Genomic DNA, 71,713 nt, shown 5'->3' with positions numbered 1-71,713 from the left:
GCTACTTTTCATGTGTGCATGGGTAATTGTGCACTTATGCAACGTAGCCAGGGGCACAGGTCAGAATCCAGCAAGGAGCCTAAATCTATATGATAAAATATGATAGATATATTTTAATATGTGCTATAAAGATCTATTAAAGAAACCATAAAGGTCAAATATGCATGTCCCCTTGACTAGGGAATGCTTTTGAAATGGTCTAAACGGTATGTGTGTTTTAAAGGAGAAGGAACGGTGAAATCAATGGATGGTGACAAAAGTTAGGCACCCCCCAGTTATTGTAGGCACTTACCTGATAACCTGGGCTAGTTCACATATTGGAGCTCACTTTACACAGTGAGGCTGTCTTGTGGAAAGGTATTTAATTGTAATGAGAGCATTAGGAAGGTTTCTCTGATCAGGGCAACAAACAGGAAGGTACCTTTCTGTGTTAGGAACTGCCAGAGGGGCTGGGGTGCTGCCAGACACTGCAAAGAGCAGAGGGAGTCTTGACCAGGTGACTGAGTCAAAAGTGATTGAGGAAAGCCAGAAGACGAGACAATAGCTGCAGCAGACTTACACACTAATGCCATTTTTAATAGCAGAAGCAATGCAGTCTACAGGATCTACTACAAGACTACAAGATACATAAAAGGAAAACTATACCCCCTGAACAATGTAGATCTCTATAAACATATAATGCATAAATCAGCTCATGTGTAAAACCCTGCTTCAAGCAAAAAAAAACATTTTCATAATAATATACTTGTTTAGCAGTATGTGCCATTGGGTAATCATAAATAGAAAATTGACATTTTAAAAAATAGGGGCTCCTAAGATTCATGGTGCACGAAAAACAAATTAAACAAATCATAGGTTAGGTCACATGAGCCAGTTAACAGATTGCTTCTTCCTGATACAGATACACAAATAAAGGCAAACTTCCATCAAGTTGTAGAAATCAAGTAGAAAAAATCTTTTCTACTTGATTTCTACAACTTGATGGAAGATTGCCTTTATTTGAGTGCCTGCTACAGATTTGTTTACAGTTGTCCGCTCCCCATGCTGAGGGCTCAGGGCGGTGCACATTGGCCACTTCCTATATGAGTAAACACTCCACTCTATGAAAACCCCTTTTTTATCTAACCACAATCTGTTTACAATGTTGGGAAAAGGAGCCGCAGAGTGAGGACCAAATGAACTAGCCAAGGCGGTCCTCTATCCGACACGAAAACCAAACCTGTCCAATTGGCAGCTGCCGAATTTTCGACCAGGTATCAGTCAGGTGGGTCCATTGGAGGCCTAAAGGACCCAAATTGGCAACTTAAATCTGTCTGTGTATAGCCACCTGACTTCTTTTTGACAGTCTAGCTGCAGCTACATCCTGGCTTGAGCAGTAAGGCTCAGAGTGACCTCTAGTGGGGATCTGGAGGCTGCAATCATATTCATGGTTATGATTCTTACGTGCTTCTTTCTGAGAGATACTGGTTTTAAAAGTGTTAGAAGGCTATGAAACGTGTAATGAACATGCAAATTTTGGATTAACTTTCAGTATATTATAAAATAGACTGTTATTAACAACTTTTCAGATGCTTTTAATTTTTTGAAGTTTGTTAAATTATTGCTATTTCCCCTTGCACTTCTGCTACTCTCCAGAGCAACCAAAAAAGTTTAGCATTTCGAGGCTACAATTCTGATCTTACACTTCTTACACACCAATTAGACCGCTCCCAGCAAACACCCCCCATACGCTGCTCGGTGTGCTCCTTGTTGGGCTTGAGATCCCTGTGGGATCTGTAATAAACCTGCCTTCTCCTTGAATGGAGTGCTGTCTCCTTCTTTGGTTCTGGTGTACAATTCTGATGTTGTTACTTTTTTTTTTCTATTAATATCATATGCTATTCATCCTCTGGCCTGTCATTCAGATCACTGCGTGATTGCTCAAATAAAATGGACTGTAGCAACCAGATCAAATTCCAAAAGGGAGACCTACTGTACAAAATTTCAAAATAATTTTAAAAAACATAAAAATGTTGATTGTCACAGAATACCTTTGTCTACATAATACTAAAAGCTAAGTTCAAGTTGAATGCTTCCTATCTTGCATCCGGAAACAAATAGTCCGCCGTAATGTGATTTATTTTGTCCGATACCTTAGGGAGCATAAGGAAAGAAACTGCAGCCTGAAGAGCCATATTTATAATCTCACATTCAATGGATTATAAAAGGATAAAATGGAAGATGGGTTCAAGAAAAGTTGTAATCTGGGAGGGATCAGAAGAGGGGCTGCACCAAATTTTGCAAATTTTTGCATCTAGTTGAAGCCCCATTTGTGGTTCAATAATTGACCAGCGCCACATTAAAAACACCTGAAAATTTCCACTTCCGCCTCCATTCCACCTCTTTGAGAAATAAACCCTAAAAAATGAATATGATTAGAAATGTAGTATTTTATATATTGAACTTAAAGCATCAACCTAAAGGTTTAGCTTTTCTGTAACAATTAGCATCCAGGCTTTAAAGGGGTTGTTCACCTTTGAGTTAACTTAGCATGATGTAGGTAGAGACAATTTGCAGTTGTTTTTTTTTAGTATTTGTGGTATTTGAGTTATTTGGCTTTTTATTCAGAAGCTCTCCAGTTTGCAATGTCAGCAATCTGGTTGCTAGGGTCCAAATTACCCTAGAAACCATGCATTGATTTGAATGAGAATATGGAGTATTAATAGGGGAGGGTCAGAACAGAAATATGAGTAATAAACAGTAACAATAACAATAAATTTGTAGCTTTAAAAAGGATTTCTTTTTAGAGGTAGACAGTGACCCCCTTTTGAAAGATAGGAAAAGTCAAGAGAAAAAGGCAAATAATTCATAAACTATAAAAAAAAAAATAATGAAGACCAATTAAAAAGTTACTTAGAATTGGCCATTCTATAGCATACTAAAAGTTAAACTGAAGATGAACCACCTATTTAAAAGGTGTTATGGGAGCTCATATTGTCAGCAAAAATAAGGGGTCATTGCAATTATCAAGCAGAACATGAGCTTCACATGTCATAGAAGCTGATGCTACAAGGCTGATTTTTAAATTTTTAATACAAATTGTACTGTAATAAAAATTTTACTTTTATTTTCTATTTATACAGTATATTATCTGTCCCTTAGCTCAGGCAACAGACAGCAGCCCATAGCATGTGCTGTATAGCCCAGTGCATGTGCTACTAGGGGAATATTTGGAGGTACAGTTCTTCAATGCTGAAGGGCTGTAGTGGTTGGTCCAGAACCCCAAAACATAGTGTAAGGAATTTCTACCCTATATATTTACTAAGCTTTAGTTCTCCTTTAATAAATGCTGCTGGCTGCTGCCAATAAATCAGTATCTGAGTCATAGCGGAGTGGTCACTTGCCAGCAAACTGGGATGGGAGGGAGGGATCTTTTGCTGGAGCAATGTGTTGCAATGTGTAGGGATGAACAGAATGCACCTTTGTGAAAGATTAGGCCAAATACGGAAACTAATCCAAAACCTAATTAGCATATGTAAATTAGGGAAACAAGAGGGAAAGAGAACCTTGTGTGGTTAAAAAAAATGTTCACTTCCTTGTTTGTGTTATGAAAAGTCACATGATTTTTTGGTTCGGTCAGGCACTTGGAATCAGCCCAATCCAAGCCCTGTAGTTAACTTTCACCCTTTTCTTTGCTCATTACTCCCTCTCTCTGTGTTTCAATCTCTTAGTCTTTCTCTCCTTTTTAGCTGTATATATTTACTGGTACCATCTCTTTCCAGGCTTTACCTCCATGCATAATCGTCTGCTAAGGGATTCAGTTTGAAGGTCTGTTAAATGTATCTGACATCAGTTTGAAGGTCTGTTAAATGTATCTGACATTAGGGGGCTGATTCACTAAGCTCGAGTGAAGGATTCGAATGAAAAATACTTCGAATTTCGAAGTATTTTTTGGGTACTTCGACCATCGAATTGGTTAAATTCGTTCGAAGTCGAACGAAATCGAACGAATCGAACGAAAAATCGTTCGACTATTCGACCATTCGATAGTCGAAGTACTTCCCCTTTAAAAAAAACTTCGACCCCCTACTTCGGCAGCTAAAAGCTACCGAAGTCAATGTTAGCCTATGGGGAAGGTCCCCATAGGCTTGCCTGTGATTTTTTGATCGAAGGATTTTCCTTCGATCGTTGGATTAAAATCCTTCGAATCGTTCGATTCGAAGGATTTAATCGTTCGATCGGACTGAAAATCCTTCGATCGATCGATCGCAGGATCAGCGCTAAATCCTTCGACTTCGATATTCGAAGTCGAAGGATTTCAATCCGAGGGTCGAATTTCGAAGTATTTTTAACTTCGAAATTCGACCCTTAGTGAATCGGCCCCTTAGGGTCGAGTTTAAATTCGAATTCAAATTTTCGAGTTTTTTGATGGCCAAAACTGTGAAATTTGACTAGGGAACTGTTAAAATTCTATTTGAGTTTTTTTAAATATTCAAATTTGATTTTCAAGATTTATCATATACTGGCCCTTTAAGAACTCAAATTCGACTATACGCCACATTAAACCTGCCGAATTGCTGTTTTAGCCTATGGAAGACGTCCTGGGATCAATTCGAGTTGTTTGCAGCCTTCCTGACATTCAATGTTTTCAGATGAAAAACTCGAATCTAATTCGTTTTGAGTTTGCAGGCCGATCCTAATTACCCAAGTTCCAAAAATTAGATTTTTTTTTTTTTTTGTTAAATAAATTGCAATTGGTCAAATTTCGAGTTCATGGAGAGCTTTTAAATAACTCCCATGAATTTGAAATTCAACCCTTGATACATCTGCCCCTTAAATTTAAATATTTAGTAATAAATTGCCTGCCTATATAGTATGTTTCCTGTATGCAGTGTTTTGTTTTTTATTTTCTTGAGCTAATGTTCACAGGGCACTATCAATATCCTTTCACTTTATATATTCCAATGTATATTTATTTTGCCGCAGCTTGGACTTACCTGTTCCTATATGGAAATGATATGTTTCAATAACTACACAGCCATTTGGGAAGTGGATATACCAGTTTTTGCTGTGCTTCAGAGTTTAGATTAATTTTCTGCCTTTACAGAGGTTCTGCAGCAGCTTTGGCCTTTGCAGCACTTTCCTCTGTAATGTACATGTAATCTTCAAATCATTGAAGTCTCACCAGCCCAGGGCTACTTGCCTCTCTGCCACCCAGGCTGGCCTATTCCAGCTGCTACTCTCCAGTGCTTTTCACACACATGTGTCAGTGAGTGCTCCCTGTCTGCTCACGTTAATGCGCTCCGACAGCTGGACACTGATAATTAAGGTTGCCTGGATACCGGAAATGACAACCAATGCAAGCAGCGTACTCGGATAGTTAGGACTCTACCCCGGGGTAATAGGGCAGAGCTTTATAACTGGACAATGGACTCTACTGCTCTGACTTAGGAATCAAACAGCGTTTTTAATAACAGCAGCGTTACACTTATATCTTTACTTCTTGCAAATCATATCCTACACAGGCAACAGATACATCTACTTTCTTTCATTTTACATACGTAAGTCATCTATGTAGGTCATTTACAGTATCATGATAAAAGATCCTGAAGGTTGAATATTAATATCCTATTCACTCTGGCAGATATATTATCAAGGTGAGATGAATAATCAGTTGTGCTTTTGCCCAGGCATTTTCAGTTTTCTCATATTATTCTCATATTTTTGACATCAACTGTAATTCCATAGGGCATGTTCTGCTGCAACTGCTTATACAAGTGGTGCGTGTGCTGACCCAAACCTTTGCCATACTGCGTAATGCTTAGGTCACTGGAAAAAATGACCAGCTCACTAACTGGCTAACTTTTCTTTTAAATAGAATATTCAGATTGAAAAGGCCTTTTTGCAAGCTAAAGAATGAAGAAATGGAATCAAAACCCACTGCAATACTGACAGTAGTGTGTAATGCTACTGGGCGGATATAAACACCCAACAAAGCTACTTGGCCAAATGATGTTCAGCTGGTGACTTTAAGGGGGGATTCCCTATAACTCGAATTTATCTCATTTTTATTAAAACAAAGTCAACAAAACTCCCCTTCACATATGTAACTCATTCATCAAAAAATCAGCTCAAAAAAGTAGTTGCTGGAAAAGTCTTGACAAAACTGTGCGACACTTCAAATCATACGAATGTCAAGAAACATTTTCAAATTATAAAAGGGAGATATGCCATTGACTTCTACATGGCCTCGACAGGTTTTAGATGGAGTATTTTCAGATTCAGATTTTTAGCAGCTTTCCATGTTTTTCATTCTTTGTACCCTGTTCCCCAAGTGAGTGCCCAAAGGTACAGTATGCTATTGAATGAATACACAAGGGATGGTCAGGGGCACTTAGGTGTACTCTCTCCCACCCCCTAACCATGCCCTAACTTGCCCATCATTTAGACATTTAAGGTGAGCATACACAAGCTGATAAAAGATGCAGACTGACTGAGGCAGAAGCTTGTCTACCTGTGTAGCCCTGCAGCGAGCCTACCTGGCAGATATCTGGCTGAAAATGATCTACATGTGGATTGTACAGGTTTGACTTTACCATCGGATCACAGACTGCATCTGCATTTTGATATAGTCCTTGATCCAACTGCCTCTGATCATTGGCCCTCGGGCCCTGTACTTATAGCCCCTGGCACTGTACTCTGCACCTCATATAATTTTGAGGCCCTTAGTTCTCTTGCTCTTGTGTCAGGAGAAATAATAAATGGTCCCTATATATTTTGCCTTATTAGAGCAGAACCAGCTAATGACCAAACATATAAATAAATCCAGAGGTGGTTGAGGAAGGTGATGATGTCCATTTCTCAAAGCAAATATACAGAGAAGAAATGCTCTTATGCATCCCAATAAAAAACTAAATTGCTAAAGGCTACAATAAAATAAGTGACTTTAGGTACAAGTAATCTACCACAAATAAACAGATGAAACCACTGGATGCAATGAAAAAAGCTGGACACCATGTTTTCAATGAGCCTTCATAAACAAATACTGCAATGCACTGGAAACATCTGAATGCCTTACCCCATTAAAAAATCTCTTTTGGAACACATTTATAGTAAATGCATTGCACGTTGAATGCAGGAAAAACACATTAAAATGTCCATGAATCCATGCCCTAAGGCAGGGGTAGGCAACCTGAGGCTCCGGAAGCCTCATGCGGCTCTTCATCCTGCTTGCTGCAGGTCGGCTATACAGCCCGTGCACCTGCTGGTGGCTGTTTGAGTGTGTGACCGGGGTAAGTTAACGGTTATCTTACCGCAGTCGTACACTCAGGAAGAGTCCAGCAGGTGTGAGGGCTGTATAGACGTCCCAGGAGTGACAAGAACGAGCCGCAGCAAGATGATTCATCATGGTCCTTACCGCGGTCACAAACTCAAGACAATAGAGGGAAGATCGGCATTGAACTTCAGAAACATAATTTACATTAAACAGATGAGAAAACTAGCATTTAATAGGGCTATTCAGTGTTTAATTTATTTCAAAGTAGGCCTACACATACACACTGAACTTCTGTTTGTTGTATTCTGTTGTTGTAACAGTTAAAATTTAAAAAAGGTTAAAACTTTTAAAAGTTTATAATCTGTTTTATTTTTTCTAGCTCCAGACTATTTTTCTTTAGTGGAAGAGGGGGCAAAATGGCACTTTAGATAGTAAAGGTTGCTGACCCCTGCCCTAAGGGATGAACCAAATGTATGTATGCATGTGTCTATATTGTTATTGACACAGTGCTACTTGTATACAGAGTGCTGTACATTTAAACAATAAAATAATAGAACTTACTGGGAACAATACAACAATAGAACATTAATATATACAATATAATAAATTACATTCAGGGTGAAACGTTACATTTTAATAGACAAACAGGGAGGACATCCCTGCTCTGCAGAGCCCTCTAGAGCTTACAGTCTAAAGCCATACACATTCAGATTTTATCATACAAAGTGAACGTTTTAATGCAACGATGTAAAACTAACATCCAGATTTAAATTGCAAGTAGGAAAAATAAATCAGGCAATGTTATGGCCATTTAATTGACAGACAATCATAGGAAAGTTATGTCCTGGAAATAGTAGTGACAGTTACCAATGAATAACGTCAGAACTTCAGGCAATGCATGCAAAGATAATATCGTTATCCAAGAGAAATTTTCTAACCTGTCTAATCAAGTAAATGAGCGATCGCCATGGCACGAAAATTGTCAAGATGATTATTTGGAGCCCACACACAGTCAGAAAATCTTATGATATCAGCGTATGTGTGGTTAGCTTAAGCGGGCCATTTTTTGGTGTTACTGTTCTGATTGCTCGTGCTTTAAAGTGGACCTGTCACCTACACATAAAAAACTGCACAATGAAAGTCCTTTCCAAATTAAACATGGAACCCCAAAAATTTTTTTCATTAAAACATCCATACCTGTTATAAAGGTGTTTAAATATCTAAACTGTCATTCAAATATTACCTGCCCCGCCTCTATGCCCGTGGTATAGAGGAGGGACAGTCAATTACTTTCACTTTCCATTCAGCACTTTCTACATGTCACTGCTCTCCTCAGATTCCCCCTTCCCTCCTCAGGCTCTATATTTGTGTAGGGTACTGCACATGGACATTAGGTCCCTCATTCTGGTTCATACACAAGATTTTGTGTGACACAATTTCCCTTAATAACTGTGTCCACAAAATGGCAGCTGTCTGCTTGCTGTGATTGTATAATTCCAAAACAGAAGGAAACAAAATTTAAATAATAAATACAGTGTAAGTAAAGTTTATTTTGCTCAACTAACATGATAGAAAAGAATTTGAAATTATTTCTTAGGGTGACAGGTCCCCTTTAATGAAACCCCATGTTTCCTAACTCACGCTGGGTTTCATGCAGAAAAAGCTTGACAGTCTCATAGGTTTTCCCGAAGGGGCTTTTTTATTGGATAAAAACTTCAGCATCTTTTAGTTGCCAAAGTTTTAATTCATTCCGTAAACCCAGTGAGGTTTTTAGGAAACTCATGTGGGGTTTCATTAAAGATTGGTCCTGCCGAAAAGTACAAACAATCCTAAATGGGCCCTTGATGGTTATTTCTCAGTTGTTATTATCCTATATTTATATAGCACTGTCATGTTAAACAGAGTTATTCCATCATTTACATTAGCCTGTGTCTCATTAGAGCTTACAGTCTAAGGTTCCTATCATTTCACACAACATACTAGGGTCAATTTCATAAGGAGACAATTATCCTGCCTGTATTTATTTGAAGTGTGAGATAAAACTATAGAATAGTTGGAGTGTGAGAGAAAATTATAGAATAACCATATACACTACATGTTTAAAGGTATGAGGGCATCTGCATGTCCAATACCTCATTCCCAAACCAAAGGTATTTATCTGAAATCTGCTGCTATAGCAGCCTCGAAGGCCGGAACTAAGGGTAGTCAGAAGAGGCATGTGCCTAGGGTGAAGCTTGGTGGGTGCTAAGTACATACTTCATATGCAGCCGGTACATATTTTTTGGACATATAGATTATTTTTAATATGTAAAGCATGTGCCAGGCAATTAGAAACAGAAATAATTACGTCCCTGCTCTTATAAACTGTCTAAATGAGTTGTGAAACTACCAATAAAATATGGGCAAGGGAATATGCATAGATCAATCGATTTTTTTTTGTTTAAAGTAAATTTGCCAAGATCAGTCACACTTCCATTGTACTTTCATGTTACTTAAGGTCCCCACAGACGTAAAGATTTTTCGTTGGTGAACAATCGATTTTAGTGCTATCCGACCAATCAAATTATTGTGAGGTTAGTGGGAATCGAACGATCGTGCATCATGCGATTTGTCGTCCAACATCTGTCAGAAAATTGATCGGCCAGGTTAAAAAAAAAATTATCGGTCCCAGTGCAATCTATCTATGTTTGCAGGGCCAAGCAGGCAGCTACCCTCTTCCTGGCAATATCGCTTGAAATGGTCTTTTTAGTTGATGGACAAATCGTACACTTAAACGATCGTTTTGAGATAATCGTGGTCTCACGATAACGAAAAGATCTTTCAAAAATCTTTACATCTATGGCCAGCTTTAGTCTTGGTGTACTCACACAATTTCCTTTGTATTTGAGTAGAGAATCGCAAAATTGTCTTTGACCTAGAATCAATGTATGTACTTCATCTTAAGTTGTCCTTTTATCATTGTATCTCCTTTGTACACAGTCCCTGAGCCTGAAGCAAGGGAAATGGGTGCATATGCTGCATGAGATCTCTCAAGGTAATACACTACCCAAGTATTTTCTTGTACAGAGGACTGCACTGCCAGACCTTCTTGTTCAGTTATATTTCCACATTTCAACCTGATGCTTTCCAGCAATTTTTAAGGTGTGACTCCCTCCATTAGCTGCTCTTTAGGGATGCTGGTACCTGTAGTTGAAGTCTGAAGATCATGGTATTACAATCCCTGACACCAGCTGGCAATTATGAATATAACGATATCATTAGAAACATATCTATAAACCTACTGTAAAGTTTCTTTAACTTGAATTTGATTCCACACCATTCATGGTGATCATATGAGCAGGCAAATATAAATCAAAGTACACAAGATGTGGTTTGGTGGCCCAATGACAATAAGCTATGGAGATATGTGTAGTGAAGAAGTCAAGGACAAACAAAGCCTGCAGGAGGGAGGGAGTATGGCAAGGAGAAAAAACAGGAGCTTGTAGTCAGAGGCCTTTCAGACAGCCAAGGGGAGACACGTTTTCATTATGTGGCATCTCAACTGTGTGGAAGGAATGATATTTCTGTAACTTTTAATTACTCAGTAACAGAAATGAAATAGAGTAGGACGTGTTCGTCTTGTTTTCTGCAGTAATACAGTATCCCTTTTCTTCCTGTGCAAACAGTTAATATTTTATTTTTGTTAGCACATAGCAGACCCTCCCTACTTCACTTTCCACTACTAAACAATTTTAATTATATTTAATGGTAACTTGGTTAGTGATCTTTCTGGATTTCAATAAAAGTTCTTTAACATATACACATATACACTAAGTTATACAATATGTATATACATATACAGGTATGGGACCAGTTATCCAAAATGCTCAGAACTAGATGGCTGCAATCTACTAGAAAATCATTTAAACCCATTAGGATTTTTTTGCCTCCAATAAGTATTAAGTAATGAGTATTAATTACATCATAGTTGAAATTAAGTGAAAGGTTCTGTTTTGTATTACAGAGAAAAAGGTAATAATTTTTTTAAAATTTTAATTATTTGATTAAAATGTAGTCTATGGGAGATGACCTTCCTGTAATTCAAAGATTTCTGGTTTCCAGATTACAGATCCCATACCTGTACCAAACTTTAGTTAGCTGTGTAACAGCTAAATATGCTTGTGTTGCAATAAATACAGTATGTGTGACCTAGACTTTATATTACAATGCCAGCAGAAATGTAAGAGAAAAGAAACTGAATTGAAATCAGCATCACAGTAGAAATATGAATAACTTCAACTGTGAAACAGGCAAGGGCAATGTAAAACACAAGTCTACTATATCAACAATATATTGAGGATGCTTAAAGGAGTATTTAACCCTAGAAATGCATATAACTAGAAACGTCATATTTTATATACTGAACTGACTTAACCAGCCTAAATGATCAGCATCTCTATAGAAGTAATGATTCAGGATATCATAGTTGTGCACAGGAACTCACCATCTTAGATTTTGCAGGAGTGTCAGTGATACCTCACATGCTCAGTGTGGTCTGGACAGCTGTTGAGAAGCTAAGCTTAGAGGTCGTCACAAATTATCAAGCAGAAAATGAGGTTTGACTGTCAAATAAGATGATGCTACAGGGCTTATGATTACATTCTGATTCAGGTTGGTGACAGCAATACAGTGCATATGTTGTGAATCAGTAGAAAGAAAATGGGGAGCTACTGGGGCATCTTTAAGGCACAGATTATCCCTGCTAAAGGGCTGTGGTGGCATTGGGCTGGTACAGAACCCCCCAAAAAAATAAGGTGCAACATTTATAACCTAGTTCTTTGTTGCGTTTTTGTTCTCGGGGGGGGGGAGGGTTTTTGCGCTGACTGGGTTTCCTTCTCCTTTATGCTAAACATACAGTCAAAGCTCCTGAATAAAACAACCTGTGTAGGGTTGTAGTTATTAGCCTGTTTAGGGTATGTTGTTACAGTGAAACTTCAATTAGTATAAGCCTATGGCTTCCAGTGCATGCTGGGAGTTATAGCTACTGTAGCCATCTCACTTTACTGGACTTCCTACACAACAGCTACAGTCCCTTAGGAGAGGCAATTCTGCACTGTTACATGTATTTCTGTGCTGCCTATATATTTGTGAAGCTTGATGGGGCTGAATTTCAGCCCAGTGCTGCCATAGACACGGGCCCTTGAGTGCCTGTATGGTTAATAAGGCCCTGGTGCTTGACTGAGCTTTTCCAAGCTCTTCCTGCTGATATCTGCTGATCTGGGGAGCCAATCCTTGCCTCCAGTAGACACAGATATTTTTAGGACCATATATACTGTATAAGCGAGGAAAAAATAAACATATATAAGTCACAGCATAAAGTTCAAACCTGGGACATGTGGGTAAGTATACATAAAAGTTTCCAATCATTGGGCAAAAGGTTATAATATATTGCTACATTTTAAACTATGTGACTTTCACAGGAGCAATTGCAAACATAGAAACACAATATAATACAGGCTAATCAAATAAAAAAAAAGATCTCCCTCCCACACTGCTCTCTCTCTTTCTCTTTGATCCATGGATTTTGATACACTGGTTTGCACCAAATATGAATATATCCTGTTTGCGACCAATGTGCTGCCTTTACTCCTCACTATGTCCAAGCCCCAATGTCAGTGTCTGGCTGGAGCCTGTCAGATCACAGCAGTGTAAAGGAGCAGCCAAGACCCAGCAAGCTGCACATACAGGTTTCTCCCTGCAGATGGATCAAGCTCCATCCCTCCACAACCACCTCCCATCCCTTCCAATCATCCTCCCATGAACAGAGCTCTCACTTGCTCACAGAGTTTGTTGAGAGAGGACATCCCTTCCCAGGAAGGCAGCAACAATAGGGTGAAACATGTGTTGAACCAAGAAGATTGAGTAAAGAGGCAAACAACTGCAAACTGTAGGAAAGCAATTAATACAAACAAGAGAGGAAATTAACTACAAGAAAAAAGGAAAAATAATGGAAAATGAAAATATAAGAACAAAACCACTAATTTAAAATATCAAGTAGAAAGTGTAACCTTGAAGAAGAAGAATAGTATCATTATCAGAAGATTCTTACAATAAGGAATAAAAAGCAAAGCAAATACAGATCCAAAGGGATTGTGTCTTCCTCAATCGTGTTTCTTTCTGATGTTTCAGGATAAAGCATTTTCTCTAGCACCGAATTTGTGCCCAAGAACATTCTATTTCTGACTTCCTAAGGAAAAACATTTGAATTTCTTAGATTAATATTTTAAGCAGGCTTTCTATCTAAAAAGTTCTGTTCCCTGTAAAGCTGATACTGAGGACGTTCCGCATGGAGTGGCTTATATATCTGGGGTTTTGCTGGCTTGCATTCTGGGACCCTTGGTTGGTGAAAGCAAGAACACCAAATACAAAAGCAGGTCTTGGTGATGAAGTGGTGCAAGGAACACCCAAATCTTTGGTGCCCACCGAGTTACCACAGGTAGTGGCAGACCGTTGCCGAGGCTATTATGATGTCATGGGTCAGTGGGACCCACCATTTAATTGTATTGCCAGCAGTTATTTGTACTGCTGTGGAACATGTGGATATCGCTACTGCTGCCAATTCAAACATGATAGGTTAGATCAGAGCTTGTGCTCAAACTATGATACCCCAAACTGGGCAAACACTGGAAAACCTCCTGCACGAGGAGAAGAGTCAAATGATGACCCAAGCAAAGACAAAACCAACATGATTGTTTATATAATTTGTGGAGTAGCTGCTCTCATGGTTCTTGTGGGGATCTTCACTAAGCTGGCAGTGGAGAAGACACAGAGGCCTCAAACTGATATGAGTGTATCCAGGTGAGGAAACTATTTTCTATTTTAATGTGAGGATAAAGGATAAAGTTGTATGACTTTATGTAGCATACCAGCACCTTATAAAAGTAGCAGCCACTACAACATAATACCAGAATATATTCATCACGTTATGTGCTAAGGGCAGAGACAGATATATCTATAGCCCAAAGATTATGTCAGAAGTGTTACTACAGGAGGCAAATAAGAGAAGGGTAAATTAGATGGCCAAACATAATAAATAACTGTATGTCAGACTGTTCTCTTATGAAAGATCATATAGTAATATAAGTAATATAGTAATATTATAGTACTATAATTCCTATATCAACAGAAAAAGTGATATTTAAAACTATGTGCTATGTTTCAGCTGTGGGGGTGCTTTTCTCTGCTATTTTCATTCAGTTTTATTTTAATCACCAAGTAGATCACAAATAATGCTTTAGAAGATGCATGTTAAATGATGCTGTGTTGGAATGAACAATAAAGGTTGAATTATACTTCAAACTGCTGTTAAAATTACAACCTTACACTGTTCTTCAGAAGCAACACTGATAGGAAATACTGTGAAATTTAAATACCTGTAATTTGTTATCAATATGCTAGCAAGTCCAACAAAAAAGCTATAATTTAACCTGGAGCATTGTAGCTTTCTGCATTTGCATCATTTATAAGAATGGACCACCAGGGCTACAATCCATTTTCTCTGAGCATACTGCTGGGTCCATGAAAAAGCAGCAGCAAATGAGTACTGGTGCCATTGTTCCCTTTTCTCCTAAGACATGGAAATGTTCCATACACACCTGTTATTTTTGCATGGAATAGAGTAGAATACATCTATTTAGTTTGGAAAGCTTTTATCATAGCCAGAAGCTGCCCAGAGATGGCGTTACTGCATGCCATATAAAAAGTACCCCCAAGGCAGCAATATGCAGCACTGATCATTCTCTGTAAATCCTCTCCCATTCCATGGGGTGGAAAGGCAGGCAAAAAGCTATAAAACTGTTATTTGGTAAAAATATGGAGTTGTATTGTTATTGGTCTGCTTGTTTGCAATACATAGATCCTACCAGCACATTAGAGGTGACTTACTGCAAATTAAGCACTTTATGGGCATTGCAAGCATCAGAATCATAGTCTTAGGGGTGGTTTACCTTTGAGTTATAGTTTTAGTATGCTCTGGAATGGCCAATTCTAAACAATTTTCAATTGGTCTTCATTATATACATTTTTTTATAGTTTTTTTAATTATTTGCCTTTTTTTCTGACTCTTTCCAGCTTTCAAATGGTTACTGACCAAATCTAAAAACAAATGCACTGTAAAGCTACAAATGTATTGTTATTTTTTTACTCATCTTTCTATTTAGGTCCTCTCCTATTCATATTCCAGTACGTAATTCCAAAAGGTGCATGGTTGCTATGGTAATTTGGACCGTAGCAACCAGATTGCTGAAACTGCGATCTGCAGAGCTGTTGAATAAAAATCTAAATAACTGAAAACCACAAAAAATAAAAATGCAAAATTTGCAAATTTTCTCAGAACATCACTCCTGCATCATGCCAAATTTAAGTCTAATGTGAACACCCCCTTTAAAAGAAGCAGCAGATTTTATTTGTTTACCTGTTCAAACCTCATCACTGTAAAGCTGGAGGGGGTTTCCTTTCAGCCCACCAGACCTCCCCAGAGATGTGCATTTGGTGGCTTCATTATAAATACTTTACTGTTATTTGTGTATACTCAGCAGAGGTCTAGCTCACACCTTTTTTTTTAATGATATAATATAAAATATTCAAAATATTTGCATATGAGTAATATGTAAGAGACCATATGAAACCAAGGGGAAAAAAAAACATGAGGCCTTGGAAATGCTGGCGTATGACTGGCTTATGACAGTAGTGACAAAACAGACAACATTAGGATATAGACTAAGATATATAAGACTTAGTTATATAGTGGATATTAAAATATGTAAAGTCAGTAAAATTTAATCGTACAGTGCATAATGTTTTTTGCCGAAATACTTTACATTCTGTGTAGGTGTACCTTTAATAGGATATTGGCAAAAACAGCATATTGCATCTATGTTCTGTTGCTTTGTACACTGTACATACTTTTCCTTGCTCTTTGGTTTCAATGCTGTTGGAAGGTAGGGTTGGACTGGCATGCATGGATTTAGCACCTCAGTGTTCCTCAGCTGTTATTTATTGTTGCAGCACTGACCTAAAGTCATGTTTAAATTTTCACCAGCGTCAGCCACTTCGCCCTTTAGTAAATTTCCCCCATAGTGGGAAGGAGGTCCCTGCCCCATAGAGCTTACAGTCTAAGTGGATGGGAGGCTAACATACAGGTACAAATTGGAGATGAAAAAGTGCACAAGGTAAGGCATAGTCAGTAGGGACAGGACTAGGCTAATGTTCATGTGCTTCAAAAGGTAGGCTCTTAGTTTTTCTTGAAGAGATTAAAGGGGTTGTTCACCTTTGAGATAACTTTTATCATGATGAAGACAGTGATATTCTGAGAAAATTTGCAAACTTATTTCCCCAGGTTTTTGAGTTATTTAGCTTTTTATTCAGCAGCTCTTCAATTTGCATCTTTTGCAAGCAGTTTCCAAACTGGCAGCAGAGCAGGGTATCAAGATGTGTATAAAATTGTGGCGGAGACTCCATAAAAGGAGTAAAGCCATTTAAAAAGTAGTACAGGTATGGGATCTGTTATCCAGAATGTGTGGAACCTGGGATTTTCCAGATACGGCATCTTTCCTTAATTTGCAACTTTATACCTTAAGTCTGCTAATTATTTAAACATTAAAAAAAAACGCCAATAAGTATTAACCATCTCTGAGATTGAGTAAAGTACAAGGTACTATTGTGTTATTACAGAGAAAAAGGAAATATGTTTTAAAATTCTGAATTATTTAATTAAAATGGAATCTATGGGAAACAACCTTCCTGTAATTTGGAACATTCTGGATAATGTGTTTCCAGATAACGGATACTATACTTGTAGTTGATGTTGTAGAGAAATGCCAGCAAAATATTTTATAACCCTAATTTGGTACTGGGAACTGGGATTTACAGCGCAATGCCTCCACTTAGGGAACACTGAGGAACACACCTCAGGGGATTTCCACTAAGAAAAATAAAACAAATATAAACTGTATTTACTCTGGGAACCTGTCTGGACTATCAACCCCTGGCACAGTCTCAATACCACAGTCCCACACCGGGTGGATAAATCCAGAATCACTCCTGTCAGTTCAATGTCCCTTTCCCAAGAGCTCTTATTTCTCCAGGTAGTGCAAACTGCCCCAAGGCACCTTTCCCTTTGAAAGTAGTAGCCGCCCACGTGGCAGGTACATGAGAAAGACCTGTCCTCACCCTGGGGAACACACAGTGGCCAAAGTATCCATAGGCAAGAGATAGAAACTGGCTCTCCCTGATGCTCACACACTTTATCCAGCAGAGCCAAATTCAGCCTTTTCTTTTACTTCTTTCTGGAACTCCTTTTTAAAGCAGCACTGTCACACAACACATATCTGGATCTCTCTGGCTCCTGCAGCATAGAACCCCTGTTAAGCTCTGTTGGAGACCCTGTACATTTGGCTCCAAAGTCAGACACACCCTCTCTCCCAATGATGCACTGGGGAGCCCAGCCAATCAAATGGCTCTCCAGCCTGTAACTGGGCTAGATGATGTCACAGACAGAAAAACAGTGGAAGGATTTGTCTGATCCCATACATTTTTAATTTTATATTTTAATATAGCACCATAGTTTCCTGCAGTGTTTTAGCACTAACACAAGACATAACAGTTCATCTCACTGAAGCATATACACATTGTTTGCATTTGTGTACAGTTAGGAGACAGTATGGGGGGGCATAATCACTAAATCCTACTCCTACACAAAATCCTATGGTGGGAGTGACACCAGTCACTTGCACTATATAACTCTGGGAAGGGGAGTGAGATATGTAGTGTAAGTGAGATGGTAGAGGGGTCCTGTCAGTGTAGCTTTTGACAGTAATTGCATAGTGAAAATCGATAATGCAGTAGTTTGTGTGAATTGTTTATGACTCAGATTGGAAGCCTGGATGAGATGGTTAGTTTAGTTTTCAGAGGCTCTGGGAATGGTGAAATATTGAAGGGTGGGTTCCATGTGCAGAAAGGCTTGGATGTGGAAATGTGAGAGAGAGACAAGGTCATTTGTAGACAGAGCTATCTTATAACTTTTGGGTTTCATACAAATTATTTGACCAGTACCAACATTTTTGGCCACACCTTGTGTGCACTACACATAAGAGCAACTAAAAGGTTCAACTTGATAGATTTGTGTGATTTTTCCAACCTCAGCTACTATCATACAACTCACAAATCATTCTACTGGAAAGCAGGGGGTGTAACATTACTCACCCAACCCCCTGACATCCCCTGCTTGAACTTTGAAAATAAAAAGGTGGCAACCCTACCCTCAGGTCATACCTACCAACTCTCCCATTTTTGTGGGCAGTCCTAATTTTCAGTGCACATTGCAATCACATCCTGGATTGTAATTTGGAATATCCTGCTTTGCCTAACTCCTCTTTAGTTCTTCCTGCCAGCTCTCGACTTCCTGCATCTCGAGGAAAACAATCCAAGATGGACATGCATTCCACTGTAGAGTTTAAGCCATACAGAGGGAGGCAGAGACAAGCAGTGTGAGGGAATTAGAAAAGAAGAACTTTGGTGGTGGTATTCTGCTTGTGCAATTGTTGGCAAGGGAATGCTTTTAAGTTATACATTAAGCTATACATTTGGAATTAATGGATGCTCATTGGCCATTTTTGCTGTAATTTTACTTGTGCTGATTATCCATTTCCTGTAGTAATTATACTGGTACATCTTAGGTTAATATTGCTGCTATCCATTTTATTTAGTGATTATACTAGCACACCTGGGGACAATATGCCCGTTATCTATTTTATTTAGTGATTATTCTACAGGTCTGGGCTTAATTTTCTCATTATCTATTTTCTGTAGCAATTATACTGGTACGTCTAGGGTTAATATTGTTATTCAATTTATTTAATAATTATACTGGCACGTCTGGGTTTAAATTCTGATTATGGTGGGTAGACAGTGTAGTGATTGGCAGAGAGGGGCAGCACTTCGAGAGGGGGTAGGACAAGATTATGAATTGGATAGCAGTGTTTATGATGGAATGGAGTGGGGTCAGTTAATATACGCAGAGTCCACAGATCAGTGTGTTACAGTAGTTTGCAGTGGCGTAACGATAGAGGAAAAAGGGGGAGTAGCAAGTAACCAGGGACAGATGTGAAATTGCAGGTCACTTGCAATTAGGGTTGCCACCTTTTCTGGAAAAACATACCGGCCTTTCTATATATTTTACTTTTTTCCCTATTAATAACATTGGGATCAGCCATCATTTTTACTGGCCAGGCCGGTAAAACACAGGCCAGGTGGCAACCCTACTTACAATTTCAAGAGCCCATGAGTTTACACCACTGGTAGTCTGTAGAGATATTATGAGAGCAGTGATACGTATTTTGTTTGTCTCTTGTGTGAGGGATGGAGGAATACAAAAAATGTTTCTAATAAAATAAAAAATAAAAATTGGAAGACAGCAAGATTCTGTGAGCATCTGGAAGTAGGGAGTGAATGAGAAGGTCAAAAAAGCAACTAAGCAGTGAATTTGGGGAACCTGGGAAATACAGTATGGTTGTTATTAACACTGGCTATTTCATGCAGGGGAAGAGACTTAAAGCAAAAGGTAAAAAAGATAACCATTTCAGTTCTTCCATGTTGGTTACGAGATGACATAAAGAGATTGCTGTGACAGTCAGTGATGAAAACTAAGAGGGAAGGCAGGACTGGAGAGAGGTGGTAGGGATGTCAAATGCAGGGCCATCCATCTCTGTGATCTATTTAAATATTATTATGCAAACACACACACACATATACACACACACATACACATACTTACCTGTGTATATATATATATATATATGTATATATTCTATTGCTTCATCATACATTTTACAAAGGGACTGTATTTTTGTGGTCACAGCCTCATTGCACCCCTGCCTAATGGTTTTAAAAATTAGTGGGCCCTTGATTGTTATAGTTATACAGGAGCAGTGACCAGCTCCATGTTGTAGCTCCCACCCTTCCCAGCTATAGTCAGGTGATCCCACTGGTGTCTAATAAAAGGGCAGCCAAGATTGGGAGTTCTACTTTGAAAGCAGCTAGTAAGTTGCAGGTAAAACTTAGTCCCTTTGTAAAATGTATAATGAAGCAATAGAATTCTTAATGAATCAGACGAAAATTGAGCATAGGACTGGCCAGATATGGGATGACTTTGACGTAGTTGGCCAGCTTAAATATATTGCAATATATGGACAAACAATCCCTGTTTTGTTTAAAGGGTAAGGCATTTTTCAGTAGCAGTATGCACAAAATGTCTCTGTCTTAAATATATTGATAATGGGTTGAGTGCAGAGGACTCTTGTATTTGTCTATATGTATTTTGTAGTCACAGCCTCATTGCAAAAAAACTTCCGCACACATAGGTCTTGATAAGTGAAAAAAAGCTGGAAGTTTTATTTCAACGTTTCGGCTTACAAACTCAAGCCGTCATCAGGAAGGGCAGAGCCTAAAGTGAACACATATAAATGTATATATATATATAATACACAAAAGCCATGAATATCTTGTAAATTATATCCTTATAAACAGTGAGTAGTGATGTCATCAGTTATAAACGGTGAGTAGTGATGTCATTTCTGTCACATGACTCACTAAAATTTGTGTATTATAATTAATAAAGTACCCCCAGTTGTAAAATATGAGGATATTAGAAGTTACCTCGGAGTTCCATGACCTGTATAAAAACAGGTCATGAAACTCCTCGGTAACTTATAATATCCTTATATTTTACAAGAGGGGGTACTTTATTCACTATATATTTTGAGATATATATTTCTTTGAGAAAGGCCTTGGATAGGGCCGAAACGTCAGGCTGAAGTTCTGTAAATAAAGACCAATTTTTATCATCTATAAGTCCTGAGAGTGCGGATTCTTTTGGAGGTATTGTGGAAAATTTGTTGTTTCTGCACCCAGGCATACTTACTAACTTTGTCGTGAGTGCTGGTAGCCCCGTGGAAAATAGATATATATATATACATATACTGTATATACTGTATATTTTTTTTTTTTTTCAAATGGAAGACTAGACTATCCCTTGTTTTCCTAAAGAGCACAAACCAAAGCTGGGTACAGATAATGTCACCAAGCTAGTACATTTTTTACAAAAATGCCTTCCATTTATTCAGGTACAAATGACACAACTCCTAGATGAAATCTACATGGAATTTGTGCAGATTGCAATCAGACATGCTTGCAAATCCATTAAGCAAATGACAGTATCAGGCAGGCCTGGACTGGCCAACTGTGGTTACTGGCAAATGCCAGAGGGGCTCCTGTATAGTTCCATAGAAAGTTACCATATCGTGGGCTGGTAGGGGGCTATTTGGACTGGTAGGGGCCTCTGTGTACTTGGATTGGCAGGGCCTATTTTGACTCCCAGTCCAGGCCTGGTATCAGGATAGGGATCAGGTCTGTACTGCCCAATTCCAAGTTCCTTTCAGTGGCGTAACTAGACCCCTAAGGGCCCTGGTACAGAAATTTACAACTGGGCCCCCCCCATGACTTTTGGCTGTAATACAGTATAACTGACCTAATATCATAGGAGCTGGTAGGTTAATTCAGTAGTTACGTGTCTGCAGTTCAACTGTTCCAGTAACGCTAAAGCTGGCCATAGATGTAAAGATTTTTAAAAGATCCAATCGTTATCGTGAGACCACGATTATCTCGAAACGATCGTTTAAATGTACAATGTGCCCATCAACTAAAAAGACCATTTCAGGCGATATTGCCAGCAAAACTAAGGGTAGCTGCCTGCTTGGCCCTGCAAACATAGATAGATTGCACTGGGACCGATAAAGATTTTTTAACCTGGCCGATCAATTTTCTGACAGATGTTGGACAAAAAATCGTACGATGTACGATCGTTCGAATCCCACTAACTTCACGATAATTTGACGGATTGGTCCGAATTCGCTAAAATCGATCTTTCGGCAGGAAAAATCTTTGTGTGTATGGGAACCTTAACACTAATATGATCAATATGATTGCTCATCACATACATACAGTATATACCAATTCATAATACTAGTTCATGTATGTTCTCAAATCTAAATCATACAAGTCAACAGCAATATTACTATTATGAAGAGAATGACTTCATGCAGCTTTTTTCTCTGTAATAATAAAAAAAGTTGTTCTTGATCCCAACTAAGATATAATTAATCCTTATTAGAAGCAAAACCAGCCTATTGGGTTTATTTCATGTTTATATGATTTTCTAGTAAACTTAAGGTATGAATATCCAAATGGAAAGATCCGTTATCCAGAAACCCCCAGGTCCTGAGCATTCTGGATAACAGTTCCCATACCTGTACTCAAAGAATATAAGCACAGGAGTCATGAACTACAATTTTTACTGTATTAATGACAAGGGTTAGTCAGTGCAACATTAAAGGGGTCGTTCCACTTTACGTTAACTTTAATATGGTGTAGAGATAGATATTCTGAGAAACTTTGCAATTGTTTTTTTAATTTTTTTGATGTGTGGTTTGAGTTATTTAGCTTTTTATTCAGAAGCTCTCCAGTTTGCAATTTCAGCAGTCTAGTTGCCAGCATCCAAATTACCCTAGCAACCATGCACTGATTTGAATGAGACTGGAATTTGAATTGCAGAGAGCCAAAAAAGTAGCAATAACAATATCGATAGCCTTACAAGGCATTTGTTGTTTAGATAGCCTTACAAGCCATTTGTTGTTTAGATGGGGTCAGTGATCCGTATTATACTATAAGCAGTGATTCTTGGCATGTGTAATATATGTAATAGCGGCAATACCATGTATAATATTAAGGTTAGAATGCAAATTAAGGTAAATACTTATACTATTAAGGTTACATTTCAAAATGGCTAATAAAGGCATGGAAACAGTTAACAGTGCCACTGCCACTGTGGGAGAAATGCAGGAGAAAGAGCCAAATTTCTGAAAGAAATAACTTCAAAAACTTCAAGCTAGGAGTAATAAAGCCGAGTCGTCCTTCTACATCTATTCTTACCGGCATTATCTCTGTCTGCACTGACAGCCTTGGAATGGTGGGGGGAACTCTAGCGAGCCACAAAGAAACGTTATCTGTCAGCACATGCTGGAACAAAGTCTTTCCCTCTCCTTCCACATGAGGACCCAAAATGGGGCGGGAAATTTAAACTGCTATTCACTGCATAGCCATAACCTTCCTGTCGCAAGCTCCTCTGCTTCTGGGTTCTTCTGCTATCTGCTTGTTCTTCCTGCGCCCCCTCCTGTAAAAAAAATAAATATGGGCCCTGATTTTATTCCTGCATAGGCACTTTCTTATTTTGCCAGGCAGGATTGTGGGCGGCTGGGCCATTGAAGGATGAACTTAAAAGGGATCAGAGCTGCACTCCTGCGTGGCCCCCATAAGGGTGGGGCCTGATTGGTCCAATGTGCCACTTCTCTCCTACCTCTGCCTGCCCCAGGGGAAGAACAAGGGGGCGGTCGCTTGCTGCTTTATGTCGTCAAACTCGTCACAATATTATTATTGTAGCTAGAAATTCCGGTGCTCGCGTTCTGATTGGATGCAGCCTCCGCCCCTATTCCAGCCCCACGTCGCTCTGTTCTCCTGTTGGTCCCAACTCACCAGTTGAATAAAATCAATTTCTTTTCAGGCATGCGGGCCCCATCGGGGGTGCAGGGCCACGGACCCTGGTGTAGCTGCGCCATTTTCACCCCCGGTAGTTCTGCCACTGGTGCCTTTAACAAAACTGACCAAAGATCTGTAGGGCGGATCTGCTCATATGTACCCAGCTTATGACATACATGTCGGGCTAATTCTATTTATTTATGTCTAAACATATTGGACCTTCCATATGGTCAGCACATTGCAAGGAAGAGCACCTGGAGTGACTAGAAAAGTACAGCTTCTTGTAATACATTAGAGAAGAATAGCCACAAAGAGTTGTTTGAAGCCATTTGCTAAGCTAAAGGCCTGTACTATAATTTAGGGACCTGTTATCCAGAGTCTGCTGGTAGGGATGGGCGAATTAGACCCGTTTCGTTTCGGTATAATTTTTTTTTGACGTGCGTCTTTTTATTTTGACACACACCGCCATACAAGTCTATGGGCGTCGTTTTTTCAGCGAAACAAGGCGAAAAAATTCGCCCATCCCTATCCGCTAAACCTGGGGACTTCCGGATAACGGATCTTTACGTAATTTGGATCTTCATACCTTATGTCTACTATAATTTCATATAAACATTAAATAAAACCAGTAGCCTGGTTTTGCTTCCAATAAGGATTAATTATATCTTACGGCAGCCATTCAAAGCTGGAAAAGGAGAAAAGGCACAGGATAAACAGCTGATAACAGGTAAGCTCTGCAGTACACAATGGGATTATTGAGAATTTATCTGTTATCTACTGTATCTCCTGTGCTTGAATGGCTGCCCCCATGGCTACACAGCAGCTTTTCTATAGTAGTGTTTCTGAAGCAAACACACCAGTTTTACCAGTGCAGGGCAAGAGTACATTGTATTTTATCTGCTTTAAAACATTTTCATTTTTTTGGTGTTACTCTCTGCCATATTTAACAATTCTGTTTAATTGTCCCGCCAGATGATTAACACATCATCAATGTAATGTAAATATAAAAAGAGGGATTCCATAAATTTAGGTACAATATTGTGCTGTTCATAAAAAGCCATAAAGCAATTGGCATATGAAGGAGTCATTGAAGCACCCATTTACGTGCCTTCCTTCCTGTAAATAATATTGTTTCTCAAAACGAAAATAGTTACACTTCAATGTTAATTCTAAAAGCTGGCAAATAAAGTCAAATAAAGGCCATCATACACAGCAAAATTTTGTAATGCCCAGCATACTGCCTCCGCCCCTTCCTGATGGGGAATTATAGTGTACAAACTGCACACATACAGACTGGCCAAAATAATTGGTTCTCCTGATAAAGTTAAATCTGAAAGGATTTTTAACAGTTGTTGTGTATCCCTTAAATAGTGGGGTAGGGAATGTACTGTATCTTGCAGGTAATAAGCTACATACAGCCCAATAGGATGTTACAAACTCTCCCTTGAAGAAACGGGGGGGGGGGGGGTTGCACACATCCTTATGGAGTCTTGGAAGACAGTATAATATAAGGGCACAGAGGATATTAAGGGTTCGTTTATCAACACTGGGCAAATTTGCCCATGGGTAGTAACCCATGGCAACCAATCAAATTGCTGCATTCATTGTTTTACTTGCTGCTGGCTTTAAAAGGCTAATCACCGATTGGTTGCTATAGGTAACTGTCCATGGGCAAATTTGCCCTGTGTTGATAAATGAGCCCCACTGTTTTTCAATTTCCATGATCCATCCCTGTTTAAAAGCATTACTTTACACCTGCTCAATGTCAGACTTAAATTTACATACTGGGTCATAGATAGGATTCATTTGGGAAACCTGGTAGGACAACCTTGACCTCTTCTTCCCCCTCCGGATGCACCTCGGCCCAAATAAATCCTATCTATAATTTGTCACACCATACACTTACTCAGGCGGAGACTTTGTCTTTTTTTAAGGATCCTTTTTTAAGAAGGATCCTGATGTGCATTAGAAAAGTTTACTAAAAAGAGGAGCGCTCATGAACACACACTCACTGCTATAACCCTCGGGCTGCAGTGCTGGACCAATGTCCTTAAAAAACAAACAATTAAAAATAGCATATGGTGCAACGGTAGCACCTCACCAGAAGTTAAATTCAATGTCAGCTTGAGTGCAAAACTACTCGCTCCCACCATTCCATTAGTGCCCAAAGTGTGCCGGAAAACCTGCCTGGCTACGTGGGGACAGGGTGGGAGCTAAGCTGCCCACCGTCCGCCTATGCCACCCAACGCGTTTCGCTGACTAATTCAGCTTCCTCAGGGGCATAAGTGGTGAGCGCTCACCTTCTCAAAGTTTAAATAGGCGAGTGTGCCATAAAACATCGCAAACTAAGCAAGATTTTGCGGGGCGCGACTTCCGGGTAATTCTGATGACCTCATAGGAGGAGGTCGTGAAGATCTACATCATCCCAAAATGTTGGGTGACTTGATTCCCATGCACAGGCTACACATTCATACATCCATAGAGGAGTGGCAGTCAATATATGATTGGCAGCTGAGAAACAATGAAACAATATTAAACTGATTGTCCACTGGTTTATTTCTACATGTTCCAAGAATGTATGTATTAACATTTTCTTTATTATTGTTGCACTAAACTTTAACCATATTGAAGTGTGTTCTTGAATCAACTGTAGTGTTCTTGATTTCAGGACTCTAGCAGAACTCCTGAAGCAACCAGCCCATGTGGACCTTTTGAATGATGGCCGTAGAGAAAGTGTCCAAGTACAGATTACGGAAGTTATACCAAGAGTCTCGCCAAGGAACAGCATTGGTGAGAACATTTGTAGTCTGGTTCTTAATAACATCACTGCCATCACTAAACATCACTAAAATTCTTAGCAACTTGTAATTACACTCACTACAAAAATCACTGTCCATCTCATGAGCCAGTTATGTGTTGTGCTGGGAGAGTAGCTATAGCATTAGTATTCATTGATATCAGTACTGGTTACAAGAGATGTCAACTACTTCCATGTCATTAGGTGAAAGTAATCCAGTTTTAGATTTTTTTTAAACTTGGGAAAACAGGCTCACCAGGACAGAAGGCCCACCATCAGACTTTTGGTATGACAGAAGCATCACCTAGAGATGACAGAACTCATTTTAAACAACTGGAAGAGCTCTATGATCACTTTAATTTGTTTTTTAAACTTTAATTTTTTATTAATTTTCTTAGTGTTTCTATGTAATCATTCTTTTAAATGAAGCTGGTGTCTTTAGAGAAGACACTTTTTTGTATCCCCAATTTGTGATGAGGGTTCAGTTCTTATGGTTGTTGGTCCAGAATGGTACTCATTGGAATCATGTCTACTTCAGTAAGTACAGACCAATTGCCTGCTTTATTATATTCATGATCATCAGCTTGAGGGAACTTTTAGAACAAATGCATGGTGGCATCTGAACGAATGTCTATAATTTTATTTGTGATGATAAACTTATATCTATTACTAAATTACAGGAGGAAAAGCTGCCCTAAATTGAACTATCACTATATACAAATAAAGCATTCATTATATTCAGTCATTCTCATCTGCCGTGACCTATGGTACCCCTTCTCAATTTGAGTTATATTGTATCAAGTATCCTCAATCTAAAAATTTAGTTTCTACCTTCTACAATACGTGGACCAATGCTACTTTATGTAAAGTATGTTAAGGCCTGGGAAAGAGAACTAGATCTAACTCTAGAGGAAGAGGACTGGAATATGATTTGTTTTAGAACTGCCCATTGCTCTATTAGCTCTGGCATCCAGCAAACATCCATAAAAAATCACAAGGTGGTACTTAGTGCCAGCATGTATTGCGAAATGGGTCCAATCGTATGATGCTAACTGCTTTAGAGGTTGCCGGGAGTTGGGTACTATGTCCCACATCTGGTGGAGCTACCCTAAAGTCAGGCACCTCTGTGCAGAGTATATGCCATGATAGATAGTATTCTAGGTGTTACTCCTACTAAAAATCCCTGTAAAGCTTTACTAAGGGGCAGATTTATTAAGGGTCAAATTGAAAATTCGAAAATTCGAGTCAAAACTGTCAAATTCAACTAGGGAATTATCCCTAGAAACTCGATTCGAGTTTTTTCAAAAAGCTGAATTACATTTTCGAGATTTATCATACTCTGGCCCTTTAAGAATTCAAATTCAACTATTTGCCACCTAAAATCTGCTGAATTAATGTACAAGTCAACGGGAGAGGTTCAGTGACCAATTTGAAGATGTTTGTAGCTTTCCTGACATTTGAGTTTTTTTCTGAGAAAAAACTCGAATCAAATTTGGTCAAATTCGAATCGAATTTGATTCGAGTTTTCGGGTCAATAAAATTCATCTGAGTTTTAGATATTTGCTTTTTTTTATTAACTAACTCCCCAGTCAAATTTCGAGCATATTCAAATTTAAGGGAGTTTAAAAAAAACTCATATGAATTCAAAATTCGACCTTTGATAAATGTGCCTCTAAATAAACCAATTGAGGAAATTACTATATCTAATTTATACTTAATCACCTATATATTTAATGCAACCAAACAGACAATTGTGGCAGCTTGGAAGACTCTCCTTCTACAATTCAATAAACATAAGGAGAGGTTGGCGAGGGTATAAGGTCAATCTTTGGGGAAATATAAACAATTTCTTAAAATGTGGTGTCCCTGGCAAATCTACTCTCAACTTGATGACCCTTGATGTAGAGGGACAATAGATTGCTTGACAAATTTATCTATATGGTATGGTAAATATGTCCATACTATATTTATTTATTTATTTATTTATTTTTTAACTCCCCCTTTTTGTTCAAACCAAGTTATATATATTTTTTTCATCCATATCTCACCTGACGAAGGTGTTGTTTTAACACAATTACCATATGACCTTTTGGAATGTTGCTAGCCTATTTTCTGCCTCATTCATGCGCTATGTCGAGATATGACAATTGTGTTACAAAAACTGTTAAAATAAAAAAATATTGGGGCAGTGGGGACCCACCAATATTACCCTGGGCCCACTGGTGCCTTAAAGCAACCCTGTAAATGGTAAATAAGTCTTAAAAATCTATGGATCATCATCTTAATGATGGGTTTATCTGACATCTCTTGACTTTAATTCAATTTTGCTGCATGGAAGTATAATGGAAATCAGAGTAGCCCTGCTATTTATTGATACGACTTTAACTCACATTTAACATATTCTGTTAAAATAGTAAGGCCATCAGTCATACTAAGTGACACATGGAAATGAGTATATCTGTATATTAAGTATAATTGCATGTACTGAGCATAATTGCATATTTATCAGAAGGTGAAGAGACAGTTTGTCAAAGTTTGTCAAAATGAAACTCCACAGCTTTCCATAAACTTGTATATTATTTTTGTGGGGTAATGTAATAGTAGTTGCAAAGTTTACACCAGGTCTGTTAACTCAGAGCTGCCAATCAGCAGGTAGTATGTACTGTTCACTAGTCAAAAGTGGAATATCCAATAAGTAATAGCCTATGACAAACTTGAAATTAAAAAAGATTACATCTGAAATCAAAATGTGGTTAAAATAAGGAGGGTATCAGAGAGTCAGCTAAATGGTTGCAATAAATTGTATTTAAAAATGGAAGGTCATTTATTCAGGTAAGTGTCTTATTTATCTACAGATCACACAACCTTAAATAACATTGGCCTGACTTCTCCCCTGGTGCCACCAATCGGTCTTACGTTACCTCTTGCTAATAGAACACTGCTGGTTTCTGGAATCCCAGTGAAAGACCAGGATTTTAACAAGTACACCACCCTAAAAGCTGTCGGTAAGTCTATTATGTTCATTATCAAGCAAAGAAATAGGATGAATGAATGGAGTGCCACTTGCTTGTACTGGTGGTTTAGCTTTAGCTACAAATAAATGTAGAGGTAGTCCCACCAAGCATGAGAATAATTAGGGACTTGTTTTCTACCACCTGCCAAACTCCATCCAGTTCAGTAACCTAGCAACCAGGGCTACATATATCTTCTAAGAAGAAGCCCCCCTATAAGATATATTGGATCATTCATCTGACACCCACTGCTGCATAAAGACAAAATGAGGAGAAACAGATGCTGAAAGAGGGATAGTGAAGATAAACTTGATTATTTCAGAAACTGTACAGAATTTTTAATTGTTTGTGTTTAGAAAGTTTCTTATTTCAGTATGATGAAGCTAATATAAAATTTTTACGATATTTCCCCTTTAAACCATAATAAATTCAATTGTATTCACAATTCGAATGGCATGTTATTTATGAAAAAGGCCTAAAAAGGCCTGAAACATCACTGTTATCTTAAACAAAAAAAAAGGTGCTGTACTTCATGTTTTCTATAATGTGTTATTTATAAAATCACTTGAAGGTCTAAAATTCGATTGAATAGTCCTGAACTGAAAACTCTAATAAAGTTTTTCTCTGAAAGAAAAAATTTTTTTTTACATGCAACATTTTTTTTTGGAGGCAAATTTTTTTTTCTCCCATTGGAGTCATGGGGCGTCATTGTCAAAGTGAAACTTGGTAAAAATGTGTCTCATCGCTACTATTAACATCTTCAAGTAGTTCAAGGGACCTCTGCCATTGACTTCTACATAAACTCGGCAGGTTTTAGGTGGAGAATAGTTTCCAGGGTCGAGATGTGATAAATCTCACATTTGTATTCAAATTCGAGTTGGTGGTTTTAAATTCAATTTTGTGAGTTTTGACCAATCATTTTTTAGAAAATTTGAATTCGGATTTACCATTCGAACCCTAGTAAATCAGCCCCTTAGTGTGTGTGTAACATGAAATGCGTAAGACTATACTTATTTGACATAATAAATATTTTTAACTATTTTATTGCCTGGTGGAAGATTGTTTTGTGGAAGTTTTGAGTGCCTGCTCTACAAATTTCTGGTTTGGTCCCTTTCCACTGCTGAGGGCTCAGGGTGGTGCACCTGGGCCTCTTCCATTAATTGGTGAGTTACTATTTGGTGTTGGACTACCATTCCTTGTCTACCTATATTAAACCTCATTCACTAGTTGTCTAGGTTTGAAAAATAATTAATTTTTTCACTTTCATTTTTCTTTTTATTTAAAATTGCAATCTGAATACTACAGAGCCTTACTTGGGTTATTCACTTAAGTGAATGTTCTCACATCTGGAATGTTTTGTATTGGTTTAAATGAATCAGAGAGCTGAAAAAATTAAATGAATGCTCAAAAGTCTCTAAGTGAAAGGCCTGAAACTACCACCAGGTGAGGACTGCATTGGAGGTGTGATCCTCTTCCTAATAATCTGCACAGTTCCCCTTTGTCATCTTCTCATCTGATCTGGGAGTCAAACATAAGACCAGACTGACTTGGTTCACCACTTGGGTTTTTTCAGGAGTCCACTTACTTGACAAGTGGTTAGCTCTGGTGTGGTTTCCTTTGAGGTCTAGTGACATGTCTTTTCATATTATTCCATTATATATTTGCATTCTTCTTCTGATTCTGTTCAGCTTTCAAGTAGGGGTAACTGACCCCATCTAAATAATAAATGCTCTATAAGGCAACAAATGTATTGTAATTGCTTTTTTTTATTATTCATTTTCCAGACTGTGGGTTCTGGAAAATGCCAGAGGGGCTGCTGTACGATGCCATAGACACTTAGACAGTCACTATTTAGTGGGCTGGTGGGTGGCTGTCTGGGCATCTGTGTACTTGTAATGCCAGGGCCTATTTTCACTCCCAGTCCAGACCTGCTCAAAGCTGAACAGCCCCTTTAAAGACTTGTTTATGAGTGCAAGTGCAGTGTGCAAAGTGCAATTTTGGGTTGAATTGCCATGCTGTTTACCCACAATGCCACTGTATTTGCAGCCATGAGGTGGAGATGTGCACAGTGCAGTTTGCATTCAATATGTTAAATAATATGCAAATACACAAGTTCTTCAACCCAAATCAAACACAATTTGTACTGAAAATCCTTGGTTTCAGGATGTCATCATTTCTGACACGTAGGGGCACATTTATTTAGCTCGAGTGAAGGAATAGAATGAAAAAGAAATCGAATTTAGAAGTTTCGACCATCGACTACGACTTCGAATTCGAATTGAATGATTCGAACTAAAAATCGTTTGACTATTCGTCTCTTTAAAAAAAACTTCGACCCCCTACTTCGGTCCCCATAGGCTTTCCTAGGTTTTTTTGATCTAAGGAATTTCGTTCGATCAATGGATTAAAATCCTTCGAATTGTGCGATTCCAAGGATTTAATCGTTCGATCGAACGATTTTCCTTCGATCGTTCGATCAAAGGAAATGCAGTAAATCCTTCGACTTCGATATTCAAAGTCAAAGGATTTTACTTCGAATATGGAGGGTTAATTAACCCTCCATATTCGACCCATAGTAAATGTGCCCCTTAATGTAAAAAAAATCAGCTGGCACACTGCACAGTGCATTTTCTCTGTACAAATATGTGCAAATGCAAGGAGCAGCTTTAGACGCAAGTAATGAATGGCAGTTCACGCAATTTCTGCAGCAAAAGTTGCTTGACGGTAACTATGGTTGCACTTAATAAATGAGCCCTTTAGACTTGAGGGTTGAGAGAAGCATAATACATGATGACTGCTGTTTAAAGGGGTTGTTCACCTTTGCGTTAACTTTTAGTATGATGTAAAAAGTGATTTTCTGAGACAATTGCAATTGGTCTTCATTTTTTTACTTACATTTTATTTGTTGATTGTAATAATATGGGATGCAATAAAATGACATCATTAGTATAAAAGAAAATAGGCAGCCATTACTCCAGGGTTTCAAGTCAATATAAGAGAGTACCCAAACCTCTGGTAGTAATGGGCTATGCTTTACTGGTAGGTTCATGCCTTATAATGAAAAAAATGAAATCAATAACCTCTCCAGGGTTTATGGAAGACTGATCAATGGCATTTTAACCCTGGGTTTTGTTCAATGTGCTGCTAGTACAATCTCTCTCTCTGTGTTCAGATGTAGGGCAGCTGTAACTGAAGGTATGTGCAACGGCTTAGAGGTAATCAGTATGTTTTGATCTGCAGTGGGTAAAATACTTAACAGTGATAATGAGCCTGAACACTATGCCAGCAACTTGTGACCTTGTCACTTTATCTCCCTGCACCCTGAGCATCAATGATTACAGAGAGTGGATGCCAAGACTGAATATACAAGAATAAACTCTGTGTAGAGCTTAACTTTAACTCTGCCTTTTAAGAATAACACTACATTCAAGTGACTTTATTAAATTAACTTTCCTATTTTCAATGCTTAACTGTGTAAAAGGGGATGTTCACACTTTTTTCAGTTCAGTTGTTTTCAGAAATAAAGACTTTTTTCAATTGCTTTCCATTTTTTACCAGTTTTCCAATATCTAGTTTAATGGGGAACTCCGGCTTCCAAACCAAAATTTGATAAAGAGGCCCACATAACACTGAAACCCCTAATATATCCATTATAGTTACCGCTTTCTTCAAAAAGTATGCTTAATACCATTTTCTATGCTGCAATCCAGCTGTTTAACAGTTCTTCTCTTTCTCCATCATTTGAAATCCTGGCAGGGAAGGAGGGACTAAACACTGATGTTACAAATTGTAACAACTTATCCACAGATTACATACAGCATGCAGGAACTACATAACCTACAATGCATTGCACTGTGATGTTTTATTCCTAATTGATATCACTCGTGCAGGGAATTGTGAGGTTTGGAGGATGCAGGCTAAGGACAGATTGCTGCTGATACAAAGTAACAGTAGTCAGCCAGCTCAGCAAAGTAGTCAGATCAGGAGGAGAGCAGTGGGCGATGCTTAAGGAACTGTTCCAAACCATAAAAAATCATGAAAAGTCTGCATATTTTTTTGCAAAGTTGCTTAAAATTATGTTTACTTTTCAAAAAGCTCAAGTTATGCTTTTTGTGGAGTTCCCCTTTAATGTTCCTGCCATTTGTTCCAGTCTGGCAGCTCCGTTATCCATGTGCAGATTCTAAACTGTTACAATTTTGCAACATTTAGTTGATACATTTCTCAGCAGCATCTGTGGAATATTAGCAACTATTGTATCAATTCTAACAGCTGCCTTTAATGAAACTCAGGGATTCTGCTCAGCAGCTAAAAAGACAAGAAATGTATCAACTAAATGTATCGATTTAGAACAGTTACAGAGTCGGCGACCCCCCCTCCCAGAGCTGCTTTAGAAAGACAAAACTTTACACTTAAATATTAGAAAATCATCACACAAAGAAAATAGAAAGTAATTGGAAAAAGTCTTTATTTCTGGTGAATTATCTGAAACCAACTGAACTGAAAAAAAATTTGGAAGGTGAGCAGCCTTAAGCAAATCCTCCATCACTTCCATTGGGGCAGAAGGGAGGGGGTGGAAGGGGACCTTTGACCAATAATGTCCTTAGTAAACATTGTGGTAGAACTAAAATATTGCAATTGCCAATAACCAACCAATAACCCAGTACAATCAGTCTGAGAGGACGTGTTGAGAATACATGAGCCAAGTGGGCCATAGCCTTCTTGCATTTTTATGGGCCCACTCTTTATTAAGGTAACTGCTTATTAATTCAATTTTTTAGATATATTTATAGACTTTTTAACCCTTCAGGGAAGGAACCTTATTCCTATTGTATGTTAAAATTCCTAGCACATGTACTGTATCTAACATGTAAGTGGTGGCTAAAGGGCCCAAAAGCCAGAACTTCATAAGAAATGAGTGATTTATCAAGCTTCCAATGCTCTATTAAGGAGATAAATCTTATATCTAGGCTCTGTAAACCTACAGCAAAGCTACAGTATATGACATATCAACTATAAGAAGCCTATATTATTGTTGTTATTATAATTAACACATTTAAAGCACCAACAGCATTGTACAATAGGAGTATATAAAGAAAATATATTACATACATTTTATATTGAAATTCAATATTCCTGTAATTCAGGGACAGGTCCCTGCTTATTAACACTTACAAACTTGAAGGACAGAGGGGTAATTTACAATTGGCAGAGCAGAGTGCAAAGAACAAGATCAAATTATTATGCTTTTCACACTTTGCATGCTGCGGGCTACTGGGGGCGCAGGTCTTTGAGCTCCAAGAATTTAGCTCTGCCTGCATCTGTCAGCACTGTATTCATGCCAGACAGATATCTCATGCAGAATTACCTTCTACACCATGCCAGATACATGGGAAGGCTGCAAGGAAATGGTTGGTTTTATAGATGAGTACTTAGTGGTGAATGTGGATGGGTTGTGCCATAGATCAAATAACTGGTTTGGGAGAACACTGATCCAAAATTAAATATGCATGATTTATCCCTGTTCCATTCCTGGCTGTATTGTGGCCCTATAGGCTGCCAGACCCTCCTATCTACAAATGAGATATATATATATATAAGAACAGGGATTGTTTGTCCATATATTGCAATATATTTCAGCTGGCCAACTACGTCAAAGTCATCCCATATCTGGCCAGTCCTACACTTAATTTTCATCTGATTCATTAAGAATTCTATTGCTTCTTTATACATTTTACAAAGGGACTAGGTTTTACCTGCAACTTACTTGCTGCTTTCAAAGTAAACCTCCCAAACTTGGCTGCCCTTTTATTAGACACCAGTGGGATCACCTGACTATAGCTGGGAAGGGTGGGAGCTACAACATAGAGCTGGTCACTGCTCCTGTATAAACTATAACAAACAAGGGAAAGTTGTGCTCACCACTATTTTTTAAAACCATTAGGCGGGGGTGCAATGAGGATGTGACCACAAAATACATATAGTCAAATACAAGAGTCCTCTGCACTCAACCCATTATCAATATATTTAAGACAGAGACATTTTGTGCATTCTGCTACTAAAAAATGCCTTACCCTTTAAACAAAACAGGGATTGTTTGTCCATATATTGCAATATATTTAAGCTGGCCAACTACGTCAAAGTCATCCCATATCTGGCCAGTCCTACGCTTAATTTTCATCTGATTCATTAAGAATTCTATTGCTTCATTATACATTTTACAAAGGGACTAGGTTTTACCTGCAGCTTACTTGCTGCTTTCAAAGTAAACCTCCATACTTGGCTGCCCTTTTATTAGACACCAGTGGGATCACCTGACTATAGCTGGGAAGGGTGGGGAGCTACAACATGGAGCTGGTCACTGCTCCTGTATAAACTATAACAAACAAGGGAAAGTTGTGCTCACCACTATTTTTAAAACCATATACATATACCATTTACATATGACTTGTTTAGTGATTTTTGATTAGGTACTCAACAGGTACAGTACTAAATGTGTTCTTGTAGTCAACATATAATACACAAGTTCATCTGGCTCTGAATATTCTCAAGGACAAACATGTACAAATATTAGTCTGCATTGCTCGTTATTGGGGAAGGACAGCTGATAATTGTTGCTCTTTTTATTGTGGTAAAACTATCCTAAAACTATCCTACAATGTAAATTAATTTGGGAAAAAAAACATAAACATATCATCTCCTTACAGAAACTGCAACAGAGGATTTTTTCAAGAGATTTCCATTGGCGGAGGTTACTGGAGGTTCCCCGTGTTACAAGCCTGCAGGGCTGCATGTACAGGACAGTTCACCTCTGCCTGACATTTCCTCTCTCAACCATTCAAAGCCAAACCACAAGGCCAAAGTGGCTAAAACCAATACCCACCCACTAGCAGGCGCTGGATTCCAGGGCTGGGATCCAAGTCATCATGACAATCGAAGACATGTCTATGCCAATAAGAGGCAGTACAGTATTGAGAAGCTCCCTGAACTGTTCAGCCAGCAAGGTCAATACACCAACACACCCCAGCGACAGTTCTCTAGCAACAGCACAACTGAAGTGACTGTCTGAAAGGCCCCATAGCTACCATGAGGCAACACCAGGTGGATGGTAGACACATAAATGATACATGCCTGCATCCTAAGTTTGTGGGACCACAGAAAGACAGAAGGTGGCAGTGGCAAAGTGGTTCTCCTGCTCTGGGTTAGCTAAATTCAGTTCTTTGAAGACTGAAATAGGGCAAACAGCATAAAATGGGCACTAACAAATATTGCAGTGAATGATTCATTTGTTGAATAAGAACCTGTATAATTCTGATTCATGCATCTTTTCATCCTAAAATAAAAATGTGCCTACAACGGCTTCGGAACCCAGTTTGCTGCAGATTAGGGGCCTAGAACAAGATATCACTCATTCCTGTTTTCTCTTTCAGTGCTTTCTTGAAAGTACCTGCACAGTAAATGTGTTGTCCTTTTGATATTGTTATTGTTGAACCTTTTTATTACCGGTCCTAGGTTAGCATGATAAAAACCTGACCTTGCTCCATGTCAGCAATCTAACTGTCCAGACCGACTTGCACTGTCCATGCATATTGGATCTGCTCAGTATTCTGATTTTACTATGAATTATAGTGATCATTAACTCCAAATAACGTTTAGGTTGGAATGCTGTAACAAATGCCACCATCATGATTATAGTTGCTGTTGTGAATGCTGGCATGCGCTCTTCTCCTGAGCAGACAAAGGAAGCATTTCTTAAGCCTTTGTCTTCAGCTTTTGAAATGTAATTACATAAGATCGCTGCCAAAGTTTCTCCCTGGGGTGTTAAAAATGACGTGGGTAGCATATATTTTTATTTTACCCCGTCCATCCCCTGTCACAACAGCACTGCTATTTGTCAATTAATCTATCTCTCAATAGTAACTCTGAATTAGATACCACTCAGGGATAAAGACAAAAGTGCATGTAACGGCAACATTATTCTAAGTACTGAGAGCAGGTAAGACACAAAATCTGCTGTCAAGTTCTAATAAACCTTACTTTTCCCAGTTAACAACTGCATTATTAAGGCTTATGGGTTTAACATACATTTATGTTCAACATGTGCCCAATAAATAGGGGATGTATTGGAAGTGCATTGTGCCCTATTGTTTTAATTTTCACTATTTTATCGTTAATTAGTTGCTGTACTAAATAGAACAGTGCAAATGATGAATGTTTTTTTTTACTCTCGAACCACCTCCCTCAGTTCGTCAGGGATGAAGATTATGCTGAATGAGATGTTCCTTCTAAATTAATGAATGCAGTCATTAAAATAAATTAAAATAACATGTATGTGTTTTTTTCTGAAAATCAGGTTTCCTTTCATATTTCCTGGTAAATGTGGGTCTACCCAAGGTTGAATTGGGGCCTGCGGGACCCCAGGAGAAAATCTGGTGTACCCTGGCCCTCATGAGGCCCATCGACCCAGGACCACTGCCTGCCTAGGATCTGCAGACCCCTCCCCCTGCTGATCATTTCAGGGTTGCTGCAAATGGGCCCGGAAAAACTAGGTACAAGATGGGGTGGAGAGTTTGTTCGTGACATTGTAGGGTGAGCCCTTGAGATGGCAGCCCTGTGGACCTGAAACCAGACACCACAGTCTGACACTGGACCTGAAATTTCAGTTTTGTGATTGAAGCTTTGTCTCACCCAGAAAGGAGTCAGTGGTCTGCAATCCCTAAGCATTTGAATAATGTAAAAATTTAATAACCACTAATAATACTGCATGCCATATTAACTGGAATGAATACAAATACACGTATAGAAAGGTCTGAATTACAGAAAGATTGTCTCCCTTAGACTCCATTATAATCAATTTAACTTATTTCCTTTTTCTCTGTAGTAATGAAACGGTACCTTGTATTCGATCTCTACTATGACATAATAAATCCTGGAAACTGGATGCAAAACAATCCTATTGGGTTTAATTCATGTTTTACATGATTTTTTAGTAGATTTAAGGAAAGGAAACCCCGAGTTGTGGCTTGAAAAACTAAAGCATCAAAGAAAATGAATTCCACACAGATAGTGCCCTGTCTGGAATCAAACCAAGACCTCAGTGTTTTGAGTGATTAAAAGTAACCAGTATTTCTCAGCTATTCTAAAGGTGGCCATACACGGATAGATCCGCTCGTTTGGCGATGTCGCCAAACGAGCGGATCTCCCTCCGATATGCCCACCTTGAGGTGGGCAATATCGGGCTGATCCGATCGTGGGCCCTAGGGCCCAACGATCGGATCCTAGCGTTCGCCAAACGGGCGGTCGGATCGCGGGACCGCATCAACGAACAGATGCGGCCGCGATCCGACGGGATTTTTAATCCCATCCGATTGAGATCTGGCCGACTTTCGGCCAGATCTCGATCGGGGAAGCCCGTCGGGGGCCCCCATACACGGGCCAATAAGCTGCCGACTCGGTCTGTCGGCAGCTTTTATCGGCCCGTGTATGGCCACCTTTAGTCTGTGTATAGTCTGGCATAAAGTGCATGTCCCGCCTATTACCATGCTGGCAATGGAGAAGTTCATCCAAATGTTGCACAATGTGTGACATTATGACTTCAAAGTTGTCATCCTTTTAAGAGCCTAGTAATAAATGTACTATTTTTACAGTGGGTAGGTAAGAGAAAATATCTGTCTGCTTTGTTCTAGGGATGCACTGAATCCACTATTTTGGATTTGGCCGAAACCCCCGAATCCTTCTTGAAAGATTCGGCCGAATACCGAACTGCATCCTAATTTGCATATGCAAATTAGGGGTGGGAAGGGGAAAACATTTTTACTTCCTTGTTTTGTGACAAAATGTTATGCGATTTCCCTCCCCGCCCCTAATTTGCATATGCAAATTAGGATTCGGATTCGGTTCGGCCAGGCAGAAGGATTCAGCCGAATCCGAATCCTACTGAAAAAGGTCGAATCCTGGCTGAATCCCGAACCAAATCCTGGATTCGGTGCATCCCTACTTTGTTCATCAGCCATATCAAGGCATACAATTGTATCTCCTTATTGCAAACAATACTGAGATGTGCCATTAAAGTGTTACTAAATGCTGGATATAAGCAGTGGCGTAACCAGATGATACTGGGCTACACAGCAAATTTAATTTTAGGGCCCCCAACATATCCAGAGGTTGACCTGTTCTATCAATATATATTAAAATTGCTCATTAACTAGGGCCCCTGTACCTCTTGTGCCCGATGCAGGAAAATAAGCCAGGCTGCTCAGAATGCTTCCTAAGGATATCAATCTACTTCCCTCCAGCTGTTGTGCAACTACAAGCAGTGGCGTAACTAAATATTACTGGGTTCCACAGCAAACTATTTTTCAGGCCCCCAAAATGTTTAGAGTTTGACCTATTTTACTAATATTTATTGAAACTGTATATGAATAAGGACCTCATGGGGCCCCTATACCTCCTGGGCCCCCCGCAGGGTCTGCTTCCTCTGTAGTTACGCCCCTGACTACAAGCCTTCGAATTCCACAGTAGCCTTCAGATTTAGAATACTATCAGCCTCTATGCCAGCTGAATAAAAGTAAGCCAAAGGTCAGTCAGTGATAAAAATATCAAGTTCTTTTGTGATAATATTTATGCTGCACAATATTTGAGGAAATTAGATGTTGTACCCATAATGCACATACCATGTACCTCTTAATTTAAAAAAAATCCAAAACTCTTCATTTGGCCTATCGCTTAAATGAGGTCAGACAAAGTCTGTAACTTGTGTTTGAATAGTTCTGGATTAAATTGTCCTCTGCCTGATTACACAAATCAATAACCCACTACCCCTCCTACATTGTGTGCTCCCAACCCTGCAAGGCTCGCCCGTCTCTCTCACCCTGTCATTGAAAAGCTGCTGCTAGCTTTTGCCATCGATTTCAGCTTTAAATATCTCTCTGCTGCCCAGAACTGCCAGAGAAGAGGGGTATGAAGGACACAAGACAACATCTAAGGGCTTTATGCCACCATGCCCATTTAAACATGATAGGTCTGCATTATGGCGCAAAGAGCAAATGATAGTAATGGTAATGGTGTTGTCTTTTTTTTACCTTTTCTATTTGGATATCTTGGCGAGCCCTGCTCTATAAAGTGACATACAAGTTGAATATGTTAGGGGACCTTTATATCTGATGGAAAAGCAAACAGAATTGTGTCAGTGCTCTCAGTTAATTCAGTAGGGTTACTTAAACTAGTACTATAGGAACCACCTACATTCACCTGTACATTCACCTGCAGCTGAACTGGTTAGCACAGGCTGTGATATCATCATTCAGACCCAAACATCAAAATACAGAAAAATACAAACATCCTTCAGTTGAAGGTATTTACTCTTAAAAAAAAATCCTGAAGCACAATTTCTATGTCCTGTAATGTTTGTTTATGACATAGCTTGCTGTATGTAAGGCTGTACACTAAATTCAGTACATATCTGTCCATACGTGTTCCTTTAAACTTGTAATGAGCAGCAACATGCCCCTTCAGTCTGCTCTGATGAATTACATACAACTGCATGGACTGGCACGATGGAACCCTGGAATTACTGTTAGCCTGGGCCTACCAGTAACTCTAGGGTTCAGTGAGCAGGTTAGATCAAGTGCATGCTATTGATTTGTGCCAAGTGAATCATGGCTATTGCCATGATTAAGCTGTGCATTAACGTGATATCATGCCAACACAAAATCTGGGGAAATTTAACTGCAACTTGCATTAGGTATTTCAGATTTACCCGTTTCATGCTTCTGCTATCATTAATTATAGGCTGTACACCTTGCTTTTGTGCTAATAAATGTTTATTTGACACCTGGCTACGTGGGATTTCATGAGTGCCTGCTCTTTTCCCTTTGTTAATGCTTTTCTTTTAGTCTAATAAGTAGTGTCTCCAGCAAAGAAACCACTACATTATCATTTTTTACAGAACTGAGTTACACATTGGCAGCTGGGTGTAGTGCACAACTGATATTCATACTGGCATGACTAGCTGCCCCATGCTTACTCACCCCCTATCTTTGTTAATCACTGTAATTATAGAAGGATGGGATGATCTTCTCTCTACAGCTCTCAGTTCCTTACCAGCTTGATTGGCCCCAGACCTTTAATCTACTAACACAATGAAGCGTGGCTAATTACTGGCTCGGTGACACGATAGTTAGGATTTTCCTAACATTAAAACCAGGAATATCTGCACTTATCCTTTCTCAGTTATATTCTGTTGCCCATGTGAAAGTCATATCTCTGCTGAGGACTCTCTCCTTTATTCTAGTCATGTGATTCTTTTAGGTGCACCTCAAAAAATAGTTGTTTAAAATCCCTTTATTTTAACTTCTTACTTCTTACAACTAGGGTTGCCACCTTTTCTGGTAAAAAATACAGGCCTTCCCATATATTTATTTTTTTCCCTATTAATTAAATAGGGATCAGCCATCGTTTTTACCGGCCAGGCCGGTAAAATACCAGCCAGGTGGCAACCCTACTTATAACACAACATGCAGGCTAATGATTGTTTACTCAAGAAAAGTAGAGGAGATAATAAAAGAAACAATAGCATGTCACTATGTTATCCATTTACTTTTTGTGTGAACTCATATTGATCGGGGGTGTACTGTATTTAGGCTAATGCCACATGTAGTGGATCATGCCATGCTGAGAAATACGGCAAAGAATTCGCTCCTCCGCTGATATTCGATGTTCCAGCACCCAGATACATTATCTCGGCTTGTGTGCAGGCAGATGCAGTGGATCTGCCGAAATGAAAACTCTCATGCTTTGGCTCTGAAATCCTTTGTGTCTGCCTGAACACAAGCCGAGGTACTGTATCAGGGTGCTGGAACATCGAATAGCAGAGGAGCAGCAGAGGAGAGTATTCTCCACAGGCCAAGATCCACTACATGTGGCACTAGATTTAGGGTAATGCTCACATTGAACCACTGAAAGGAATAAATAAAAATGAGTGCACATTCAGATCGGCAGACCAAATCCCAGTTCCACTAGTAGGGTTGCCACCATTCTTTTCCACATAACAAGGGGATGATGGTATCAGGGGCACAGCAGTCAGTGGGGTTATGACATTTGGGTGGGGTTTTGATCAGAGGTGGCTATTGGCCAGATTATTGTTGGTGTTTTACAAGGCTGAAACCCAAACAGGCAGTTGTGACCCAAACAGGCCTAAGAAAAAACAAACTGGTTGGGTCAAAACCAAACAGGTGGCAACCCTATTCACTAGTCAGACTGCACAATGATTTCTTCACATGCAAAAACAAGCAATTAATGGCAACTCATACATTAAACTGAAAAATGATCACTTAAATTGCAATAAAATAAAATTACAGAAGCAAAATACAAAAGTAATTATGTTGTGTGATTTGTGCTCAAGCTAGTCACACAGGGTAATGAAACACTTTTTTTATACGGGAAAAAAATATAGTATGTAAATGTATACGTGTGTGTATTTTCAGGGTCTCTACGTGTGTAAAATTCCCCCAACCTCCCCACCAAAGTAAATGTGTGGTAGTGCATATAAAATAATGTGTGGATATTGTGGGACCCACCTAGGTGCAAGCAGACAAGCAGAAGTTACTAGAGGGCTATGGTATCTGATGGAGGGCTGCCAGGTATAGAGTCAGCGCTGGAGGGGGACAACAGCAGAATCTGTAAAGGGTTTACTAGAATGGTGGATGAAAAGAGAAACATTAATCAGAGGAGAACTAGAACTACTTTGACTACAGATGTGTTTGGGGAGGAAACAGACCATGGGGATCCCAATAAATAGTATTGCTGGATTAAGTGAGAGCAAAGGTTTCCTTTCAATGTGATTGTCATTCACAAGAAGCTCTGCTTGGACAAAATAGTAAACAATCTCTCTTTGATTTCAATTGCTAGTTTTACTTGCTTGGAAAAGGGCACACTACTCCATTATTAGAGACATGATGCCTTAATATTTTGACTCAATTTGCATTTAAGAATATGTTTTGTTCAGTATTGGTGTTATGCTGACTCCTAGTGGGAGATAATGTATAGTTCTCTAAATTTATGCATTTACAACAAATCCAGTAAGTAAAAAAGTAAGATTAATAAAACCAGATACTTTATGCAGAAGAAGCCAGAAATCCACCGACCAATGACCTGTGCTCATTACATTATGATTTTCGTTAGGGCGAGAATGAGGTGACTCTTGGCCTGTCCCTCAACTTTGCTTGTCTGCCGCCTCCTTGGCTTTTTGGCCTGATTCTGGATTGTGTCTCTGCCTGCCGATTTCTACCAGGCCTGGACTGGAAGTCAAAATAGGCTCTGTCATTCCAAGTACACAGAGGCCCAAACTACCTCCTACTAGCCCAAACAGCCTCCTACCAGCCCACTATATGGTAACTTTTATGGAGCCGTACAGCAGCCCCTCTGGCATTTGCCAGAACCCACAGATTGCCAGTCCGGGCCTGATTTCTACTATTCAAGTCTGTACATTATTATACTGCTGTATATGGTTACACCCCAGGTTACCCAGTATTTAGGCTCCCAACAGTGCTCCACAGTGTCTTCCTAGAGAAAATGTGACATTTGCACACATTGCTACTAATAAACAATTGAAGCACATATTTGATTTTATAATTTACTTGGGATTAAAGAAAGTTAATATCCAACAATTTAATCCAACATAATTCCTATTTATTTGTGAAATGTTCATATATTTAAATAATTGCAATACAAAGAAGCACTCAGGAAAGTAAAAGCAAAAGAAAACTAAGGGGCAGATTTATCAAAGCTGGAAGTGAAAATTCGAATTAAAAAATGTAAAATTTTGAGCTAATTTTTGTGTACTTCGACTAGGGAATAGTCCAAATTCAATTTGAATTTTGAAAAAATTCTAAAATTCAAATATCGAAATTCATCATGTACTATCTCTTTAAAAATTCGACTATCGCCATCTAAAACCTGCCGAAATGCTGTTTTAGCCTATGGGGGACATCCTAGAAGCTATTTTGAGTCAATTGGTGGACTTTGTAAAATCTGTTTTTTTTTGGAAAAACTTTGAATCAAATTCGATCGAATTCGCTGTTACTTCGATTTGTACGATTCAAATTTGATCAAAAACAGACCTAATCGATCGCAAACGGACCTATTCGGGCAAAGAAAAAACTTTTTTTTAAAAAATTAATTTCAGGTTGGTCTTTTTGAATTAGAATTTTGAAGTTTTTAAAATTCGAAATTTGACCCTTGATAAATCTGCCCCTTTAAGTGTGAATAAATAAAAAAACAAAACTAAACATGCAGATTGTACATACAGAAAAGTCAATGCAGCCATTGTGATATAAAAGGGGTTAGGGTAAAATGGTATAAGTGATGATGGCACAAGTCACAAATTGTTAGGTATGACTTGAGATAGTAAAGATAAATAATTTGAGAGAAATGATCCCATGGGAACCAAATTGGGTCAAGTTTGTCCTCTAAGAGGGCTGAAAATTAATGCCAGAAGCCAGTTATCCAGAAAACTCTGAATTACGGTAAGGCTATTTCCCATAGATTCCATTTTATCCAAATAATCACATTTTTTAAAAATGATTTCCTTTTTCTCTTTAATAATAAAGCAGTACCTTGTACTTGATCCAAACTAAGATATAATAATCCTTACTGGATGCAAAACAAGCCTATTGGGTTTATTTAATTTTTAAATATTTTTCTAGTAGACTGAAGGTATGAAGTTCCAAATTACAGAAAGACCCAAGGTCCCAAGCATTCTGGATAACAGGTCTTATATCTGTATATATTTAAGTTTATCTTTATCCAAAGTACCGGTAATAGAAAGTGAAGGGGCTAGCCAAGGCACTGCAATAACCTAGTGTGTTGCTGCTAAAATCTGAGAACAAGTCTATGTAGTTCTGATGCCGGTTCAGTAGGTTGAATGCATATACCAATAATCTGAGAAGCCATTTGAAATACTTCAGACCAAAGGGCAGAGACAATAGTGCAATGGCACCGTATATGAATGCAGTCCCCCTTGTTGGAGCAACCCCTAAAACAAGTTAGTGGAAAACAGGTCTATGACATGTTTGCGAATTGTGGGAAGAGACCATCGATATATTACTTTGTATGATGTTTCTTTAAAGGGGTGGCTCACTTTTAAGTTAACTTTTAGTATGTAATAGAATGGCCAATTCTAAGCAACTTTTCAATTGGTCTTCATTATTTATTTATTTTATAGTTTTTTTTATTTTTATAGTTTTTATCTCCAGCAGAGTGTAGATCTGTTCCTCCGTCTAGGCCGGACTGCCAGCTGTAAATAGCGTCATATGTTGACAGACCACTGCATCAGATATAGCTGTCTTGACACACACAAAGCCTAAATCCTTCAGCCTGGGGGAACATTCTCAAAGATTATTATTATATTTGCTGTGTGCAAAGTCATGGCAACTTCATATGAGTCACTCAACTTTGCATTAATCTACAATGAATAATGTCACATTATTTCCAAAGACCAGTCCAAGGTTTCTGGTCAGGAGTGTAGAACGTATTCAAATCTCGTCAGGTTGATAGAGTAGTGCTACACATCGGTCCATATTTTTCTTGTAGCATTGGCTACAGGCGCTCATCCAACTGCCAATCAGTTAATCCCTTATATGATACACAACACAGCAACACTCTGAAATAGTGAACATAGTGATTTATTTAAGTGAAACCAGGCCCTTTTGTGCCCCATGCTGCAACCCACTCAACCAAAAAGCCCAGTTTAGTACTGACAGCCAGGCCCCACTTGATCAGACATATACAGTGCAGGACACACAAACACCAACACAAACTAGAAACAAGGACATACTGTAACAGAAAATAAGTCTTTATTATGATACAAATGATTATATATAAGTATTATATTACAGCAAAGATCAATTGTGAGACACAACTATGTAGCAACACTACTATGTGAAGTGGAAATCGCGCTATTATGCATATTTAATGCTGCAAAATATGCACTTAAAATATAATAAATAATACTAAATCTCCATTGCAAAGAGACTGAAAAGTACACTGCTGACAACAATTGAAATAATTGTTATATATAATCCAGAGAGTTAAAGAGGCAGCCAAATCAAATAAGATAAATGAAAAGCTGAACAGCTGAATTTTGCCTATGTGCCTCTGCTACTCCTTACTGTTAAAGGCATATTTAATATTAAGTAGAGATTCTGGTAAACTTAAAAGGGACCCGTCACCCAATTTTTTCTTTTCAAAATCATATTTTTTAATATTAGTCGAGCAAAATCAACTTTAATTACACAATATAAATTAGTTGAATCGTTTCCTTCAGTCTGGGAACTCATAATTATAGTAAGCAGGCAGGAGCCATTTTGTGGACACTGTTATTAAGGCAAGCCTTCCATCATCTCAGAATCTTATTTATGCACCAGAATGGGGGACCTGATGTCCATCCTCATTCCCTGGCTACACAATTAAATGATGACGAGAAAGAGGGAATGTGGGGAGAGCAGTGACATGTAGGAAGTGCTGAATGAAAAGTGAAAGTTATTGTCTGCCCCGCCTCTATGCCAAGGCATAGAGGAGGGGCAGACAATATTTGATTGACAGCTGAGATGTTTAAATGAGCTTACAGCAGCTATGAATGCTTTAATATAAAATAGAAATTGGATTTCATGTTTAATTTGAAAATAACTTTTAGGGGCAGATTTATCAAGGGTCGAATTTCGAAGTTAAAAATACTTCGAAATTCAACCATCGAATTAAAATACTTTGAATTCAAATATCGAATTTGAACTCTTTTTCATCAGATTTGGCCATCGAATGATCGAAGTAAAATCGAACGATTGAACGATTAAATCCTTCGAATCGAACGATTTTATCGTATGATCGAACGATTTTTACTTCGACTTCAAAAACTTAGAAAAATGCTGTAGAAGGTCCCCATAGGTTAACAAAGCACTTCGGCAGGTTTAATTTGGCGAAGTATTGAAGTCAACGTTTTTCACACAGTACTCAATTATCGAATGATCGAATAGTCAAACTATTTTTACTTGGAATCGAATTCGAAATAAATTCGAAATATCCAAAAATTACTTCGAATTTTTTTACTTTGAAAATTCCCTCAAATTCAATTCGACCCTTGATAAATCTGCCCCTTATTATACAGATTTTTGTGTCTGGGTGACAGGTCCACTTTAATAGTATATTGGCATAGATATTTCCTCCATATATTTCTGCAATGACTTATTTTACCTTTGCTAAATTCCTTCCACATATGGATGAAACTGTCCAATATGACTGGGAACTCTCCATAGACACACAAGTGCAAGCACCCTGATTGTGAAACTAGTAAAATACAGGAGGTAATCTATTAACAGGCACAGGCTTGGGTACTAGTAATCCATAGTAACAAAAAAAAAAAGTATTGTTAACTAATCTGATACTGAATATAACTTTCTACTTGGCTGCCATGTTTCAAGTCCTAGAGTAAATAATGCTGCTATTAGTACATTACAAATATTATGTAACATTTCTGCTGAACAAGATTTCTGATCAATCTGTACCACGTGTTGCCAGTAAACATAATGCATAAATCAGGAAACGCAGGAACGGAAAATTAACAACATTGGCCCAGCTGTAACAAGTTAATATGAACTTTGTTTTGAATATGGGCATGCATTGACAATGTTTTGCTGCACAAATGACTCCGTTTACGCTGATCGGACCTTTAAAAAACTGGTTACAAAAGTAAATGAAAAGCAAAAAAAAGCATTATTCACACCTCAGTGAAATGGCTCTGAATGATTTTATAAATAAACACTAAGTCAGTATATGATTACATAATGGCAGTGCAATGGCAGCAGAAGATTTAACATTTCAGAGGGGAGGTAAGAAAGTGATGGGTGCTGCTACTGAGCAGAAATAAAATTAGGCTTTTTAAAGAAACAGCAGATTTTGTGGAGCTGCCCCAGTTCTCTATAGGATTCTGTATATCATTCCTGCTTTGGCTGCAGTGACAGGCAGAAATGAGCTAAAACTGGTCTGTCTGTAAAGTGCTACTCATGAATGATCCTAGATACAGTGCAGAGATACCAGGAACCAATCCTGCACAAATTTTCAACATCTGCAGCAGCCTCTGCGCTGTACAGGTCACATCATCTTCACTCTGTAAGACAAAACATTTACTTTATTCGAATCTGGCATTTTGGAATGAAACATAGAATTCAAGCCTCCTTTAGTGAAACATATCAAGCTTAAAAGGACTGTCATGATTTTTATGATTTATATTTTATTTTTCTAAATTACACTGTTTACACTGCAAATAATTCACTCTACCATATAAAATGTAATTCTTGAACCAGCAAGTGTATTTTTTTTTAATTATAATATCGGTGTGTAGGCAGCTATCTCAGGTCATTTTGCCTGGTCATGTGCTTTCAGAAAGAGCCAGCACTTCAGGATTGAACTGCTTTCTGGCAGGCTGTTTCTCCTACTCAATGTAACTGAATGTGTCGCAGTAGGACCTGGATTTTACAATTGAGTGTTTTTCTTAGATCTACCAGGCAGCTGTTATCTTGTGTTTGGGAGCTGCTATCTGGTTACCTTCCCATTGTTTTGCTGATGGGCTGCTGGGGAGGAAAGGGAGGGGGTGTTATCACTCCAACTTGTAGTACAGCAGTAAAGAGTGACTGAATTTTATCAGAGCATGAGTCATATGACTTGGGGCAGCTGGGAAACTGACAATATGTCTAGCCCCATGTCAGATCTCAAAATTAAATATAAAAAAAATCGGTTTGCTCTTTTGAGAAATGGATTTCAGTGCAGAATTCTGCTGGAGCACCACTATTAAATGTTGCGTGAAAAAAATAATTAAAAATAATTAAAATAATTAAAACCATATGCTAATTGTCTCAGAATATCACTCTCTGCTTCATACTAAAAGTTAATTCAAAGGTGAACAACCCCTTTAAAGACATTCTGAATTACTGTCCCAGCCAAAAAAGAGTTATCTTATTAAACCTATAATAGCTGGTAATGTACACTACTACTGCTTTTATAGGAAACTGTAATATCTTTAGGTGGACTTTCTGTTAGCACAGTATCCCCTAGCCCATGCTCAAACACATCACTTTAACTAAAATGTCAGCTATTTCGTTCAACTGCACATGCATTTGCCCCGGGAAATTAGAAGAAAGATGAAGATTAAAGAAGATCGCTCGATGGTGCTCACTGGTATAACCCCGGGCCGGTGCAGTTTTCTGCTGATAGGAGCACCAGCCTGGGGTTTCAGGTAAGTCAATACAATCACTTGGGGTGCCTAACACTTGGCACCCCCAAGTGCATCAAAGCCATTCTTCCTCCTTTAATGTAGCGGCATTGGGATTTGCTGAAAACCACAAAGTACCACACTGTATACAAGTTAGCAGATAACATTTTTTTTTGTGGCAAATAAAATCAAACTTACAGCAAACTCAGAAAAAAGCAGGGTACTCAGGTGCGTGTCAGCCAGCTTCTTCACTGTGGCTATATCAACCATACAGTGTTTCACTTGGCCACCTATAAAAAGAAAAACTTGCTTTTCTTTATGTGAAAATAACAATGATAGTGTGTAACAGTTCCACATAATATACTGGATGTGATGCAGTAGATGCAGATTGTCCAAGTGGACATTTATATCATCATCATAATACTTGGTTTACAAATTTAGGGAAGTGCCATTGATGTGCAGTATTTGGCAGCTTTTCTGCCAGTAATTAAAGGGGACAAATACCCTACCCTAGAGTGCTCTTCTATAACCATTTTACTTTTCATGATATTATTTTTATATATAAATGATTATTACTAATGTCATGAGGATGTAACCGATTGCCTGCTTCTATTTGGGCTGGATGAGAGCAGGGCAGAACAGCAAAAAGTCTAGTTTTTTGCTTCTCTCACAACGAGATAGAACTGAGCATGTAAGTGTCAAGAGGAGAAATTCTGGATACACACCCTTCAAACACTGCATCCGAGGGGACTTAACGGGGAATATGACCTTTATGCTTTCACGTAATTGATATGTCTTTACACTATTTAGATATTGAACAATAAGGGTTTTTTTTCAGACCGTATAATAATAGTTATAATTATAATCATATTTCGTCTATATAAGGGTTACATGTATCGATGTATAATTACTACATGCTGTAATTTGATACATGCTGCAACATAAAAGATGCTGTAATATGTAATGTATACAATGTGGCTGATTTTATTTAGTGAGAAACCCTTCGTCCCACAACACCATATTTAAATCTTACAAGTGCACCACTTGTAAGATTTAAATATGGTGTTGTGGGACGAAGGATATTACTCTTCCTGAGGACGGCCCGAGTTGGGGGCTGAAACGTTGATATAAAACACTGTATATATCTATCACGATACAGATGATAGATATGTCTGGGTGCAGAGTCAACAAATAGTCTCTATTCACTGCAAAAAGATTCTCTCCCAGGACTTATAATTATTTAAAAAAAAATTTATTGCAAAGGACTAACATTTCGGCCTGTCCCTTTGAGAAAGGCCTGGGGACAGGCTGAAACGTTAGTCCTTTGCAATAAAATTATTTTTAAATAATTAATTGGGTTTAGACTTTCACTATGCACCACCACTCTGATATTTAAACTATAATCCGTAGCACTTCTATAGAAGCCAATACATACCTCCAGTGGCCACAAAACACACTTTTCCAAGGAAGAAGTTAACATCTAACTGTGTGAGAGATGCAAGTATGGTGGAGAGGCTGAAAATGTGAAAACATAAAAATGGAATAATAAAATATGAATTTTTAAGCGACTTTTAAGTCTGAACTTCTCCCTCTTAGTTGCACCGTGCTCGTTCTATGGTTCTGAAACGTTGCTGTATCCAGATTGTTGCCATGTGTATCGAATAAAGGCTTTTTATTTTAAACATGGACCAGTGCTGTGCCTTAAGTATTCGATTTCAAAGAATTATACAGTAATATGTGCATGTATACAATTACTAAAATATTAAAGCCACAGATCTTTTCATCTGTTGCAGGCCCTGGTCACAACACTTATGTGTCTGCATACTGAATCTAGGAACAATTGCATGTATAAATGCAAAACCAGATTCAAAGCCGGCGGGAAGGCATTTCAGGGAGATTAGTCGCCTGCAGTAGCGAAGATTTGTCGCTTGGTGACTAATCTCCCCGTGTGCCACCACCCTAAAGGGGTGATTCATCTTTAAGTTAATTTTTAGTATGTTATAGAATGACCAATTCTAATAAAACTTTTCAATTGGCCTTCATTTTTTCTTCTTTATAGTTTTTGAAATATTTGCCTTTTTCTTCCGACTTTCCAGCGTACAAATATCACTGACCCTATCTAAAAAACAAATTTACAAATTTATTGGTACAGTATTACTTTTTATTTTTCCTTTTTTTCTATTCAGACCCTCGCCTATTCACAGTCCAATCATGGGTATGGAAATCAGAGGCAAACAGCAGAATACCTGCTAACCAGCAGGTATTCTGCTGTTTGCCTCTGATTTCCCTACCCATGATTGAAGTATTCTTGTGGTGACTTGACGGAACACCAGAGGGAATCAAGGCTTGCAAATAATGCTTGGCGTTCTGTGTGTTACCCTGTGAGTGCTATTCACAGTCCAGTCTTTTATGCAAATCAATGCATGGTCACTAGTTTAATTTGGACCCTAGCAACCACATTGCTGAAACTGGATCCAGCAAACTGGACAACTGCGGAATAATAAGCCAAATAACTCAAAAAACACAAATTACACAAAATGAAAACCAATTGCAAATTGTCTCAGAATATCACTCTCTATATGATATTTAAAGATAACTCTAAGGTGAAATGGCACTGTCAGACTGCAAAATTACAGATAGCCACGGGGTGTTGACTAACCACTTTATAGCTGCAGCTTACAAATGCAACATATTTCATAATTCGTGCAGTGAAATAACACACTGTAGTGGCCTTAAACATAGTCCTGTGACTGTTGCATCGTCGATTGAAGATAAAACCTTATTGCATTGGGATACTTGGTCAATCACTGTGAGCATACTGGTATGAAGCCATTTTATAGTTAGTTTTTATTAGGGATGCACGGAATCCACTATTTTGGATTCGGCCAAATCCTTTGTGAAAGATTCGGCCGAATACCGAACCGAATCCTAATTTGCATATGCAAATTAGGGGTGGGAAGGGGAAAACATTTTTTACTTCCTTGTTTTGTGACAAAATGTCACGCGATTTCCCTCCCACCCCTAATTTGCATATTCAAATTAGGATTTGGTTCGGTTGGGCAGAAGGATTCGGCCGAATCCGAATCCTTTTGAAAAAGGCCGAATCCCAAACAAATCCTGGATTTAGTGCATCCCTTGTTTTTATAGCCAAAATGACTGTTGCATCTCGCTGCAACTGGCAACAAGAGGCGGTTAGGTAGGGCAATTAAAGGAATTTTAGCAACTTCATCTTGAAAGGGAGAATAAGCACACATAATTCAAAAAAATAAATTTCAAATATACTGAATAAAGGACTATAATGCTATTTCTGAATTCTATAATGCTATTTCTAATTTTTCTGTGTTTGGTGCTAATGATATTGCCTTGTTATATGTTTTTTTTTAATTTATCAAACAGTAAAATATTTTTTCAAGACAAAAAATACCAAAGTATTTTGTATTGTGCCACCTACCTGAGCTGGCTGTGAAGGTTGATAAGAAACACCACCATATCAAACCGAGGCCGTAAGTGTTCCCTTTCATAAGGCAGAGGAAGTGATTGTGCCATGTGACTGCAAAAGAAATTGACTATTTTATTTTTCCAAGTTTAGAACACTATTTGCGTTAATTAAAAAAAATAACGCTGCCATCAGATGTCACTTCACTTAAAGGGGTGGTTCACCTTTAAGTTTAATTTTAGTATGTTATAGAATAGCTAATTCTAAGCAACTTTTCAATTGGACTTTTTTTTTTTTGAATTTGCCTTGTTCTTCTGATTCTTTCCAGTTTTCAGATGGGGGCACTGACCCCATCTAAAAACATGCTTTGTAAGGCTACAAAATTCATTGTTATTGCTACTTTTCTTTTACCTATCTTTCCATTCAGGCCCACTCCTATTTATTATTAATCAATGCATGATTGCTAAGATAAATTGGACTATTGCTACCAGACTGCTGAAATGGCAAAATGGAGAACCGCTGAATAAAAAGCTAAATAACTCAAAACCCATAAATATTAATAAATGAAAACCAACTGCAAAATTTGAGTTTTTAAGGTTATTTTGGAGTTGGGTTGTTAATCCCAAACTCACTTAATCAAGTTTTTTCCATTCTAGTTTTTTCTTAAATAAAAAAAACATTTGAGTTGTGAGTCAATTCAAGCCCTTTTGAGGTATAAGAAACTCTTCAATTCGACCTTTGATAATAACCCTAAAAAAGTTCATATAATGGTGAACAACCCCTTTAAAAGATACCCTTTCTTTTTAGGGCCATTATTTATTAACTTTGAGTCCCCAAATGTTATTCTCAGCATGCCTTTACATTACTAATAGTGTGATAGAGTATTGTGTTCAAGTTGTAGTTCAGCAACCTTTGGGAACCCAAGAATAAAAAACAAGGGCTTAGGCTAAATCACAAGTGCTGCATGTCTATGGAGATTCTCATTCAGTTGCTGCAATAGTTTCAGATCCCAAACCAAATGCAGGATTTAGTTCACCCCTATTTAGTAACAGGTTATTTTTCTTCAACAGATGTTCTTCTCTAAATATTTTATACTGCCTGGACAAATGTTGCCTGTGTGTCAGATTCAGACAGCTTCTATCAGCTGGAATCAACCCTACCAACCAATATTACAGAGGATCAGCATTAAGTTACTTTCATACTTACATCTTCACTTCAAAGGTTTTTGGCTCTTTCAGCATAGCACTTGCCAGCTGTTCTCTATGACTTTCTTCAGTCCCAACTAACTGAAACAGAGAGAAAACACCAGAAGAATATTCAGTGTGTCATAATTAATAGAGTTACACTTTGGTTTGGTGAGGGCATGTGTTTGTGGAGAGCATATATATGACCTGACTTACTACACCCAGTAAATTGACTGAAATAATATAACAAATGGCAGAAGTGACCCCCTAAAGTAATCATAGGGTACACATGTCAGGGACCATGTCACGCCCAACTATTTCTATGTAGAGAGCAAATTAGCCTACAAAAGCAGGTTAACTGACCAGTAGGTTTTTTCTGGAAACAAAATACCAGCCATACAATATTTTTATCTTTCTTCCCTATTAACATTGCCTTCAAGCATAATTTTTACCAGCCCAATAGAAAAAATTAAATCAGAACTGATGTCATACACAGCAGTCTATGCAGCCTATAATCAAATTGAAATACCATGTAAGCACTGTATCTGGCCAATGGGCCACTAATTAACTGGCCATTTGGGCAGCCTTGTACCACATGCTCCGTGCTGCTGTCAGTTACTGAGCTTAGGGACAGACTCAAAATATACAGTACACATAATATAAATGTCATAGTATAAGGCTGATGAGTAATCAACACAGCAGCAAACCCAAGAGTGTGAGTTCCTCCAAAAATTAGTGAAGCAGCAAGGAAAAAAAAATACAAAAAGTTTGGGGCACTTACTCAGCCTATGATTAAGTGCCCAAACAGGCACAAAACGTGTTAGGTAACTTCTTAATAAACTTTTTGTATTTTTTTACTTGCTGCTTCACTAATTTTTAGAGCAACTCACACTCTTGGGTTTGCTGCTGCGCCCTTGGACTGGGGCAAACTGAGTATGTCCTCCTACTATATACTTGATTTTTGAAATTACATCTATTTTCAGTAGTGCTCATACTAGTTGGATGCACCATTTCCTTTTTGCAGTTTGATTAGTAATTAATACAGATAATTACTACATGGCAGCACTGAAACCAGTGCAACTATCATCAGAATTTAATAATCAGCCCTGTAGCATCACCTTATATTACAGTCCAACCGCATTTTCTGCTTGATAATTAGTGACAACCCCTAAGCTTAGCTTCTCAACAGCTTCTCAGAGCCCACTGAGCATGTCCGTGTCACAGACACTTTCCAAGATGGTGACCCCCCGTGACAAGTCCTGGATCATTGTTGCTATTGAAAAGCTGAAACTTTAGGCTGATGCAATAAGTTCAGTATATAAAATTTTTAGTCATATTAATTATTAGGGTTTATATCTCCTTTAGTTAGCCCTTTCCCCATCTCCACCGAGGGCACCAGAGCCTTTTTCTTTACTTCCTTACTGCACAACAAAGTACATTTTTACTTATGAAAGGACCACGTAGTGGATGATCACCATTACATAGGATGTTGTAACACTATAATGTTGGTCTACGACAATAAGCTGGATCACGAAGCTCATGTTTTTCTGATATAACATTTCAAACATTCCAAATGTAGAAAAAAGTAAGAGTGGTGAGTGGGCTATTATTTATGCTCGGCAAATACAAAAGAGAGTAAAGATTGAAGGACTCCCTTTCCAAGATCCAGTGACGGAACTAGGTGGTGGCAGGCCCTGGTGCGGGCCGTGCCCCGCCCCCACTATTGTCCGTGCCGCTGCAGCCGAATCCAGTGGCGCACGTGACTGCCGGGGGGCCCTGCGGGGGTGCGGGCCCTGGCCCAATTGCACCCCCTGCTCCCCCGGTAGTTACACCACTGCCAAGAATAGTGGTACTACAGGAGTTGACCAAATGACCATATGTAATCTTAACATGGTATTTCTACTTGTTTATAGGCAGCATAGACTGCTGTGTATAACATCATGATTAGATCTGATTTAATCTTGCCAATAAAGCTGGTATAATCATGCTTGATGCAATGCACCTTTAAGGTAACTTTTAGTGTGTAATAGTATTGCAAATTCTAAGCAACTTTTCAATTGGTTTTCATTGTTTTTTACAGTTTGATAATTATTTCCCTTTTTCTTCTGACTCTTTGCAGTTTCCAAACGGGCGTTGCTGACCCCTTCTATAAAGCAAATGCTCTATAAGGCTACAAATAGGGTTGCCACCTTTTCTAAATAAAAATTACCGGCATAAGCCCCACCTCCAATCCTGCCCAAAGTGCCACCCCTTTAACCAGCAGCGCAGCAGTTCCGACTCCCGAGTGAACAGGGAGAGAGCTCATGAGCATGGGGAGCCCGTGTCAATAGTACAGTAAGAACAATAATGGCACCTGTTCTCCTGCCCTCTCGTCGTTAAGGACGCCAGTCACAAATCTCATCACACGAGACTGTGATGTCAAAACGCTGTGACGTCCCAGGCGCCTCATAGCTGAGAATTTCAAGCAGGGAGGGAGCAGAAAAACTGCTTGATATTGGTGGTTCCTTCCCACAGAATTTTACCAGCAGTGTAATTGACGGTATTTTTTTAATACCGATACCAGTACTGGCCTTAAGACCCGTTTTTCCGGCTAGGTCGGTGAAATAACGGCTGGGTGACAACCCTAGCTACATATGTATCATTATTGCTACTTTTTATTTCTTATCTTTCTAGTAAGGTCCTCTCTAGGGAGCGGCAAATTTTTTCACCGTGGAAATGACGCCCATAGACTCGTATGGTGTCGTGCTTCAAAAAAAAAAAGACGCCGCCCGTCAATTTTTTTGACATCTATAGACTTTAACGGGAGTTGGCGACAAATGGTCTCAGAATATCACTCTATATCATACTAAAAAGTTATTTCAAAGATGAACAACCTCTTTAAGGAATAAAGTTAAAAACAGAGTAAGGCAGGTGTTGTTCCCTAGCGCTATAATTCCCAAAGATTGAATATTACAATTTTCTCAAAATTAATTTCTTGGACCCTAAACATTATGTATCAAACAACAAAAGCCACTGACACAGCACTACACTGACTGGGTATCTCCACAGGCTTACAGATGGGAAGGAGACAGCAGTCACTGAATGTGTAGCGGGATATTTCTTTTGCGGAGAATAACTTGCAAACTACAGTTTACGAACAGATAGATTTATCTAAAAAAAATAGAATAATTAAGTGTTCCCGCCATTTCACACGCTACACAATCCCGCACAACATTGAATTTTAGTTGTTCTTTTATGCCCCCTCCTGTGATTGGCCTTTGCTTGTAATCCAACCTCGGATTGGCCTAATATCGAAGCAAACAAGGGGCGGGCATTGGTCTAACTCTCTATCTATAGAGAACTTACCAGCAATGCGGCGGCGTTAAGCATAGGCATTTTATCGAAAGGCCGGATTGTCGCCATGATAACGGACAGTGCCACTAATTTAGTTCCAGAGGCAGCCGTCCTTTTTCCTTTTAGTTGCACGAGAAATTTCCCCGCTGAACCCGCGGCAGCGTCGGCTTCACACTGAAAACGTCAGGACGTACGACGTTGCCAGTTCTTTAACCATGTGTGTGCTGGCGTAGGTTCGGTTTTGTAGAGGAATGCTAGGATGATAGTCTCTAGTAATTATAATAAAATAACGAATGACGTGTAACAATTGTTTTGTATTAATCTATTTACAACGGATGTCTAATGTGTCCGGCTGTTTGTTTAGAGTCATCACGTTTAATCGTTGAACTCGACTTCTTTTTACCTACCTGAGCCCAGGGCTGTTTGGTCCTTTATGTAATTGAAATGACAGGGCCTATTTTGACTGCCAGTCCAGACCTGCCCGGTGGGCCCAAGTGTCAGTGAGCCCTCCTGCTTCTAACCATTTGGCCTGTAACTCATACCTCCCAACCTGTTTTGGAGGGACAGTCCCTCTTTTGACAGCTCAACCCGCAGGCCCTCATTTGTACTGGAAAGTCCCTCTTTTCTCAGCACTGAACAGCCAGTAAAAGAAACAAAGTTTCTCACTTAATTGGCTTTTAGCAGATAACAATTTTGAGACACAAAAACACAGTTTAGATAAGGAGAAATATTTTCAAACTTTCATAACCTGCCAAATTTTGTAAAACAAACATGGTAATTAGGGGGTGTGGCCACAGAAAGGGGTGTGGTCAAAATTTGGTGCGCTACGTGCGGGAAAAAATTTTTTGTCCCTCTTTTTACTTCCAAAATGTTGGGAGGTATGGCCTGTTTCATGTTCAAAACCTACTTCTGTATGGGAACAGAGGGGCTAAATAGATAGAATAATAATTAAAGGAAAACTATACCCCCAAAATGAATACTTAATCAATACTTAAGCAATTTTATATCAAATTGAATGACATATTAAAGAATCTTTTACATCTCTTGCCTTGAACCACCATTTCGTGACTCTATCTGTGCTGACCAGAAATACTACAACTCTAACTGTAACAGGAAGAAGTGTGGAAGCAAAAGGCAGAACTCTGTCTGTTAATTGGCTCATGTGACCTTACATGTGGTTTGTATGTGTGCACAGTGAATCGTACGATCTCAGGGGGCGGCCCTTATTTTTTAAAATGGCAATTTACTATTTATGATTACCCAATGGCACATACTACTCAAAAAGTATATTATTATAATAATGGTTCATTTACATGAAGCAGGGTTTTACACACTTGCAATGTTTCTTGTGTGGACATTGTTTATTGCATTGACAGAAGCTTGCCTTCAGTTCCTGTTTCCTTACAGGCTAGGGCCAGACGGGGCAGAAATCAACCTGCTGAAATCCACAAACCATTTTAGCCCCTAACCACTAGCTGAATTCACTTCTGTGTTAGTGTCCAAAAGTCCGGACACCTTGTGTCAGCTCTGATGCGACACATGCAACATATTTTGGACCCAAAACGCAAGAGTTTGCATTTCGATCCAAAATCCGCTGTACCTGCAGAAGAGAAGGAGAGCAGCCAGGCAACTGGAGAATCCATATTGTCTAGCCTTAGCTTAACAGATTTGTTGGTGTGACCAACAATGTGGTGTGAGCCAACAATGTAGTTTATGCAATTTTCTTTACTAAGACTCCAATAAATTTTGCCTTAATTTGTTCTAAATATAAAATGGAGACTCTACAAGGTAGATGGTAGCAGTGTCAGACTGGCCCACAGGGATACCAGGAAAACTCTCGGTGGGCACAGGTGTCAGTGGGCGCTCCTGCTTCAAAAAGTTGGCATATTTCATGGCCATTACCTATTTCTATGAGAACAAAGAGACTACACAGATTGAATAATAGATTATAGCATGTAAAGAAAAGAGGTTGCGTGAGGAGAGTGGGCAACTGGTTTAAGGTTTTTGGGTGGGCCCCTGGTGTCCCAGTCCGACACTGGATGGTAGGTTGAACAATTTGATGGCAGATGTTTCTTGTTACTAAACCAGCAAGAAAAACATGGAGGAGCACACCCTAAACTTGTTTAGCAACTTGCCCGGGTGCTGGTAAATAAAGTAACATAGTACCACACTCAACATGAATACTTGTGAAAAAAAACAAGATGTATTGAAAAAATCAGACGTTTCAAACTCAAACTGTGCTTTTTCTCAAGTATAACAAGATAACGTGTTATTCTTGAGAAAGCAACAAGTTAAGCTCCCGCACACCCTAATACAAACAGCAATAGAGATACCTGGTGCTCAAAAGGTAGAGGCTCAGCCACCTCACAGGAACAGTTCAATATAGAAATCCAATGGCACACAGGATTAGTGCAAGCAAGTCTGCCTTGCGTGTTTAATGCGGATTGCAACGTTTCGGGGTCACGCCCCTTTGTCAAGCACGCTTAACAAAGAGGCATGACCGTGAAACGTTGCATTCCGCATTATACAGTATATATGTGTGATTATGACAAAGTTTATAGATAATCATGAAAATGTGTTCTTTATATACCCCAATTGGACAGCAAATCTCAAGGAAGAGCTGGATGGCACAGGGAATACCTCCTCTGCAGTATGTATGTAGAAGTGTGTGTGTGTGTGTACAGCTTGTTTTGAATCAGAATTGTAACTGCTGCATCAAAAGTGTATCCTATGTTTATTTAATACCATTCTATGGAGTAGAGGAATATGTGATTTGTAAAAATGCAATAATGTTTATATTTATATATTTACAATAATACATACATTTTGTACTGTGTTTGTAATTTTGGTACATTTCAGAACCAATACAATCAATTGCACTGTTTACACAGTAAACCACCACTTATTTGTTATATGGAATCTGCTATACGTAATATTTAATGAAGCCAAAACAGATTGGTTTTTAGTTTAACCCTGTGTTAGGTATATTTTGTTCATTAAAGTCTCACTAATGAGATTCTTGCCTAAGATTTTTTGCTGTTACTTTGTGGTCGCCATGACAATTTATAGCCCTTCTCTCAGTCTGCAATCCTCCCTCGCCTTTATTGTCAGTGAATGCAGTAAATATCAGACCCCCAAGTGAGAGGGAAAGACTAAGAGATGTGCATACAATGGGGAGGATGCATCGTACTGCTTAAGACGATTCCTTTGTTTCATATTCTCCGGCTGCTTAATTTTGAACCACTGTTCCAGTTCTCATTAGTATTTAGCCAGCTTGTTGTGAGGGGAGAGCGTTGCTGATTGACCCCAAGAGACCTTCACACATCCCTAGCAATGCATCCTGGGTCCTGTGAAGAGAAGCGAGCACAAGGACTGTGTGCTGCAGATACAATAAACGGTTGTGCTGTGCTCAGCTAGACCACAAGATGTGTATTCTTAAAAACCAGATTATGGATTAATTCAAATCTTTGAATGGACCTTTATAAAAATATATAAATGAAAGACAGCAGTGTGAATATGACTGGGAGGTTTACTGAGGCTTCTCAGACGTACTAACAATACACCGAAAACGAGTGGATTGCAGTACTTTGGATTACTTCTGGGCTTTGGTTCATAGAAGATGCCTGAAACCTTCTGACAGTGAGGATTCTGCATTATTTTTTTAATTTGGATGCATTGTTTTACCAAGACTTCTTTGCAGGATATTTTCTTCTAACCCTTAGATACAATTATCCAACATTTTTTTGAAATGTCTCAGTTCTTGGACTGGTTCGTACCTTGTTATCTGATCCTGTCTATTCTTATTTTGGTTGGTTTTGGAGCTTGTATCTACTATTTTGAGCCAGGCCTTAAGGACGCACACAAGTGGAGGACTCAGAGGCCCCTGCTTGAGCGAAATCTCCGTAAAACTTTGCTTATGAGGGACAATCTGGCATACAGCCTCCCTGATGTATAGGATAAAGGAATCATAATATTCTCAGTGGAGATAATTATATTGTCAGTGTGCATGCTAAATATCGCTTTGTTGTTGTGTCTCTGCTAAATATACTTTTCCACTGTCTAAATAAACTGTAGTTTAGTGCACTGACAGATATACTGTTTCATCTGTGTAAGAACAATGTATATCTGAATGGGGACTGAATATTTGCAGCACTTAGGGCAAAATTTATTAAGTTGCGTATTAAATGTACGCAATAAAATGCGCAACAAAGCATGCAAAAAATTGCTAATTTATTAAAGTAAACTCTCTAAAAAAATTCCATATGCAATGATTCGATCTCCACGTATTTCAGAACTTGAGTAATGCAACACGTTTATATATCAAATGTTGTACATTGATCTTGCATTAAAATTCAGTAAAAATAAAACATGAAAAATACACCTAACAAATGCTGGTGAATAATAGCAAGAACAATTGCCTGGATATGGCTATAGTTGCAGGGTTCCACTAATGACCACCAAGGCAACATTTGCTGCTATGTGAAAGAAGTTTGAAGCAAAGAAAATGCCCAGGGTCCCAGGGTACATTGTTGTCCAAATAGTAACTTTTAAAATGTTTGCAACTTGCCTTGTGTGAATTCAGCAGCATCAGTGCGTGTGTTATAATTGCAGGGATGGTGGGGTTAATTCATGTTTCATCATTGCTGTGTGGTGTCTTATTCATTTATGTCAGGGGTCCCCAAACATTTTTTAACTTTGAGCAACATTCAGATGAAAAAAAGAGTTGAGGAGCAACACAGGCATGAAAAATGTTCCTGGGTTGTGCAAAAAAAAAAGTGCTGTGATTGGGTATTTGATAGCCCCTATGTGGACTGGCAGCCTACAGGAGGTTCTGTTTGGCATCATACCTGGTTTTTATACAACCAAAACATGCCTCCAAGCCAGTATTTCAAAAATACAGACTCACTTATGCGGAGCACTGACCTCCCCAAATAACACTTTTGTAGTGCCAGGTGCTGTACTGTGAGACCCACTCCTGTTGCCGGGTCAAATCAATATCCAGAAAAATGCCAGCAGCACACTGAATCAGGTTGCAATAGTGTTCAAAGATGAAAATTTATTAAGCCCATATGCAAGAAGGCAACGTTTCGAGCCTACCAGGCACTTTATCAAGCCCCCCAGTATTTCAAAAATAAGCACCCGCTTTTAGGCTACTGGGAGCAACATTCAAGGCATTGGGGAGCAACATGTTGCTCATGAGCCACTGGTTGGGGATCACTGATTTATTTGTGCTATAACTTATGCTCTCATAATATCATTCAACAAACATATGTATACTATAAAATAAAATGGTGACAGCTATGCTCCATAAATAGAAAGCTATTTTTCATATGATTATACTGAGGTGGGATGTGACTATACCTTGAACTGAAAAAAATGTCAGCTCTGTATAAATAGAAATATAGAAGTTTCTGTGTATATTATACAAATGTATTTTAAAAAAGAAAAGCAGCTACCATCATACAAATGTACAGAATAGGAACGTGTTGTGGTTAGTTAACTAATACCTTGATACTGTAGTATAATTTTAAAAAAATCAAACAAATTATAGTTGCTATTTTAAACAATATTTATTAAAGAGCTATTTTAACCAAGATTTATTAAAGTTGTTGCTACTTTTTTCTCCTTGTTTTTTCCAAGGAGATAACACATAAAATAAACAAGTCAATTTTTTTGTTTCAAAGCACAAGAATGTGGCATCATTTTTTGCAAGGCACTACTGTCTTTTTAGCACATGATTCAAGATGCTGGTATTGTAGCTGTACAAAGCTTCACATTAGAAAGGTTTACTAGAGAATAAAACAGACTATTGTTATTTTTAAAATAAAACAAGTAAATTCTGTATTATCAGCTGCATTTTCCACTAATAAGTAGGTCAGTACTGATCTCCTCAAGGAACTACATATAAAAATGTCAGAAGTGGAGAAATTGTTTCTGAGAAAGGTCTCACAAAAACTTGTAATTATCAAGTAATAACTTAAATTTAAAAAACCATGAACAAATATGAACAATAATTAACCTAAGCATTTGAGAAATGGATCCATTTTAACAATCAAAGATTCCAGTTTTACATCAATTTGCAGAACAATTTCTTTAACTTCAGTGCAGTGGCTGTCACATGAGACCTGCTTTTCCTTATAATAATAATTTCTTTCTTGGAGGTTCATGGGAACTGTCATCAATCAATCCACATCCAACAATATATATGCATCCCCATCTTTTACCTTCATTTCCTTTTTAAGTTTCCATTCATCTGCACTCAGATCTCTGTGACACACCTAAAAAAATAAAAGTTAATTTCTGTCATCTGTTCATTATGCTACTTGTCACATCTTTTCAAATCTGAGTAACACACTTGAATTTCCTTAATGGTTCTAATAATTCCATATTTGCGTTCCAATATACGCACAAGTTTGGACATGACTCTGTTTTTATATGCATTTTTGTTGCTTACAGGAGGATTATCATAAAACAACTCTAAATCCGAGCTCCTCAGGGGAGAATCCTTTCTTTTTCCTTTTAGGGCTCGCAGAATGGTCGGACATCTTGCAGCTTGCAGTAAGTGCGCAATTGGAAAGTCTCAAATCTTGCAATACTTTTAAAAATACGAATAAGCGTAGATCAAACTTAATAGATCAAAACATTTTGTGCAGTTTCTGCTCCCCTTTATAGACAAATAAATCCTCCTAGCTTCTTGTTTATATAGGAATAAGATTATGACAAAAAATGTCATAGTGCCTAGCCAAATATAAAGGATTAATAACATGATAAATATGAAAGGCTTTAAGTATATTGTTGTAAAGACCTCTTTAAACCTAACATGACATTTACAAGAAAAATATTTCTAATTCTCACATACTCATACAACGGACACCCTGCCCTGAGGACCAGATAGTATGGGTGCAGGGCACAACATGTAATCAGATTATCTATCCAGCTTTGAGACAAATTTTCATATCAGGCTAAGCATCCTCCGCATTGTTCAGTTTATAATAAGTAAGAGCGTCATTAACAGATTTTAACCATAGCCAGATGGTGGAAGGTTGGCTGTTTTTCCAGTTTAAGATTAATGCCCTTCTGGTCAAATAAAGCAACAATCATATTTGGAAATGTTCATGAGGTAGAAAGGATTCGACTGCAACCAAAAGACAATCCTGGGAGACCTCACATTAGTTAAAAGAGGTTTGTAGACAAAAGTAATCATCTATTTCCAGTGAATGTGACTATATGGGCATTGCAAGATCATATGCAGCCAAGTATTGGGATAGTTACTGCACATGAAACAGAGGTCATCATCTATTAACCAAATTTGATACAGTATTTGTGTTGTTTATGAATGAATACCTTATTTATTTATTTTCTTGTATTAGGAGAACTTCTGGATATTACAATGAAGAAGTAGTCATACCACTTCCCACACGTCATTGATTAGAGTGGGTATATCAATTTACCAGCATCAATATGTGTTATTAGTTTCTATAGGGCTGAAGTTCTAAGTAAGGAATCAGTTGGAGAAAAGTCCATTATCACCTGGACAGAAAAAAACATTTGTCCAATGTATGCAATAACCATTTCACCTGTTAAATGCCCAGAAGATAGAATAGCTTCAGTTGTAAGGCACTATTAGCCTCCTGTGTAAAACTGTTAGCATTAGGCACTTAATAAACATTTCAATAAACAAGCTTTTTTTTATCCAGGAGAGTATATATTCTGCTGATCAGTCAATAACAGGGCATTTTTTACAATTATTATAAAAACATTTTTTGATGGCTTTCCATTGGAGAACATCTAATTATACAGGTATAGGATCCCTTATCTGGAAACCCAATATCAGAAAGCTCCGAATTACGGAATGGCTGTCTCCCATAGACTCCATTTTATGCAAATAATCCAAATTTTTAAAAATGATTTCCTTTTTCTCTGTTATAATAAAACAGTACCTTGTACTTGATCCCAACTAAGATATAAGTAATCTTTATTGGAAGCAAAACCAGCCTATTGGGTTTATTTAATGCTTAAATTAATTTCTAGTAGACTTAAGGCATGAAGACCCAAATTACGGAAAGATCCATTATCCGGAAAACCCCAGGTCCCGAGCATTCTGGATTATTTTTAATATTTGCTATCTCCAGCCATGGCTCCCATCTTGAGGAGTATAACGTCTGGAAGCAATAAAAACTCAGGATGATTAAATGTATAGAGAAAAATCTAATCCTCTTGCCATAGCAGATATAAGTTTTAAAACTTTGGCATAAAGTCTGATGAACGGACATTGAAACACCACTGTAAATCTGCATCATCAATATCTGCTTTAACAAATAGTTACCCCCCTCATCCAAGAGTACACTAAGAAAACAGTCACAAAATGTATAGGTTTCAAATAGGACAAAGCAAATAATTACTTTGTTTAGTTAGAATTACTTTTTAGATTGTATTGTTCTCTAAAATTTACATTGTAAAAATTAATTACTTTCATTCTGACCTATGTCTACCAGTGGAAGTTTAATAAGTCAATAACTCTCCTTTACAATGATACATGAATTGATGTATATCTATGGGACCAGTTATCTAGAATGCTCGGGGCCTGGGGTTTCTGGATAAGGGATCTTTCCTTAATTCTTTCCTTAGATCACCTGAAGAAAATCATTTAAGCATTCAATAAACACATAAGGAATCATTATATATTAGTTGAGATCAAGTACAATGAACTGTTTTATTATTACAGAGAAAAGGGTAATCATTTTTAAAAATATTCATTATTTGATTAAAATTGTGTCTATAGGAGATGAACTTCCCATAATACAGAGCTTTCTAGATAATGGGTTTCTGAACAAGAGATAGCAACTTTCTATTCACGGATCCGCACACAAACAAATTATCTTCAGTGGGGAAAGTGCCCCATATTTTTATTTGTTTACACCACCAATATCAACGTTTCGAGGGTTCAACCTCCCTTCATCAGGATGAATGCTGTTACTGAGGCACCGTGCCGGGTCAAACGGAGAACCAGCACCACTAATACAGAGAGAGTAAACTCCAGCAGGGGGCAAATTTACTAAAGGGCGAAGCCAACGGTGCTGACGTAAATTCGCTAGCGAAGAGGACCTACTCTAGCGCTACTTGCGCTCTGGCGAAGGGACGTAACTATGCTAATTCACTAACTTGCGGATTTTCGTGAACGTTACCTCATGCGCCAGACTTTACTTCGCACCTCAGACCAGGCGAAGTGCAATAGAGTAGATAGGACTTGGTTAAAAAAAGTTGAATTGTTTTCTAAGTCCCAAAAAACGCTGGCATGTTTTACTTTTTTAAGGGTGATAGGCTGAAAAAGATCGTAATTTTTTTTAAGGGTACCCTCCTTCCCCCCTACATTTGATTACATATGGCACCTAAACTATACTGTGGGCACATGTGTAGAGCATTACAATACACCTATTAAGGTTCCCTGGCCTTGTGTAGTGTAATGTGTTTTCTGCTGCATATACGGCCATTGTACTTTAACTGCACGCCGTATGCAAATTTCCGATTGCTAGCATAACTTCGAACTGCTAACATCGCTAGCACAACTTCGCAAACGAACGGTACCTTGTGAGCAACTTCGGATCTTCGTGAATTTGCACAGCCCTGGCAAATCTACGCCTGGTGAAGTGTGGCGAAGTCACCGCTGGCGCAACTTTGAAGGTAAGTTAATTTGCCCACAGGTGTTAATTTGCCCACAGGTGTGCGGTGTATCTATTACATTGTATTTCTGAACAAGAGATCCCATAACTGTATTCCTCAGCAGCAGCTACATTTGCCCCATCTTTTGCCACAACTAATGTTCAAATTGAAGTCAGCATTCAATGTGCAGTGCAAAATCTAGCAAATCCATGATCTATGTGTTGACAGGTGCAACTCTGCGCCAATTTTGTGCCTAGAGCTGTGTCTGTAAACATAAATTTGCCCTTTTCTCTAAAGACTTAAGTACATTTAAAGAGAAATAAGGGTAAATAACATATAAAATTGTCACAGTTTAAAGAGTCAGGAACCTAGCTTAAAGGAAAACTATACCCCAAAAATGAATACTTAAGCAACAGATAGTTTGTATCAAATTGAATGACATATTAAAGAATCTTACCAAACTGGAATATATATTTACATAAATATTGCCCTTTTACATCTCTTGCCTTGAGCCACCATTTCGTGACTCTATCTGTGCTGCCTCAGAGATCACCTGACCAGAAATACTACAACACTAACTGTAACAGGAAGAAGTGAGGAAGCAAAAGGCAGAACTCTGTCTGTTAATTGGTTCATGTGACCTAACATGTGGTTTGTATGTGTGCACAGTGAATCTTACGATCTCAGGGGGCGGCCCTTATTTTTTAAAATGGCAATTTTCTATTTATGATTACCCAATGGCACATACTACTAGAAAAGTATATTATTATGATAATGGTTCATTTATATGAAGCAGGGTTTTACACATGAGCTGTTTTACTCAGTGTCTTTTAATAGAGACCTACATTGTTTGGGGGGTATAGTTTTCCTTTAATGAGCTGCTACTGAGAATCATGAAAGTGGGAAAAATTTAATGTTTTCATTTTAAAAATGTTTAGTTTTAGAAAAGAATTGATCAAAGCAAAATTTCACTATATTAACATAAGTCTATTTGTCTTGGAACAGCTTTAAAGCACTAGCCTAAATTCTGTTACCCTTATGTATAAATGAAGACTGTTCAATTAATATATCAAGACATTCCCTCCACTGAAGCTCTGCAGAGTAATAATGGGGCAGCTCAGAATAAAGAGATGTTTGTGAAGCAGGCCCACGGATACAGGAATTTTCACATTGTGGCCATAGTTCCTGATAGACTGCGGGGGCCATGAGAATGAATTTATATGCAGTGTGAAAAGATTCCATCCTTGTAGAGGCATTAGGATGTTCGTATCATGCTTGTAGTTCACTTTTACAATATCTGTAATTGAGGATGCAAGGTGATCGGTTTAGATACACTAGAAGAGAACAATGAAACAACTGTGGATTATTCATCAAAATAGCATCTACTGCACCAGCGGCCACATTCTGAGATCATGTATGTACAAAACTTTCTTACTCTTTACACTTAACTAGTTACCATGCTTTTATTATCCTTGAGTCTGCACAATGATTAAGATTACCATGTGAATAATCAGGAAGACCATTTCAACTAGAATTTAGGGGCATATTTATCAAAGGTCGAATTTCGAAATGAAAAAGACCAACTGAAATGAAGTCAAAGTTTTTTTTTTGGTTTAATAGGTCCGTTTTCGATGGAATAGGTCCGTATTCGGGCGAATTTGAATCATACGAATCGAAGGAACATCGCATTCGATCGAATTCCATACAAAGTTTTTCCCAAAAAAAACGTTGTTTTTTTAAAGTCCACCAATTGACTCCAAATAGGTTCTAGGAGGTCCCCCATAGGCTAAAACAGCAATTCGGCAGGTTTTAGATGGCGAATGGTCGAAGTCGAATTTTTAAAGAGACCTTTTTCCTTCCAACATTTGGACCTCCATCAGTACATATACATTTTATCTTTGTCATATGTCAGTAACTGTTTATTCTGGGTTTCTGATGTTGCTGCTGGACACCCCTTAACCCGCACTTATTTGTATAGAAAGTATAAATTGAACATTTTTCCTCCTGAATATAAGTTTTTAAACCTTCCTATAATAAAGGAAAGAGTTTTGTAATAAAGGGTCCCTTTTGCTCAGTTTATAAAGTGTATGTGTTTTATTCACTTGCCTAATAAATACATTCAGGCACTACAATAAAGTCTTTGTGTATCCAGAACTTTCCATGAATACCACCCATTTACTTTCACCGGAAACTGAAGGCGTTATGTCCTTTATCCAGTAATTGTTATACATGTAAACAAGAACAGTGAGGGGGGGGTATTTTTTCCTTAGTTATTAGTCATCATATTGCATTATTTAAGATACAGTGAGTGCAAGTCTATTTTTTATATCTGTCTGTTATCTACAGTATCAGTCTAGTATTACAGTATATGAGTATATCTCACACCTCATTACAGTGGATGCATATGTAAAATGTATGGAATTTTCTATATCTGTGAAGGCATTGAAAATTGTCACTCAGACTTTTTCAATCTACTTTTAGGATATGGAGAGGGGGGCTATCACATCTAATTTGGGAAGCAGGAGAGCAACAGGAATCCCACGTTCTTCTCTACCTACACGTTCTTCCCGTTTGCCCAGTCCACTGTCTAAATCTTCAAAGACAGTCAGTTCACATCAATCTCAGGCTTCTGTTGTGCCACCTAACATATATGTGGACAATCTTACTCAGTCTTCTAAAAGAACATCATCAGCAGAACATTCTATGGAGATAAATACTTTCCCACCTATTGGCCTTTTGCAGGACAATACACCCCCATCCAACAGCACTGAGTCCTTAAAGGAGAAGATCTTGCAACCTGCATGGCTGGGAAGCCCAGTACTCTTGAGAAGACAGAATCATTTCACACCACCAATAATACAAAACTCTCTGGTTACAGCACCAAGGCTGCAAACTCCTTGCCGATTGCCTTCAAAGAGTAAAGCTGGACCTAAGTCTAAGGTATAAGTATGGTACGACTGGTACAGCCTGTAAATATAGTCTGATAATAAGATTGGAAAATATTCATCAAGCAGAACCTTTGCAAAGTATAAAATACCTCAAGCACAATGGTGCAATTTTAAAATGTGTGAAACCCTACCGCTCATTTGGCATTTTTCCCAGCACATTGAATAGATGAAAATAGATAGATGTAAAATTATTTGCATTTTGAGGGTAACAGATTCATGACACTGGCTTGGAGAAGATGTAATCGAGGAAGCAAAAAGACTATGATAGTTACTCAGAAGTTACCTGTGTCTTGTTATAAAGGTGCCCCAAATATTTTCAAGCTAAAATTCTAAAATATTCAGTTGAGCAACTGAAGCTCAAAACATGTTAGCATAATAGCAAAGTAGCTCCACCATGTTGAGAAATCTCCACCACTCCAGAAGTGGTAAAGATTTTTCCACAATTGTATGGCAAATATGTATTCTGTTGCACAGCCACTTGGAAGGTCTCACATCTGGTCTGACTTTACTTCAGAATGCATGGGCAGTGCAGGCCACTTCCCTTGGATACTGCTGTGCCCATGATCTGTCAAACTATCATTGTCACTTCTGTAGATAACACATTTCTGCCAGTAATTTACTTTGACTTCATTGAGACCATTTTTTTATGTGGCTTTGTTACAGGGTGATATGCCAAGCATTGATTTTACTGTATTTCAGTGACCCCCAACAACTAGTTTGTGAGCATTGCTCTCCAGCCCCTTGCATGTTGCTCCCAGTGGCCTCATACCAAGTGCTTATTTTTGAATTACTGATTTGGAGGCAAGTTTTGGTTGCTTAATAACTAGGTGTACTGCCAAACAGAGCCTCATGTAGGTTGACAATCCACATTGGGGCTACTAAATGGCCAATCGCAACACTTATTTGGCACCCCAAGAACATTTTTCATGCAAGTGTTGCTCCCCAAATCTTTTTACTTCTGAATGTTGTTCACGGGATTAAAAGGTTGGTGAATCCTGCTGTATTTAAAGGTTTTTTGTCATGATGTATGTTTAGTGTCCTTATTTTTATTTAAACACGCCTTGGATTTTGGTCACCAAAGCACTGCAAACCTTTTTCCTGGGCTTGTTGTGCAGACATGTAGACACATACATGTAGCTTTTGTTTTGCCGTACTTATGTTTAGTAGTTACGTACATCTTCTGAGAACATTTGTTTAAAAAGTTTA

General features: G+C 38.4%; 2 protein-coding genes across 2 annotated transcripts; one reads left to right on the top strand and one right to left on the bottom strand.

The window, feature by feature from the left end:
* Positions 1-12,930: 12,930 nt before the first annotated feature.
* Positions 12,931-38,011, top strand: LOC108714479 (protein shisa-9). Its single transcript, XM_018258763.2, has 4 exons — positions 12,931-14,092; positions 26,550-26,671; positions 29,534-29,683; positions 36,394-38,011. Exons 1-4 carry the CDS (start codon positions 13,581-13,583, stop codon positions 36,753-36,755), a joined length of 1,146 nt encoding a protein of 381 aa, XP_018114252.1. The 5' UTR covers positions 12,931-13,580; the 3' UTR covers positions 36,756-38,011.
* Positions 38,012-48,466: 10,455 nt separating this feature from the next.
* cenpm.L (centromere protein M L homeolog) lies at positions 48,467-58,065 on the bottom strand. The gene is given in 6 exon segments (NM_001096638.1): positions 48,467-48,845; positions 50,145-50,236; positions 51,382-51,461; positions 53,398-53,496; positions 54,589-54,668; positions 57,912-58,065. Coding segments are annotated over 6 exon segments (543 nt in total). The 5' UTR covers positions 57,969-58,065; the 3' UTR covers positions 48,467-48,710.
* Positions 58,066-71,713: the final 13,648 nt, after the last annotated feature.

Source organism: Xenopus laevis, chromosome 4L (genome assembly GCF_017654675.1).
Source record: "Xenopus laevis strain J_2021 chromosome 4L, Xenopus_laevis_v10.1, whole genome shotgun sequence".
NCBI lineage: Eukaryota > Metazoa > Chordata > Amphibia > Anura > Pipidae > Xenopus > Xenopus laevis.
This window is presented reverse-complemented; position numbering and strand designations above follow the sequence as displayed.

Bases quoted from the DNA above. Each gene is read 5' to 3' on its own strand.
- LOC108714479 (XM_018258763.2), top strand. From the start codon at position 13,581: ATGGAGTGGCTTATATATCTGGGGTTTTGCTGGCTTGCATTCTGGGAC. The intron at 14,093-26,549 runs GTGAGGAAACTA...TCTTGATTTCAG, and splicing joins ACTGATATGAGTGTATCCAG to GACTCTAGCAGAACTCCTGA. The intron at 29,684-36,393 runs GTAAGTCTATTA...ATCTCCTTACAG, and splicing joins CACCACCCTAAAAGCTGTCG to AAACTGCAACAGAGGATTTT.